The sequence below is a fragment of the Dipodomys merriami genome, unplaced genomic scaffold (genome assembly GCF_024711535.1).
Source record: "Dipodomys merriami isolate MVZ:Mamm:240054 unplaced genomic scaffold, mDipMer1.0.p SCAF_435, whole genome shotgun sequence".
Lineage (NCBI taxonomy): Eukaryota > Metazoa > Chordata > Mammalia > Rodentia > Heteromyidae > Dipodomys > Dipodomys merriami.
In genome coordinates, this window is record NW_027205993.1 from 225,806 (window position 1) to 283,615 (window position 57,810).

General features: G+C 45.1%; 2 protein-coding genes across 7 annotated transcripts; one reads left to right on the forward strand and one right to left on the reverse strand.

The window, feature by feature from the left end:
• Positions 1-8,682: 8,682 nt before the first annotated feature.
• LOC138807810 (uncharacterized protein C2orf92-like) lies at positions 8,683-44,240 on the reverse strand. Of its 6 annotated transcripts, none has more exons than XM_069993577.1 (10): positions 44,134-44,240; positions 35,246-35,308; positions 29,630-29,731; positions 28,293-28,376; positions 25,228-25,329; positions 23,574-23,642; positions 20,534-20,581; positions 13,100-13,210; positions 10,940-11,090; positions 8,683-9,069 (listed from the first exon to the last, which is right to left on the reverse strand). In XM_069993577.1, exons 1-10 carry the CDS (start codon positions 44,216-44,218, stop codon positions 8,937-8,939), a joined length of 948 nt encoding a protein of 315 aa, XP_069849678.1. In that variant the 5' UTR covers positions 44,219-44,240; the 3' UTR covers positions 8,683-8,936. The 6 variants fall into 6 exon arrangements, with proteins under 6 accessions (XP_069849678.1, XP_069849677.1, XP_069849681.1 ...); XM_069993576.1 differs by having other exon boundaries at positions 44,095-44,240; XM_069993580.1 differs by having other exon boundaries at positions 29,630-29,714; positions 44,134-44,220.
• Positions 44,241-46,461: 2,221 nt separating this feature from the next.
• Positions 46,462-54,949, forward strand: LOC138807809 (beta-centractin). The gene is made up of 11 exons (XM_069993575.1): positions 46,462-46,714; positions 48,605-48,669; positions 49,891-49,966; positions 51,069-51,194; positions 51,470-51,594; positions 51,807-52,023; positions 52,155-52,247; positions 52,334-52,508; positions 53,417-53,478; positions 53,686-53,726; positions 53,921-54,949. The coding sequence occupies exons 1-11, from the start codon at positions 46,667-46,669 to the stop codon at positions 54,021-54,023; spliced, it is 1,131 nt and encodes a 376-aa protein (XP_069849676.1). The 5' UTR covers positions 46,462-46,666; the 3' UTR covers positions 54,024-54,949.
• The last annotated feature ends 2,861 nt before the right edge of the window (positions 54,950-57,810 follow it).

The following is a 57,810-nucleotide window of genomic DNA, read 5'->3' on the forward strand; positions in this document are numbered from 1 at the left end:
TCTGCTGCACTGACAGTGTAGTGTGGGCACAGAGTTCACCATACAACATAGCAGGTATTTGTAAGAGAAGAAAAATAAACAGGAAATGAAAGGTGAGTTCTGTGGACATGTCATTTGGAACAGGAAGGACTTCCTTGTGAGTCAAGACATGGAGAGCAGAGTGCCATTAGTCCATGCCAGTCATTCTAGCTACTCAGGAGGCTGAGATCTGAGGATCATGGTTATAAGCCAGCCTGGGCAGGAAAGTCCATGACACTCTTCTCTCCAATTAACCACCAAAGAGCCAGATGTGCAACTATGGCTTAAGTGGTAATCATCAGCCTTGAGTGAAAAAAAAAAAAAGCTAAGGAACAATGCCCAGGCCCTGAGTTCAAGCCTCAGTACCAGTCCCTCCCCCTGCCCCCCAAAAATGAAGAAGGTACAGAAGAGAAACAAGTAGGTTTGGGTGGGAGGAACAGTCCAGATAGTGAAGAGCAACTACAAAGGCCTGAAGTAGGAGGACTGTGTTGTCTGGGAAGCGGGAACTTCTTCCCAGCTCTGTCCCTAGCAATTGAAATGGCACCTGGCATATGATAGTGTCCAATGAATATTGCAAGAATGGATGAAAATTCTAGATATGAGCTTCAGGAACAGCTACTCTGAGCTCAAACAGTGATTTCTTTCTCCATCAGGTTTTCTCCTCAGGCTCCAGGACAGGGACTCAGCTTCAAATCCCATGCAAGTTGTAAGAACCTTTCTCAGTATTCCCATAAAAAAGCCCCAATATAGTACCATGAGTTCTCAAGTTGGTGACCTGCACAAAGTGACACACAGCTATTTAATCTCTTGCCAGACATTGCCCTTCTTGGTGCGATGTTGTACAGGTCTCTGTAAAAAGTCCTTGATGTCAACCAACTGATAGTTGTTTTTTTCTAGGTTTTTGGTTTGTTTTGTTTTTCTTTCTAATTGAGATGTGAAAACGTTCTAGGGTCAGTTGAAAGTCTTGATGAGGAAACAATTGAGATTTTTTTCAGTGATAAAATCTGCATATTTGTATTTCCACAATGTAGCTCAAACTTGATGTAAATTCCTCCTTTTTTTCCCGTTTTTGGCTTAATGGATATCATTTATTCAGTATGAAATCTTTTTTTTTGTTGTTGTGGGGCTTGAACTCTGGGCTTGGGCACTGTCCTTGTGCTCTTCAGCTCAAGGCAAGCGCTCTACCGCTAGAGACACAGCACCACTTCCGGTTTTCTAGGGTTTATTGGAGATGAGAGTCTCACGGACTTTTCTGCCCAGGCTGGCTTTGAACCTCGATCCTCAGATCTCAGTCTCCTGAATAGCTAGGATTACAGGCGTGAGCCGCCGGTGCCCGACTTCAGTATGAAATCTTTATACTATATGTTCCACGTGTTAAGAATAAATGTACATTAAACCTTAAAAAAAAAAAAAAAGCCCCAACACAGCTTATTGGCTGAGTGGGTCACATATCCCTCCCTCAACTAATCCCTGAAGCCAATGGCTAGATGGCTGTGAGGGGAGTTTAGGGCCAGGTCAGGAATAAGGATACAGGATACTAGACAAAGAGCCAACATCTTGCAGAATAATCTTAGCAGCTAAAATTAATTTATTTTGTATTGAGCACTACTGGGTGCTAGTCCCAGCAAAGGTGTGTTTAATGTCCACAACAGCCCTACTAGATAGGCTAGCACTGTTTTATAGACATGGAAACTGAGGCTTCAATTTTTGCACCTGCAAGTGGCGCTGTGGCTCAAGTGGTAGAATACTCACCCTGAGCTGAAGAGCTGAGGGACAGCGCCCAGGCCCAGAGTTCAGGCCCCACAACAGACAAAAAGAAAAAAATTGCATCTGTGAGTGGAGGAGCACGCTCAGAGGGAACACAGAGCTTCCCCACGGTGTGATTCAAATCCCCAGTGCCTTCCAACAGGCCACCCTCACCAAGCAAGGGCTGGACCTCCCACAATGTAGATGTCAAGCTGACAAGACAGCTCTGAGTAGACCACCACTGGTAAGGGCAGGAACAAAAGCAGAGGCTAAAGGTCACCAAATGGAATCCAACATAGGGGTAGGAGCCAACGAGAGGGTGATCTGCCTCTTAAGAATGGGGCCTAAGAGGTTGGAATGAGAGTACAATGATAGTGTGTACGCAGCCTATTAAGAGCTTACAGGAGAATCCAGTATGTATGATATGCCTGCTGCATGCACCTATACACCTCTTGTTCCAAGCTCAGACCCCAATAACCTGCTAACAAGAAGCTGTTCCATACTTTCTCCAGTGTCTCCAACACTCAACACAGTACAGTGCCTGGCATGCAGCAAACACTCAATAAATGTGTGCTGCTCACAGAATCACCGAACAACCCTGTAAAAGGAGTAAATGATTGCTCCTCTGTTAAGATGAGGAAGCTGAGGCTCAGAGCAGGCCAGTTCCAGAGACCAACTGGGCCCAGCTCCCTGGAGCTCCAACGTAAGATGACATCCAGTGGGGTTGTCCCATTCCAGTTGTTATCTGCCCTGGTCAAGCTCTCAGAGACTGGAGGAGGGGCCTTGCTTTCTTAGAATATTCACCCTTCCCTCTGTAGCTTGTTTCTTTGTGTGTGACATGGAAGGATTATGCTTACATCACAAGGAAGGGATCAGAACACGGATGCCAAGGGCAGCCCCAGCAATGGCTCGAGGACTATAACATGTTAGGGCATACTTGCCCACTAGGGCACTGTGCCTGGCACATGGGGCCTCCAATAAATGCTTACTCCAAACCCAGCTGCTGGTGGCTCACGCCTGTAATTCTGCCTATTGAGGAGGCTGAGATCTGAGGACTGTGGTTTGAAACCAGACCAGGAAGCAAAGTCTGTGAGACTCATAACTCCAATTAACCACACTGTATTCTTCCCATTCTTCTCCTGTTGCGGGGAAACTCTACAGTTAATCAACCTCCATCCTTGTATCTGATCAGTTATCAGCCAGAGAATAATTCAGGCAAGATGCAAATACAGTGAAAGTGATCAGAAAGCTTATTAGGAAAGAAATATGGCAGAGAGAAAGGTGATGATGTGGCACATTGCCACAGGGAGATGGCACTTAAGTTTATCTTCAGCCATGTTCAGGATACAGACAGAAGCATTAGGTTTAAGCAGAGGAAGAATTAGGCACAGGGGACATAGAATGTTCCATATGTGCTTTGTTTAGGAGGCCTGGTTACAGGTGTGACCTGGCTGGTCATCATTTCAGTTCTGTTTTTTCTAGGTTCTGGGAAAGTTGTCATGACAGTCATCACCTGAGGGGAGCAATCTGGTTTCTATGAGATGATCTGTGGCTTCAAAGTGCAGCCTGATTATTATGGGTAATTATCCCATTGGAGGTGATCCGTCCTGAAAGGCTCTGCAGTTCCTAAGGGGAAGTTTTAGTCAGGTGTCATAAAGATGTTATCCACCAGTCCAGACTTTCCTGGAACTCAAGGAGATTGCAAAGTGACTGTGGAGAGAAAGACTCAGAACAATGACAAACCCACAATCAAGGCAGAGAGGCCAGGCTTTTCTCCAGCTTTAATTTGTAGCAGCAAAATAGTTTAAGCACCTGTTCCAGATACACTTTCAATAGCCTAAAAGCAAGTTGTCTCCAAGGTGAGAACAGCAGCATAACCTTAGGGGTTTGAGTACTTATTGAGAACCCTGTGAGAAATTCAGATCCCTTGGTCTGGTATCCAGGACTGAGGCCACCTGAGAGTCAGCAAGCCTTAATTATATTTCTCTTTGTAATCTCACCCTCCATTTTAGGTTCCAATCACTCATGGCTAGTGGCTATCACTCTGACCTCATCCCTTAACCCCTACATGCTTCACCCCCAATCCAACTGCACCACCAACACCTCACCAACCCCACCAATTTCCTCCTCCTCCATTTTCCTCTCATCCTATTTCTTTACCTTTCCCACCCATCTTCCCCTGCCCCATACATATCCCAGGCCCCAACTTTGTATTTTCTCCTGTCATCTCTCTCCCCTCTGGGGTTCCTCCCCTACCCTACCCTTTCCCCTTACCTCATTCCTTCACCTCTCAGTCTCCCTCACTCCATTCCCAAGTGGCTCTGGTTCCTCCCTTCCTCCCTCCCCGCTGGCCTGGGCAGACTGGACATGATAGCCAGGGCTTCTAGCAAAGCATAGTCTGGTTTTTTGTAACCACAGTGGCTCTTTAGGGAGAGCCCTTTTGAGTCTCCTTCCACGGGGTATAGGGTAGTGACACGCTGGGATTTCACCTTATGTGACTGTCTCATGGTTGGGCTGGGGGCCATGATGACTCAGACTGTCCAGATGTGAGTATTGTGACAGTAGGTGTTCCTGTGTGTGACAACAAAATACACTTTTGTGTGTGTGTGAATGAGTATCTGGGCACTTGGGGGAGCAGTGTGTGTGTGTATCTCTGCCTATTTGTGCTTGGGGGAAGATGAGGTGGTATGGCCAGGTTTTCTGTGTGTTTTAAGCATCTGAGGTGAGTTTAGGTTGGTGTGAATACATGTTGGGAGGAAGACACAGCCACCAGGGTGAGGGCTTTGGGATTCAGAACTCCCCACAAGAAACTACCAAGCAGGGAACATGGGAGAGACAGGAAGTGGCCTGAACCATTCTAGGGCCAATGGGAGATATGCACAAATACCATAAGAAGGCAGAGGATGCTTGAGAACAAGATCAGAATCCAGGCTAGGATTCTTACCTCTCCAAGCCTCTGAATGGGAGCTGGGAAGGCCGGCCTCTGTCTGACACATCAGGCCACATGTGGCTATAACAGAAGCACAGTCCAAGATCATGAATGATGAAGTTTTGAACACAAAGGCTAGACTTGGTAGATTGGGTAACTTGGCAAACAACTGCACAGAGGTTTCTGGGGTCATCTTGTCTTCATTCCTTTTCCATAGGGACTGAAATGATCCATGAGTCCTCCAAGCCCTGGCTGGACTACTTCTGAGCCTCCTGACCACTGTTTCCCTGCTACACTCCAAAGCCCCATATATGCATAACAAATTCACAGTGCCAAATGCTAGTGGCTTGCACCTGTAGTCCTCACAACTCAAGAGGCTTAGAAGCCAGCCTGGGGAGGAGAGTCCATGAGACTTATCTCCAACCACCATAAAGCTGAAAGTGGAGGCATGACTCAAGTGGTAGATTGCTAGTCTTGAGCAAAAAGCTAAGAAAGAGTGCCCAGGTGTGGAGTTCAAGGCCCAGTACCAATACACACAGACACACACACACACACACACACACACACACACACACACACACACACATCTACAATTCCATCAGCTGTTCCCATGGCACTATAAACGTGCTGACAGCAACCATCAGGGCCCACTGCCCAGCTTGGGTCTGCCTCACACTGCCATCCCACCCCCAAGTGATTCCCTATTCCTGACAAGTGGCTTAGACCTAGACCAATCCTACGTGCCCTCAAGATCAAAGCATCAGAGAAAGGCTTCTTGCCTTGAGCCTCAGCCACTCTGAAATGCTCCCATTTCTCCATCTCCTCTAGCCATACACTTTGTCCACATGTTCCACACTTCAGTGTGGCTGGCCAGATAGGAGAGAGAAGCCATATGAAGCCTCCAGCAAACCCTGTTAAGAGAACATCTGCATGGATCCAGAGTTGGAGCCTGGGTTCTGAAGGCTTCGTTTCTCTATTTGCAAAGCAGCTCCTGGCTTATATTGAACACTAGACCATAGGACAAGTGACTAGGGTGCCCAAACTGCAAAACAACTCAAACTGATTATTATCTGGTCTACTAAATTATATTTCACAGTAACTAGAAGTGATACACAGTCACACGCACACAGCATCATGACACAATGGACTGAAATATACAATGGTGGTTTCCAAAGATTACATCAACTAGTGAAGTCAGATGCAACTTGTGTAAGTACTCTCCTTAATGTTCATCAACAATGAAGTCAGCGAATGATGCATTTCTCAGACTGGTCCCTGCACATGACTATATGTTGGAACAAGCTTAGGAGTCCCAAAGGCCAAACCATCCAATGTCAGCAGGTGGCTTAGATCCCTAGTGCCTGTTCCTATGGTTTCACTGAATTGACATTGTTCTTCTGGTCAGTTAGCAGAAGAGGAAAATATTCAGGTCTAGGTTACAAGTGATTCTACAAAACATGCAGACCCCAGCCAGAAGTGGACAGAAGTTATATAGCAGGCTCAATCAGAAGGAGCCTTGGGTGACGGTGATAAGGGCATCACAGTGAAGCTGTCCAGGCATTCCACCAAGGCTCAGATTCAGGACTACTGACTCATTGAGCTGGATAATTCCTAATTCCTTTCTGGGGCAGAGTCTTGTCCCATGCATCATAAGATGTATAATAGCATCTAAAGCTAGAAATCTTTCCCCCACCAAAATTGAGATAACCAAGAATGTCTCTGGACATTTGTCAACTACCCCAGATTGAGTGTCACTGCTTTACATTAATTTGTGGATGGTAACTGTTGGGCTGGCTAGCAGATAGGGACTTGGAAAGAACAGAATTGGAAGACTGGTATCAAGAAGGACTGGGAAGGAAAACATAAGAGTTCTCAGTGTGTGTAAAATGTGAGAATATTTGTTCCACAAAAATATTTACCTTGGATTTGCTATGGACACTGAAGCCACAGGAATAGATAAGAGGATCTTATCTTATCCTATCTATCCAATACCTGGTAACCAATACCACTGAGCTTACTGCTTTGATTTAGATATTACTTGAGTGTCTCCCCACAAAGGTTCATATGTTGAAAGGTGGGGCTCCAGTGTGGTAATGTTGACGTAGTGAAATATCACACCAAGGAAGAGGTTACAGCATCCCCTGGAGCGAATGATCTTGCTCCCCTCAGGGAAGCTGGGTTTGTCTATGAAGATTCAGAAAGACCTCATCAATATACCAGAGATTCAGGAGGGGACAAGAGCATCATATCTAAGGATCCATTGTCATCAGAAAACTGCAGTGACTGCTCCCCTCCCCCTACAAAAAAAGACATGGAAGCCTGGAACATTCCCCCCAGGAAATGAACCTGTGTAGCCAAAGTGCTGGAAGACAGAGCAACACGGGGCAGGCAGAGGAAACACTAAATCAGGGACCATAGCAGCTGTCATGCTCACTTCCCTCTCCCAGCTCCTTATATGAAAAGCCATGCAGTGGTGAGTGCTTTAAGTTTCAGGTTGTGCTGATCTCACTCTTCAATGGCATGTGGCTCCTGGGACTTTCTTTTTGCCACTTGTGGGAGATGAGGCGTGAAATTTGGAGTTTTCATTCATTAAAAAGGACAGATAACACCTAAGTGATGACTGTGTTAGGAATTTTCAGTTTGCCCTCCTCCCAACCTGCTCTTGTCTAATTGCCGATGAATTCCAGTTATGCCCTTACCTTCTAACTTCCTGTTGGGAAGCTTGGAGGAGACTGCAGGGCAGAAAGACCCTGAGTTTGGAGTGTGGAGTCCCCTAGTCTGTTCATGTTGGGTTGTTACAATCCACTTACATTCCTCTCACAAAGTGTATAGCATGTTAGAGATTCCCATTTATTCTCCTCAGCATTGGAGATTGAAGCCAGGGGCTCATGAATTCTAAGCAGGTGCTCTACTACTGAGTTAATCCCTAGCCCTCCTTGGTCTTTGCTTCACCCTTAAAGGTAACAGCTTCTCACTCTGGCTTGCTCCAGGGTGCTTTTCTTTGTTGGTTTCCCCTGACTCTGCTCACAACTTTATAAATAAGCCCCCTTCATTATATTTCCAATTACCCCAGTTACTTTTCTTGTTAAAACTCTCCTGATCCAAAGCTGGGTGCTGGTGACTCATACCTATAATTCTAGCTACTTAGGAGGCTGAGATCTGAGGATCATGATTCCAAGCCATACTGGATAGGAAAGTCCATGAGCCTCTTATCTCTAATTCACCACTAAAAAGCTAGAAGTAGAGGTGTGGTTCAAGTTATAGAGCACCAGATGAGCAGAAAAAGAAACAAAAAAACCAATGTAAACTCAGGGATGGTGGCAACGTCCTGTATTCAAACTCTAGTACTGACAAAAATAAAAATAAAAAATAAATAAAACCCTCCTGATCCTTTAAGCAGAAAATACCCTCTGTTGGTGAGCTCTCAAAATTCTTCCTAGTTTCTGATTAAATTTTTCATATATTTTGACTTCAAAAGGACAGAAGATATTTGGTAAGGTCATGTTCTCACACCCCCCCCCCCCACATTGTGATTTTTTTCTCTTTTGGTGGTACTAGGGTTTGAGCTCAGGACTTCAGTCCTCATTAGGCAAGCACTTACCACTTGAATCACATCCCAGCACAATACTGTAGTCTTCCATGGGGCAGAGACCGTGTCTGACTCATCATTAGTTCCCTCATATTTTGGGGTGGGGGGGGGGGGTCCAGTCGTGGGGCCTGAACTCTGGGCCTGGGTGCTGTCCCTCAGCTCTTCAGCTCAAGGCTAGCGCTCTACCACTTGAGCCACAGCACCACTTCCGGCTTTTTTCTTTTTTCTTTTTTTGCTTATGTGGTGCTGAGGAATCGAACCCAGGGTCTCGTGCATGCAAGGCAAGCACTCTACCACTGAGCCACCTTCCCAGCCCCGTTCCCTCATATTTTGATAGTCTGTATATCAATTGTTCAATCAATGTCTGTGCAGTGAATGGCTTAAGAAATGAGTCAGTGCTTTTATTAAATGCATAAACCTATTTGTTAGGTTTGTCTTTGGGTAAATGTGCTAAGGTCCCTATACCATACCACCATAAGCATCCATTGGCAAAGTGTTCTTTCTTGGGCCATTCAAGATTGGGAAAAGAAGGTACACGTTTTTGTAGCATACACTTCATAGCCACAAATTGAATTGGCCTCTCCATAGTGTCTGGGTTGAGTATATGCTCCCATCTCAGCTGTGAGTCCAGGACTGGTTGATCCCTCACCTGGCTTAGACACAGGAACAGTTCTTCAGCTTATTCACTTTTCCCCTAAATTTTCTGAGAGTCTTGTCCTGAGACTTTTGCCACCAACTCTTTCCATTCATTATAAAAATATTGTATGTCATGTTTGCTGGAGGACACCTAAAACAGAGCAAGAAAAAAGACACTGTTCATTCTATATACAGGAATTCCTAGTACATATGTGTTGGGCAGTGATAGAAGCTGATATTTCCAAAGGATCAGAGCTGTCCTCTTACATCAGGAAGAGTTGACATGCAGATAAGAGTCTCACGGACTTTCCTGCCTGGGCTGGCTTTGAACTGTGATCCTCAGATTTCAGCCTCCTGAGTAGCTAGGATTACAGGCGTGAGGGAAAACAATGGGCCCAGCAGAGTTGTGAAACAGGCCAAGCTTATTTTCAAGAGTAGTTAAATCCTCTGTCTCTAATTTCTATCATATCCAAGCTACTCTCCCTCTTTGTCTCCATTCTTGAATCAGAACCTGGATGTAGGGCCTGAAGGAGTGACCAGTGGCACGAGCCTTGGCATTTAGGAAAAGCAATACCATTCTTTTTTCTGTGTGCATGCACGTGTGAGTGTGTGTGTGTGTGTGTGTCTGTCTGTCTGTCTGTCTGTCTGTCTGTCTGTCTGTCTGTCTGTCTGTCTGTCTGTCTATGCTAATACTAGGTCTTGGACTCAGCACCTAGGTGCTATCCCTTAGCTTTTTCTGCTCAAGGCTAACACTCTTCCACTTGAGCCACAGTTTCTTTTTGCTGGTCAATTAGAGATGAGTCTCATAAATTTTCCTGCCCAAGATGACTTTGAAGCCTATTCTCAAACCTCAGCCTCGTGAGTCATTAGGGTTTTAGGCATAAACGGCTGGTGTCCAGAGCAATGCCATTTTTTTTTTTTACCAGTCCTGGGGCTTAAACTCAGAACTGGGGCACTGTTCCTGAGCTTTATTGCTCAAAGCTGCTACTCTTCCACTTGATCTATAGCTCCACTTCTGGCTTTTTGGTGGTTAATTGGAGATAAGAGTCTCATTGACTTTTCTGCCTGGGCTGGCTTTGAACTGCAATCCTCAGATGTCAGTCTCCTGAGTAGCTAGGATTGCAGGCATGAGCCACTTGAGCCTAGCTCAGCAATGCATTCCTATGGAGAAATGTAAATATTGTAGCTTCAGAACCAGAAGGAGACATATAAGTGGGAAATGGACACCATCCCTCCTCACATACCTCTGTCCCCTTTTCCCTGCCCAACACAGAGTTGGGCAGAACCTGAGAGGCCTGAAAGACCGTTCTTCCATCTGGGGATGCAAAACGAGTCTCATAATTTTGAAAGCAATTAAACCTAATGTTATAAACTATCTGTTTCCCAGTGCCTGCTAAAGGTTCTTGTCTCAGCACTGGAGCCTAGTTGTCCAGGAGGATAATCAGAATATTTGACATGGGAAGCAAAGTGGCCACAATTGCAGTCTTGTCTCTTAAAGCCCTACTATGCCAAGCATAAGATCAAGGGGATTTTACAGTCCCTGGGAAGTTCCAGGAAGTGGCTGTTGAGCCACCTCCCTTCTATATTGTAACAATTAGCACAATTGACCCCAGGGTGAACAACTGAATTTCAGCCCTCCTTTCATCTTTCCTCACTCTCCTATTGCTGCACTCAGCCTTTCTTTTCTATACCCATATTCCAATTTTCCAGCCAGAGGTTCTATCACCTCCTCCTGAGTAACGCTCAATATGGGGAGTGTGTAATCAAACCATTAATGGCCTAAGGAAAACACCTTAGCCCAAGCCAGATATCCCCCAACCTGGGTGCGCATCAGAATCACCAGGCAATGCCCCAAATCAATTGCCCTGGCAGGTAAGAGCATGTCAGGTGACAAAGCACAAAAGGAGGTGGTGATTCCTGCTCTCCTCCTAGATCTGGACTCCACAGGAAACACTGGGGGCAGCTTTGATCCAAATACCCATGTGTTCTTGGAAGAGAAGTGGGTATAGAGAGCCACTCACAATGGGCGTTTCCTTCTGAGGTATGCAGAGAGCATGAGCAGCAACAGCACGATGATGGCTAGGATGCAGGCCACTGCAATGGCGGCTGTAACGATATTCCTCTGTAGGAAGCGCATCAGTTGCCCACACGGCTGACTCCTATATTGGATATCTAAATAAGAAGGCACAGGGCGGAGTAGACTAAGGGCTGACCCCATGTACATCCCTGCCCAGTCACCCATGACCAGGAGCAAATGCAAAGACAACCTGGTGGCTAGCTAGCCTATTAACTGCTAACTGCAAGAAGGACTGGCATTGCTTAGGGCGATAGACCCATATGTATGCTGTCCAGAGGTAAAGTGAGATGCCGAAAGTTTGGGCTGGCCAACAACAAAGCAGCCAAAAAGAAGGCTCAGACCAAGTGCTGGTGGCTTGCCCCTGTAATTCTAACTACTCAGGAAGCTGAAATCTGAGAATCACAGTTTGCAGCAGCCTGGACAATCCGTGAGACTCTTGTCTTCAATTAACCATCAAAAAGCTGGAAGTAGTACTGGCACTCTACCACAGAGAACAAAGGGATAGCATCCAAGACCTGAGTTCAAGCTCCAATACCAATACAAAAAAAAGTGGGGGGGGGGGGGGAGGAAGGGAGGAGCCGGGCACTGGTGGCTCATGCCTATAATCCTAGCTACTCAGGAGGCTGAGATCTGAGGATCACGGTTCAAAGCCAGCCTGGGCAGGAAAGTCTGTGAGACTCTTATCTCCAATAAACTACCAGAAAACTGGAAGTGGCGCTGTGGCTTAAGTGGTAGAGTGCTAGCCTTGAGCTGAAGAGCTAAGGGATAGCACCCAGGCTCAGAGATCAAGCCCCACGACCAACAAAAACATAAAGGGGGGCCGGGGCTGGAAAGGTGGCTCAGTGGTAGAGTGCTTGCCTTGCATGCATGAGGCCCTGGGTTTGATTCCTCAGCACCACATAAGCAGAAAAAGCCAGAAGTGGTGCTGTGGCTCAAGTGGTAGAGTGCTAGCCTTGAGCTGAAGAGCTGAGGGACAGCGCCCAGGCCCAGAGTTCAGGCCACATGACCGACCAAAAAAAAAAAAAAAAAACATAAAAGGGGAGGAGGCTGGGAATGTGGCTTAGTGGTAGAGTGCCTTGAGCATAGAGTGGCTCAGGAATAGTGCTCAGGCCCTGAGTTCAAGCCCCAGGACTGGCAAAAAAAAAAAAAAAGGAGAAAGAGAAGGAAATTTAATAAATCACAATTTGTAGAGGTGAGATCATGCACAAAGATCTGAGTTCTATCCCCAGCACCCTCAAACAATAAATAAAACAAAAACAACTCTTCTCTGGTGCCCCTCCTCTCTGCCCTACCAGCTTCATTCCTTGCTGGAGTATATGTACAGGTTAATTTTATCAACCTGATTGAGTTGAAAGATGTCTAAGAGATTAGTAAAACCCATCTCTAGGTATTGAAAACAGCCTTGTCTGTGTGGAAACAATATAAAGTAGCATCTTTTTTTAAAAATGGTCAAACCTTAGAGTTTATTTAATTCATATTTGGTGTGTACATGTGCGCCAGCACTGGGGCTTGAACTCAGAGCCTAGACACTGCTCCTTAGCTTTTCTTCTCAAGGCTGATGCTCTATTATTGAGCCACAGCTCCATTTCTGTCTTTTTGCTGGTTAATTGGAAATAAGAGTCAAACAAGCTGGGTACCACTGGCTCATTCCTGTAACCCTACCTACTCAGGAGACTGAGATCTAAGCATTGTGGTTCGAAAAAGTCTCCATGAGACTCTTATCTCCAACTAATCACTCAAAAACCACTCAATAACCTTGAGTTATGGCTCAAAGTGGTAGAGTGCTAGCCTTGAGCAAAAGAGCTCAGGGACAGCACCCAGGCCCTGAGTTCAAGCCCCATGAATGACCAGAAGAAAGTCAAGCAGGTTTCCTGCTGTTCTGACTTCAAACCACTATTCTCAAATCTCAGTCTTCGAGTAGCTAGGATTACAGGAAGGAGTGAGCCACATACACCTGACTTAATCGTTTTAACTGCAGCCAATATGTTTTTGTATGTAAACTGAAGATTTGCTGATGTCTCCTGGGGTAAAATACTATGAAAGGTACAAGATAGTCTGCAATCATCTGTACTAGATTATTAGTTCATGCTATAGGTATTATTACCTGGACTAACTGTTTCTTGAATTATTTCTTCAGCTTGAGTAGTTAATTCATCTTCTGCATGTCTGTTGAAGAGAGAGAATTCCTTATCCCTTATTTCTTCTGAAATGTAATCTACAAAAAGCAAAAAGATATGTTGCCATTGTTTGTATCCTAAAATTCCCAAAGGTTCCTGTGTTAAAGGCCTGGCCTCCACAGTGGTTCGATAAAAGAGTGTTGAAAGCTTTAAGAAGCAAGGGCTAATGGGAGGTCTTTAGATCATTGGGGGCGTGCCCTTGAAGAGGACTGTGAAACACCAACCCCCTCTTCTTTCTTTTGCTTCTCAGACATGAGGTGAGCAAAATTCTCACCATGATGCACCACAGGCTCAAAACAACAGGGCCAATCAATCATGAACTAGAACCTCCAAAACTGTGGCCCCAAAATCAGTCATTTCTCTTCATGTTGATTAACTCAGATGCTTCATTATAGTGACAGAAAGCTAACACATCCATGCTCATCTACAACCAACCATTGGCCTGTGATTAATTTCATTTTTATAAATTTTTTCTTCTAGAGTTAACATGAACAGCTGAGGGTTTGGGGATCATTTTTTTTTTCCAGCCCTGGGGCTTGAACTCAGGGCCTGGGCTTCTTGTGCTCGAGGCTAGCACTTGCCTTTCTGTTTCTGTGGTACTGAGGAATCAAACCCAGGGCTTCATGCATGCTAGGCAAGCACTCTAACACTAAGCCACATTTCCAGCCTGTGAAATGCAGGGTTTTTTGTTTTTGTTTTTTATTTTCTTTGGTCAGCTGTGGGCTTTAACTCATGGCCTGGGCATTGTTCATGAGCCTCTTTGTGCTCAAGGCTAGCACTCTACCAATTGAGTTACCACACCACTTCCTTCAGACTTTTAATCTACAATAAACCAGCAAAACAAAAACAAAAAACCCAGAAGCAGAAGTATGGCTTAAGTAGGAGTCATGATCGAAAAAGCTAAGAGAATGAGACCATAAGACCCTGAGATCCTGAGTTTAAGCCCTAGACTGTCAAAAATTATAAATACAAAATTGAACATATGTAAAAGTAAAAAGATTGGTCTAATGAACATCCAGCCAGGCGCCAGTGGCTCACGCCTATAATCCTAGCTACTCAGGAGGCTGAGATCTGAGGATCTCGGTTGAAAGCCAGCCTGGGCAGGAAAGTCCGTGAGACTCTTATCTCCAATAAACCACTAGAAAACTGGAAGTGCCACTGCAGCTCAAGTGGTAGAGCGCTCACCTTGAGCTGAAGAGTGCAGGAATAGCACCCAAGTCCAGAGTTCAAGCCCCACGACTGACCAAAAAAAAAAAAAAAAAAAACAACTTCCATGTGCCAATCATCCCAATCTTATACACACACACACACACACACACACACACACACACACACACACACACACACACCATATTTTAAATAACAGGACTTATGGAGATAGAAAATCTGCCACCAATTAGCCGGGCACCTGTGACTCATGCTTGTAATCTTAGCTACTCAGGAAGCTGAGATCTGAGGATCATGGTTCAAAGCCATCTTGGACAGAAAAGTCCATAAGACTCTTATCTCTAATAAACTTCTCAGAAGAAGCCAGGATTGGCAATGTGGCTCAAGAGGTAGAGCACTAGCGTTAAACAAAAAGAAGCTCAGGGACAGCACCTAATCCCTAAATTCAAGCCCCAGGACCAGCAAAAAAAATAAAGCCAAGTAAAAATGCACGGTCTTGAGTGTGAGTCCCTGTACAGGCACACACACACGCACACAAACACACACACACACACACACACACACACATACACACACACACACACACACACACACATACAGACACACACATACAAATCTTGGGCTGGAGGTGTAGGTCAGTAGTAGATATGAGGTCCTGGATTTAATTTCCAACTCTAAATAAATAAATAAAATCAAGGAGACCTGTCTCTCTTTTGTTTTCCCAATGCTCCATGTGGATACAACCTAAGTATTTTCTAAATACTAATTCTGTTTGGCATATTAATATTTAATAATTACTTATGATTAGATTGATTTTATTTAACTATGAGCTGTCAAGAGGACAAAAATGATCATTTCCCTTTTAGCTTCCAGCACAGTGCCTATGACCAAGTAGGAGAAATATGCAGTGAGATCTTAAAAGTAAGAGAATAAATCCTGAAGACTCTTGATGCAACTCATAAGAGAGTTTGAAGCAGAACCACCCAAGTAAACATTCTTATGGGCCAAAGCTGGAGATCAACCAGCTGCGAGAAATCAGCTTCCAAAATGGCTCACTAATAGGACAGTTGACTTGCTTGCTGGCTACAGGCAGGAGGGCATGATTCTGCACAAGGGCCCATGTTCTTTTTGATTGCTGGAGTGTTCTCTCAACATGAAGCTGACTTTCACCAGAGTGAGCAATCCATGAGACAGCAATGTCATTTATGATCTAATCTATGAGTAGCCCACCATCCCTTTACAGATTAGTTTACCACCGCTCATTAAAACAAGTTGCCAAGTCCAGCCCATACCCATCTTGTCAAAGGAGAGGCAACAAAGAATTTTAGGTCATATTTTAAAACCGCTACAGGAATTGAAATCTATAGAACATACTTGAACAATGAAACATTCACTTCTGTCTACATGAACGACAGGACTTAACTTGCTACTTCAAGCTCTCTGAAAGAGTTGTAGATATAACAGAAGTCACAATATTTCTGAGCGATTTACATTCTACAAGATGTCTATAGATAAATATATAACTAGATGATTTCAAAAATATTAGACTGAGCCTACAAAATCAGATATGTGACTCTTTTTTAATCTACACATTAAGTTCACATTATTCTAATATTTTAATCCCAAAGGAAGTTTCCCAATACATGTTTTCCATTTTTGAACATTAGTTATTGTCCATACGAATGTCATGGCCAACTTATAGTACTATTCTTTCTCTTTAAAAATATATTTTATTGTTATTATAAAGCGGCTTACAGTTATTTAAGTCAGGTAAAGAGTACATTTCTTCTTGGACAATGTCACCCCTTCCCTATTTTCTCCCAGTTTTTCCCTCCCAACTATCCTTTCTTTAAAAAAAAAAAAAAAAGCAGCCGGGCGCCGGTGGCTCATGCCTGTAAATCCTAGCTACTCAGGAGGCTGAGATCTGAGGATCTTGGTTCAAAGCCAGCCCAGGCAGGAAAGGCCATGAAACTCATCTCCCCAAAACCACCAGAAAACCAGAAGAAACACAGTAGCTCAGGTGGTAGAGTGCTAGCCTTGAGCTGAAGAGCTGAAGGACAAAGCTCAGGCCCAGAGTTCAAGTCCCATAACCCACAAAAAAAAAAAAAAGCAAAAAATTGACCTTAAATGAAGTTTAGATTGACTGCTACACAGCTGAGACCTTGATATCTGGGGAAATAGAAGGTAGCAAGCACCGTTTATACTTACAAAATGATCCTGCACTGAATTAAGTTAAGGAGAAAACTGTATAAAGCTCGTTGCTGGGGGCAGAGGTGGGGGGGTGCAGTAGTTGTGGGATGGTAGGGGAAAAACAAAGGAGGAGGCAACAATGCTTGATAAGAAATGTACTCATTATCTTGCTCATGTAATTGTAACCCCTCTGTACAGTATTTTCACAATAAAAAGCTTATTTAAAAAAATAAAGCTCATGAAATGAACCCTAAGACATGTATTCAAATCGTTTTTTTCTTTCATGCGATTGTTTCTAACACATTTATAAAATTATTTCCACATTTATAAGATTATTTCTTTGTTGCTTTGTATGTCCCTTCCCCACAGTATAACCCCTGCTTTCAATGCATTTGATGTAGGTATAATTTGTGGAGGGGAAGGGGAAAAACAAATCGTTTAAATAGGGATACAGGTGGACCCATTGCAACAATGAGATGTACAAGTCGTTATGTTGAAAACGAACTTTACAACTTTGGTGCAGGGGAGGGGGGGAAAAGGGGGCGGGGAGGTTTGGGGGGGGAGGATGGGAAGGGATGGGAAGGGGAAACAAAGGAGGAGGCTACAATGCTCGATAAGAAATGCACTCATTATCTTGCCCATGTAATTGTAACTCCTCTGTACAGTATTTTCACAATATAAATAAATAAATAAATAAATAAAGCAAGCTCATTGTTAAAGGATAGCTTTAGAGATGTCATCTTTGATACTAAGCAAACATTCTAGAAAAATCTATCAACATGACAGGTTGGGACCTGGCACAAGGTCTAGGAGGTGGTTGTATGCTTGTTCTAGGGCAGATGAACCCAATAGGGTACAAAAAGGGCTATCAGTAGGTTCTGCATTTGAAAATTCTTTCATACAGTGTGAACACTTACAGGGAAACACTACCTTCCATTGCTCCAGTGGTAATGTTATTTTGCTGGTTCAGGGGCCTGAACTCAGGGCCTTGAGTTCCCACTTGGCTTCCTGTCTCCCTTCGTGGCTGGCCCTCTATCACTTGAGCCACACCTCCACTTCGGGAGGGTTTTTGGATGGTTATTTACAAACACATCCGTCAGATTTGTCTGCCCAGACTGGCTCTCACCCTCAATCCTCAGATCTCATCCTCCTGAGGTCTAATTATAGTCATGAGCCACTGATACCCAGCTCCAGTGGAAAGTTTCATTGACCCAGGTGGAATCCACTCAGCAGAACTTAGAACAGCTGAAGCCAAATTGTCCCACCCTGGGGACCCCAAGTTACTGGGTTACTTAGAAAATCTAAGGGGGTGCATCTGAGGATTATTGCTGTGTGTGATGTCTGCAAAACTGTCTGCCTTCAAGTTCCTCCGGATGTCCTTAACATTGATGTAAGTGGTGTCTCTCAAGGCATCCTGCATTTAAAGATGAGCACTGACTCCTATTAGCCATCTGAGCTGCATCAGGTTTCTTAACCTGTTTCCACATAGAAAATAGAGACACAGAAGAAAAACTACATAGGACTTCTGTGTGAATTAAATGAGATAATGTAGTTGAAAACTCCAACATCTGGAAAACAATAAGTGCTCTGTATGTCAGTGTTATTACCATAATAGTGATCATCACTGTTATAGAGAAGCATACCATTCATTCACATACTTACTCACTTCTAATGTTTTATTAAAACCTTTTTATGTCACTACCCATCCCTGGGAACCAAACTGTGACTGTATCAGATTGTGTTATGATTTGCCCCCTGGACATTTCAATGTGTAGACTACAATGATACTAGTAAATATGAAAGGGGAAGCAGACAGCTCAGGAAATGAGAAAAAAAGGCTTTAATTAGAAAATTCTGTTCATTTTTATAAAAGGAAGAGGTAGGATGTAGCTAAGTATAGCATGCACAAACCCTTAGTTCAAACCACTGGGGGGAAAAAATGAGGGAGATTGTAAATAAGTACTAGAGTTAAAAGAAAGTTTTGTCTTGGTTTTCCCTGGAGGCATAATAGAAGTTGGGAAGTAAATTTATTCAAAAGTAATCAAATAGATAGTTTTACGAAACAAAAATTCAAACTAAATAGCAAGCACTGTCACTCCAACTATATTATTAATTAGACTTATACAATTAGCAATGAGATTGTATTATGCAGGGTCTAAGGGACATTCTTTAGGGGATGAGGTATGCTGGTACTATATAAACACTCCTGGGCACACAACACCTGACACCTGCAGGAACCATTTAGACTACCATAAGTCCAAATGGAACAACAAAGGATTCTAGGAAATGGGATAGCAACATGCAAATGAATTGAAGGTAGACCTTGATCTAACACTATATACAGCTATGATTTCAGAAGCCATCAAAGCTAAGTGGTAGAGTGCTCACCCAGCATGTAGGAGGCCCTGGGTATGATCCAAAGTACTATAATAAATACATATATACATACATACCAAGAACCTATATATAAGACCTAAAACTATAAAACTGTTAGAAAAAAAACAGGGCAAAGACTTGGTGACATTCCATTTGGCAATGATTTCTTAGATATGATAGCAAACGCACAGACAGTAAAATAAAAAATAGGCACACTAAACTTAATAAAAATGTAAATTTTTGTAAACTTTTTCTTGGGGTGTAGATTCAAGTCTGTAATTCCAGGAAGCAGAGGCAAAGGAGGGTCAAGAGTTCAAGGCCATAACCCAGCGTCAGTGGTTCCTGCCTGGCTAGCTACTCAAGAGGCTGAGATCTGAGGATCATAGTTCAAAGCTAGCCTGGGCAGGAAAGTCCATGAGAGTCTTATTGGAATTGGGGCTACGGCTCACTTGGGAGAGTGGTAGCCTTGAGCACAAAAACTCAGGGACAGGGGCTGGGAAGGTGGCTCAGTGGTAGAGCGCTTGCCTTGCATGCCTGAGGCCCTGGGTTCAATTCCTCAGCACCACATAAGCAAAAAGAAAAAAGCCGGAAGTGGTGCTGTGGCTCAAGTGGTAGAGCACTAGCCTTGAGCTGAAGAGCTGAGGGACAGCACCCAGGCCCAGAGTTCAGGCCCCATGACTGGACCCAAAAAATAAATAAAATAAAATATATACATATATACTGTATATATATATGTATGTATGTATATATATAATAAAAAGAGTTCAAGGCAAGCTTAAACTGTGAGATGCAATTTGTTTTTTTTTATAAAGAAAAATTGAAACTTTTTTGTGAATGAAAAACGACATCAACAGATTAAAAAATAGAGGGAGAAAATGTTTCCAAATCCAATTTTTGACATGGAAAATAATAGATTTCTAAAACTCAATAACAACAAAAATCAATACAGGAGCTGTGAAGGTGGCTCAGTGGTAGAGCGCTTGCCTTGCATGCATGAGGCCCTGGGTTCGATTCCTCAGCACCACATAAGCAGAAAAAGCCAGAAGTGGTGCTGTGGCTCAAGTGGTAGAGTGCTAGCCTTGAGCTGAAGAGCTGAGGGACAGCGACCAGGCCCAGAGTTCTGGCCCCACGACCGACAAAAAAAATAAAAATAAAAATACAATAATGATCAAAAGACTTGAAGAGACTTTTTTTTTTCAAAAGGAAATACAGAAATGTACAATAAGTACAAAAAATAGTTAGGAGGCTACAATGCTTGATAAGAAATGTACTCATTATCTTGCCCATTTAATTGTAACCCCTCTGTACAGTATTTTCACAATAAATAAAATAAAATGGGCCTTCCATTAAAACAGGGGGGGAAATACAGCTAAAAAAATACTCCAGGAGCTGGGAAGGTGGCTAAGTAGTAGAGTGCTTGCCTTGCATGCATGAGGCCTTGGGTTCAATTCCTCAGCACCACATAAGCGAAAAAGCCGGAAGTGGCGCTGTGACTCAAGTGGTAGAGCGCTAGCCTGAGCTGCAGAACTGAGGGACAGTGCCCAGGTCCAGAGTTCAAGCCCCACGACAGACAAAAAAAAAAGTGTTGGAATAGAAATAAAAAGATTTCTGTTCTCAGAGTCACTTACTATAGTTCTGATGTTCCGCCAAAGCATCTTTTTTTTCATTGATGTCTCCTGCAAAATTTGGAAGAATAGAACATTAATCTGGGATCTCTGGATACATCCAGGAATATATGCAACTTACCTGAAATTCTATGAAGTATATACTATATCCAAAAAGGTAGAGGAAGTGGTGCCATGACTCAAGTGGTAGAGCACTAGTCTTGAGCTGAAGACCTGAGGGACAGTGCCCAAGCCCAGAGTTCAAGCCCCATGACCAACAAAAAAAAACTCCAGATCACTAATTATTAAAAATTGTATTAAGCCGGGCGCCGGTGGTTCATGCCTGTAATCCTAGCTACTCAGGAGGTTGGATCTGAGGATCACCAGGCAGGAAAGTCCGTGAGACTCTTAACTCCAATAAACCACTGGAAAACCAGAAGTGGCACTGTGGCTCAAGCAGTAGAGTACTGGCCTTGAGTTGAAGAGCTGAGGGACAGCACCCAGGCCCAGAGTTCAAGCCCCACGATCAACCAAAAAAAAAAAAAAAAAAAAAGAAAGAAAGAAAAAGAAAAAGGATCAGGATGCCAATGGCTCATGCATATAATCCTAACTGCTCAGGAGGCTGAGATCTGAGGATCATGGTTCTGAGCTAGCCCAGGCAGGAAAGTTTGTGAGACTCTTATCTCCAATTAAACACTAGAAAACCAGAAGTGGCACTGTGGCTCAAGTTGTAGAGTTCTGGCCTAGAACATAAAAGAGCTCAGGAACAGCACCCAGGCCCTGAGTTCGAGCCCCATGACTGACCAAAAAACAATAACAAAAAAAAACAGCAAAGCAAACTACAATCAGATAACACCTCATACACATGAATATGACCACCATTTTAAAAAACTAAGCCAGGCACTGATGGCTCACACCTGTAATCCTAGCTACTCAGGAGGCTGAGATCTGAGAATCATGGTTCAAAGCCAGCCTAGGAAAGCAAAGTCCATGAGACTCTTATCTCCAATTAACCACCAGAAAATGGGGAGTGGAGCTGGTAGAGTGCTAGCCTTGAGCTAAAGGGCTAAGGGACAGTGCTTAGGCCCTGAGTTCAATGCCCACAACCAACAAAAATATAATAAATAAATAAATAGTAACAGAAAATAACACATGTTGGCACGAATGTGGAGAAATTGGAAAATTGTTCTATTACTGGTGAAACTGTAAAGTGTTGAACCAATATAGAAACATATGGCAGCTGTCGAAAAACGTAAAAATAGAATATATATATGTATATATACAAATATATCCAATATATATGTGCACAAAAGAACTGAAAGCAGCTAGGAAGGTACTTCTCAGGATAGCTGAGAATATCCATTCAAAGCCAGCTCAAACAGAAAAGTTCATGAGATTCTTATCTTCAATTAACCAACAAAAGCCTGAAGTGGAGCTGTGGCTCAAGTGGTAGAGTGCTGCCTTGATGCCTTGAGTGAAAAGCTAAAAGGCAGCACCCAAGCCCGGAGTTCAAGTCCTACTGCTGGTACTTACATACATACCCCCCCACCTTGCTCTCACACACATACATACATACACACACACACACACACACACACACAGAACAAAAAGCAGTATTTATATATCAACATATTCACCATGACAAAATGAAAAGGCAACAAAACTGATACATCAATGGATAAATAAAAAAGCAAAACGGGGGATATACAGACAGCATGCAACTATCTCCACTACTACTCAAGTTCGTCGGAGATATTAGCAATGTAGTTAGACATGAGTTAGTCAGTGAGAGGCATAATAATGAAAAGAAAAAAACATCACTGACATAATCAGAAGCTTAGAATCAAGTAAGATGAGGATACAAAATTAAGGTACAGAAATCAGTTGCCTTCCTATTACAAAACACTAGGCAGAGCACACAATAGTCATTTTATGTAACTATGGATTGGGGGGGCAGGTACTGGGATCTGAACTCAAGGTTTGCTCAGTTTTTTCACTAACAGCTGGCGCTTTACCACTTGAGCTACGCCTCCAGTTCCCACAATTGTCATGTTAAGGATTCTGTTATAAATTCATCCCTGAAAATCATCCAAGTCAATGTTTCCAAATGCCAGAAACTAGTCACGGGCTGACTTCAGGACTCACCCAGGGACGGTGTAAAAATTAGTGCCTTAGCTGGGCCAGTGGCTCATGCCTGTAATCCTAGCTACTAAGGAGGCTGAGATCTGAGGATCACAGCTCAAAACCAGCCTAGGCAGGAAAGGCCGTGGGCCTCTAATCTCCAATTAACCACCAGAAAACCAGAAGTGGTGCTGTGGCTCAAGTGGTAGAGCACTCGTCTTGAGCTGAAGAGCTGAGGGACAGCGCCCAGACCCACAACTGACAAAAACAAAACAAAACAACAACAACAAAAATCCACAGCAGCTTCCTAGGCTCCACTTACAGAACTAATGCTAGCTGATGCACAATCAGATCAGAGAACCCCAGTGCCTGTGCCTACACTTGTACCTAGGAAGAACCTGTCTTTTCCCCCTCAAACAATGACAATTTACAAAAGAAGAAATACTTCCTGGGATAGTTTCTCATTCTGTCATTCACCAAAATCAGGTCAAGTAAGATAAGCCTTCCCTAACTCAGAAGGCTGCAATTCCACCAGCATCCCTCTGGGTGGCGCCTCAGGAATGTGTTCAGCCCCTCACAAGCCCAACCCCCCACACTCGGGGAAAAGGGATCTGGTAACTGCGTGGAACAGCATTCCCTTGCTGGGCCAGTTTCTTTCCCTGTCATGAACCTGCCTGCCAAGGCCAGACATAGGTCTGCTCACTTTACAGAAGCCGATTTTCACAGGGTATCACAGTTCCCTCAACCTGACCAGGGATTTGACATGCTCCCTAATGTGAGGTGAAGCACCCGCAGTGCCAGGCCAAGCATCCTCTACAGGAGAGCGACTCCACCAGCCAGAGGCGCCATGGGCACAGCTGCAAACTTAGTTCTGAACTTGAAAGAGGAAAATAGTAACTATTATGAATTGACCCCAATCCTAATTTTATCCGCTTGTGTTTACCATTCTGCGTTTTGTCCATTGGGTCAAGAAAAGATTCTGGTTCTGGAGACTTCTGGGCAACACTGATTTCTTTGATAAAATGCATGAAAAAGAGAAAGATTTTTGTCAGTACATAGATACAAGCATCTTGACCCCTACATTTTATATTCTGTTTCTTTTTCATTCTCTTTCTTTCATTTTTTAATTTTTTTTTTCTGCTCCTAGGGCTTGAACCTGATCAGGGCTGAGCTTTTTTTCTTAAATGCTACCACTTTCATCTTTTTGGTGGTTCATTAGAGATAAGAGTCTCAACGGACTTTTCTGCTTGGACTGGCTCCAAACTACAATCCTCAGACCACAGGTTCCTGAGTAGCTAGGAGTACAGGCATGAGCTTGTAGCTAAGTTTAAATGCTAACATAGAATCCCACTTAAATGTGGAAATATGAGTTTTGAATATAATGATGAGATTGCACATGACTGCTGATTGCAGCAGAGCTTGGGCAGATGTATCAAGACATGGGAATGCATATCTGTGTGCAGCATACCAATGGGCTGCCACCAAGGACTGTTTCTCACTCTTAGTAGCTTGCTATTACATAATTTCATCATAATCACCTGTTACCATCTGGATATCTTAATTTTCTCAATATTGTTTCTTATTTTGGAGTATTTTTGTTTTGTTTTGTGTTAGTCCTGGGGCTTGAATTCAGGGCCTGGGTACTATCCCTGAGCTTTTAGGGGCTCAAGATTAGCCCTCTACCACTTGAGCCACAGTTCCACTTTTATCTTTTTTTTTTTTTTAATTGGAGATAAGAGTCTCACAAACTCACTGGTGCCTCATGCCTGTAATCCTAGCTACTCAGGAGGCTGAGATCTGAGGATCGAGGTTCAAAGCCAGCCCAGGCAGGAGAGACCATGAGACTCCTATCTCCAATAAACCACCAGAAAACCGGAAGTGGCGCTGTAGCTCAAGTGGTAGAGCGCTCGCCTTGAGCTGAAGAGCTGAGGGACAGCGCCCAGGCCCAGAGTTCAAGCCCCACGACCGACAAAAAAAAAAAAAAGAGAGTCTCACAAACTTTCCTTCCCCAGGCCAGGTTCAAACTATAATCCTCATATCCTAGCCTCCTGGGTAGCTAAAACTGCAGGCTTGAGCCACCTGTGCTCAGCTAATGTTCCTCTTTCTTGATGGTATGAAGTTGCTTTTTTCTCCATTGTTGTCATTTCTGTGGGTGTTCCCAGGGCAAGTCACTATTGTTCTTATTGTCTTTTCAAGGATGACGGTATAAATGATTCATGGGTCTCTCAAACTACTTCATGCCCATGGAAATATAAAACATATTGCATGGGGAAAAAAATTATTCTGCTACTTCAGGGTTCACGTGACCCAGGAATATGAGCTCCACTTGCAAATCAGGTGCCTGTCCCCTGATCAGCCCAGCTCACCTAACTCTACACACAGGGGATCACCCCCAAATACACCTGACCCTACAATCATCTAACCCTATAGCTAATGGAAGGTTATAAAAAGGATGCTAGACAATTCTTTCCTCCACATGTCCTTCTGGTATTGCTCCACCACCAGCTGGCTTCCAGAATGCTAAAATGATAGCATGGTAAACTTAATATGCAGCCTAAGAAATATGGGCAATTCCTCTGTCAACAATATGTACTTGCCTTCATTCATGTCTTTCTTTGTAATCAGTCTGCCTGTTGTTCTGGCTTCATTGTGTACCATGTGGTGTGGATCTTTGGGAAACACCTGCAGTAGAATCTCATCTCAATGAAACAAACAAAGACATGTTAATGCCAGCAACACAAGACTGGTATATTTTGCTAGGTATCTAGCAGTCCATGAATAAGTAAGTATTCTTTTCAATCCTGAGTGTCATGATTAAAAACCTGTAAGAAGGGTATTCTGGGGCTGAGAATGTGGCTTAGTGTTAGAGTGTTTCCTAGCATGCATGAAGCCCTGGGTTTTGATTCCTCCGTACCATATACACAGAAAAAAACTAGAAGTGACACTGTGGCTCAAGTGGTAGAGTGCTAGCCTTGAGCAAAAGAAGCTCAGGGACAGTGCCCAAACCCTGAATTCAAGCCCCAGGACTGGCAAAAAACAAAAAACAAACCAAAAAAAACCCACGAAGGATATGAAGAGATGTAAGGCCAGGCACTGGTGGCTCACACCTGTAATCCTAACTACTCAGAAGGCTGAGATCTGAGGATTGCAGTTTGAAGCCAGACTGGGCAAGAAAGTCAATAAGACTCTTATCTCCAATAAACTATTCAGAAAAAGCTGGAAGTGGTGTTGTGACTCAAGTGGTAGAACACTAGTCTTGAGCAAAAGAAGCTCAGGGACAGAGCCTAGGCCCAAAGTTTAAGCCCCAGAACTGGCAAAAAAAAAATTAATTTAATCACAGGCTTTCTTTTGTATCAGTTAAGATAATCATATAGGGTTTTTCTTCATTCTTTAAATATAGTATACTGCACGTACAGACTTTTGTATGTTTATTCCAAGAATAAATCCCAAAAGGTCTAGTGTGCTAATATTTTGTTGTAGATGGTTGGATATCTATTTACTAAAGTTATGCATTTGTTGTTTTCTTGTAGTGTTTGTCTGCTTAGTATCAGGAAAATACTGGCTTCTTAAAGTGAATGAGGAAGGGCCGGGTATCAGTGGTGCATGACTATAGTCCAAGCTACTCAGGAAGCTAAGATCTGAGAAGCATAGTTCAAAGCCAGCCCAGGCAGGAAAGTCCATGAAACTCTTATCTCCAATTAAACAGCAAAACGGCCAGAACTAGAGCTGTGGCTCAAGTGGTAGAGCACCAGTGCCAAGTGAAAAGAGCTAAAGGACAATACCCAAGCCCTGAGTTCAAGCTCCAAAACTGGCATACACACACACACACACACACACACACACACACACACACACACACACACACACACACACAATCTACTGCATCACACTCTTGGGGTCTGACATCCTCTTTAACCAACACTTGATACATATTACAGTATAAATGAAAACTCAAGGAAAATAAATACATTAGCTCCTGTGAGGTTAGACATAGAGTGGACTACAGGGTGTAGGAGCCAATGGGGGTGAGAGGGGTGCTTACACAGGGAAGGTAGGCAGGTGGGTGATGGAGTAGCTGGCAGAGGAGACCCCTGTGGAGAGAGGTGTGTCCTCCTCATCCATGTCTGGGCTGTTGCACTGAACTCTCCCCCCTCCCCATCCATTTGTTCCTAGTCTCTTCTTGGCTGCATTCTTTTTGTCCCATGGCTGATGTAAGTAGTGCAGGAGAGTGTTTTTCTCACGATGATTTACTTGGTTGGGTATTCCCAAGTGGACAGGTAGACACAGAGGCATCAATTCAAAGTTTTGTGCACAATGTAAGCATGAAATTGGTTAAAATTGCTTTTGTTGTAGACAGGCAATCCTATTTTTAAAAATCAGCCATCTGTAGTTTACCTGGCCACTGCCCCAGCCACAGTGAGTGCTGCTTAGATATGGCCACACAGTCTTTTCTTTGTTCTTAAAGATAGCTTGTTAGGGGCTGGGAAGGTGGCTCAGTGGTAGAGCGCTTACCTTACATGCATGAGGCCCTGGGTTCGATTCCTTAGCACCACATAAGCAGAAAAAGCTGGAAGTGGCGCTGTGGCTCAAGTGGTAGAGTGCTAGCCTTGAACTGAAGAGCCCACGCCCAGAGTTCAGGCCCCACAACCAACAACAACAAAAATAGCTTTTTTAGATGTCAGATGCTTGTGACTCACACCTGTAATCCTAGCTACTCAGGAGCCTAAGATCTAAGAATTGAGGTTTGAAAGCCTACTAGGGCAGAAAAATCACCAAGACCAGGAGTAGGGGCATGGCTCAAGTAGTAGAGTGCCAGCCTTAAGTGGAAAAAAATCAAGGGAGAACACAGGCTTTGAGTTCAAGCCCCAGTACCAAGACACACACATACATACAAAAGTAGTTCAATTGTTAGTTCTATTTCCAAAGAGGAGGTAGGGAATCTTTTTTAATTCCCTCAACAAAGGAAAGGAGATATGGACTTCTATCCAACAAAGTTGCCTGCTTCAGGGCTTGAGGGTAGAAAATAGTAACTTCTACATAACATGCTGAAGTTCACCAGGAATATACTCGGCTTTTCATTCAGCTCTCCTTGGGCACTGCCAGTATTTCACCAGTTCTTCAATGTTCCAGAATAATGGTTTACCATAGTGGATGCCAGTTCAACTGTTGTTTTGGTAAAGAGACAGAGACCTGGAGTGTCCCTACCCCACCATCTTCCATCTGGACCTTTGCTTTTCTCAAGTACTAACTGAGAGTTTGGGATTCCATCAATGAAGCACAGCTAAGAATCCCCAGAGAGCTTTAAAAATTATTGGTGCAAAAGTCTCCCCTATGCACCACAGGATCTGATTGCTGTGGGCAGGATGGGACATCTCATTTTAATTGTCCCCCAGGGAATTCCTAGATGATGGCCCAGCATGCTGCTGCTTCTATTGCTGCTAGCTGCTTCTGCTACTGCTACTCCCTTTGAGGAGCAGGGCCATGCTCCTCAATATGTTTATCTTCCTCCATTTCACCTAATTTCTCAGAATTTACAGGATCTGATTTTAGCCCTGAAGCAAGGCGTTTATCTCCCCCCTCAAGGCAACAGGAACAGATGACTTGGGAGACAATGAAGGACAAGCAGGTGACTCTTCAGGTTTCACGGTAGGAGGTGACTTACCAAATATTTTAGCCAAATGTTCCTCTCGCTTAACTGCACTTGATGCAAAGTCAGAATTGTTTAAGCTGTTCGTCTGGAAGTGACCTATGGGAGGGAAATAAACCTTAGTTGGAATGAAATCTTGTGAAGAATCTGCATCTTGTGTTCTTTTTAAGGCCTATTCTTCTGCAAGGAATGTTAAGTGGAGCATCATGCAGTTGGCCTGAAGCCACCTATTCTGATTGTCACAGAGCATCCAAGAAGGGTCTGTAAGCATCTCATTTCCAACACAAAGCTCATGTTCATGTGGTTTCCTACCGCCACATGCATAGCCACTGAATAATTTGTGCACATGGCACTGTTAACTCTACAAGAAAACTGGTAGAAGGGTCTGTACAGAGTATGCCAAATGACATCAAATGCAAGTGCTTTGATCAAATAAATGACAAAGGCACCGTTTTCTATTAACAAGACACTGGCAAATCATTTGGAATAGATCCTCTTAATTCTGGGAGCACTTAGCTAAAAAATGAGTTCCATATTGTGTTATCCAAAGGAACATAATAACACACAGCACAGAGCAAGCTAGCAAGATTATGCAGCCAAATACATTTCTTTGTCTTCAACAAATAGCTTCTGAAATGCATTGACAAGCTGGTTAGTTATAAAATGGCTCTGCCGATGGTCTTGTAATTGTAATACAGCACATCTGGTTTATCCTGATAAGTAATACCCTATGTTCCAAATTTCTTTATAATTTAAACAGCTTCTCTGCTATTTATATCATTTGGGGCTAATAGAAATGGGAGGTAAGGTTGTTTTAGTTAGTGAGTTTGCATCCTCTAGCTTTGGTATTTGAATATGAGTGTTGAAGGAGAAATCAGCTCTGTTGCCTTGGCCAAATAGTTTACAAAGGCTGAAGTGAGGGTGAGGGTGATGAGGAGGAATGTGGGGAGATTCTGCTTTCCCAGGCCAGGGACTGCTAACCTCACAGGCAGTGGACTATAAAGAACTGAGGAGGGGAAAAGTTTTTCCTCAGCATAAAGTTTGTGTTATAAGAAATGACGAGCCACTTCCAAATCAGGTGCCTGGTTCTCTAATCAGCATCCAAAATGGCAGGACCTACCTGACCCTACACATCAGGGATCACCCCAAAATACAGGGATAGTCACATGACTCCAGAGTTAATGGAAATTTATTAAAAGGATTTCAGATGGTTCCTTGCTCCACATGTCATTCTGGTATTGCTCCACCACTAGCTGAATTTCAGGATGATAAAATGATAACCATCACACACTTAATACAATGCATGGGCCTATGAAATATGGACCCTTCCAGGACTAACAGCATATACTTGCCTTCATTCGTGTCTCTCCTTGTAATCAGTCTGCCTGCTGTTTTGGCTTCATACTTTGATGTGTCATATGGATCACTGGGAAACACCTGCAGTAGAATCTCATCTCAAGTGAAGCAAACAAAGGCATGTCAATACCAGCAACCACAGGACTGGTATACTTTACCCTCTAAGAACCTAAAGCACTCTGTGAATATGTTAGTAAGTGTGGTAACTCCATGAGAATGAAATGCTGTGCTCTAAGATGCCCTGTCTTCGCAAAGGAAATTTCTAAATGCCTAATCCATTACTGAAAATTGTGATTGCATTAGACAGTCTATGCAGGTAACTTTATCCAGCAGAGATGTACCACGAGAAAATCAATGCCAAATTTCATGTTATCTAGTGCCATATTTTTTCTGCTTCTTCCTGATGGCATTCTGACTCACCCCTGAGACTATCTCAAGCTGTCCTTACATATGAACAAACCTTTTTTTCATTGTTATTTTTATTTGTGGGGTGTGTGTGTGTGTGTGTGTGTGTGTGTGTGTGTGTGTGTGTGTGTGTGTGTGTGTGTGTGTGTGTGTGTGTGTGTGTGTGGTGCTAGTACCAGTGCTTGAACTTAGGGCCTCAGTGCTGCGCCTTAGATTTTTCACAGAAGGCTGGCACTCTACTACTTGAGCCATACCTCCACTTCTGGTTTTTTGTTGGTTAACTGGAGGATAAAGAGTCTCACAGGCTTTCCTGTTCTGGGTTCTAATGTCAATCCCCAGATCTCAGCCTCTTGGGTACTTAGGATTATAGGCATCAGCCACCAGAGCCTAGCTCCTTTTTCTTGTTTCTACAAGATGCATATTATTTGTTCCTATAAGATCTTATTGCTTCTCTTAGGAGAGGCCTGTTTTTTTCGGTAGAATGGCCTAGACCCAAATTTTGACTTTGTTGCTTGCAGGAACATGATCTTTAACAAGTGACTTCACCTCTTTGATCTTTGGCTTCCTCACTATTAGGATGAGGAGGCTATTATTTAGCTCAGAGGACTTTTGTGGAAATTAAGTATAATGATCTCTATAAAACATTTAATACAGTGCCAGTGTGACTCTCATGCTGAAGGCAAAATGTCTCATCACCATCTTTCTTATAACAATAATCCCCAGATTAGCTAGTTAACCTTGCTAGTTCTCTACTTACTGGAACCCTGCACCAGTGGATATGTGTATATGAAAGAAGATAGACATACAAGGCAAAGATGTCACTAACATAGAACAGAAAAATAGAGCATCCACCACAGCCTCTGAGCAGTTCTATCCCAAGTTTTTCTCACCCATGTGGCCTTGAAAGCCAAGTCCACATGAAGATACTTCCTTTCCCACTCTCTCTCTCTGGCAATTAGGGGAGGGCCACACAAACACAGAAGTCCTCAGTAGACCCCTGAGACCCAGGAAGAGTGTTGTTCCTCTGGACAGAAAAATAGAGTACTATGTTTCCCTATTTCTTCTCTTTTTGCATTGAGAGCAGTTATATTTTCTGGAGCTAGAGAAGCCATCTTGTGACTAATAGATACAAGCATCTGGAAAGGCCTTGATGATTTCAGAGAAGCCATCCCAAATTGCACCAAAGGTTCAGTTGCCTTCTGTGGCATGTTTGCTGAGGACTAAAAACAAAGTGCTCATTGTTTAAGCCACTGCAAGTCAGATTTTCCAGTAACTGCATACAAGTGCATTGTTGCCCGGCATGGTGACTAAGGGAACATGGGGATTCCCTTCATTGAGATTATCTTGGCCACTCTATAGAGAACCAAGCTCCAGTTCCTAAAGATCATAATGCCCTAGTAGATGGAGTGGAGTGACAGTGGGTATCATTTGCACAGCACACTCTTTTCTCAGCCCATTCTCTGCATGGAAGCTGGGTGAGGTGCTGAGGGGCTCTGAGGAAGGAGACCTGGTGGCTGATATGCATCCCAGATCACCCCGACACATGTGCCAGGCAGACACCCTGTCAGTGTGTGACCAGACACACTGACACAGCCACAAAGAACAGCAAAGACAGGGCCAGGCAGAGGGGACAAAAAGAGAAACAGCTGCACTGAGACAGCCAGAACATAGGCCTTTATCTGAATAGACTTCAAGGAAGATGTGGATCCAGTTGATCATAGAATCTACTATTCCAAGTCCTCTCTGCCCACAGATGCTGCGTGTTTCTATCAATTCCGACTGACACTTAGAACTCAGCCTCTGCAGCTTTGGCAGGTCAGCTAGTGACAGAAACATACCTGAAACTACTCTCCCTGCCCCATCCTCTCTCTCTTCTCCCTCCCCCTTCCCCCCTGCTCTCCTTGTCCTGGACTTGGAGTCAGGGTCTGAATGCTGCCCTTTAGCTTTTTCACTCAAGGCTGGTGCTCTACCACTCAAGCCATAGCTCCACTTCCAGTTTTTTGGTGTTTAGTTGCACATAAGAATTTCACAGACTTGCCGGGCGCTGGTGGCTCACGCCTGTAATCCTAGCTACTCAGGAGGCTGAGATCTGAGGATTGCGGTTCAAAGCCAGCCCGGGCAGGAGAGACCGTGAGACTCCTATCTCCAATAAACCACCAGAAAACCGGAAGTGGCGCTGTAGTTCAAGTGGTAGAGCGCTCGCCTTGAGCTGAAGAGCTGAGGGACAGCGCCCAGGCCCAGAGTTCAAGCCCCACGACCGACAAAAAAAAAAAAAAAAAAAAAAGAATTTCACAGACTTTTCTCCCCAGCTGGCTTCTAACCTTGATCCTCAGATCTCAACCTCCTGAGTAGCAAGTATTGTGGGCATAGGTTCCCAGGGCCTAACAGAACTAGCCTTTCAAGGATACTAAATCAGCAATGCTTGTACATCAGGAAAGTCCTTGAAGCAGCCATAGAGAACCAGTAGCTGACTGGCAACAGTATGTGGTACCCATCCCAAGCCATTAAGAGAAGGACCCAGAGCAAGCCGGGACCTGGCCCTGACCATTGCCCTGACCATTGCAGTACTGCCTAGACCCCAACAAACTCAAACACTGTCCTCAGAGAGCGTCAACTGGTTCTGTAAGATCAGAATGTACTTTGTTATAAAAACATTCACTAATTTTTTAAATTTTGGAATATACTCCCCCGTAGCTCAACAATGGAGATGCATTCACTTAATGACAGGGATACCTTCTGTGAAATAAACCTAGCCAATATAACCTGCTACCCACACAGAAAACAATCATCGCAAATTCCACACACTCATTTCCAAGGGGATCCATGTTTTGAGTAGAAAAAGCTTGCAGCAGATGCTAAGAATGAACTACCACAGTGACCAGGTGCTCCTCACCATATCCCCTAGATAAAAGCCTTGACCTATGTGTCCCTGGAAATACTGCTGCAAGAGAGAAGCTGGAAAGTCATAAGGGGCTCACAAGTGCCAAGGCCAACAGTGGCATGGCACAGGCACGGCTTAAGAAGGATAGCATCCTCTCAACTCCAAGACACATGCTTGCCTCCAAGGCCCTCACTCCCCTTGCTCACATGGGCCTGGGTGCACACACTGGAGAAGACCATCCTCAGATTCCTAGATGGTAACACTGGAGGGCAGTTCTGGTAGGCTACAGGAGCTGGCTGTGTCTATGCATTCATTCAGCCATGTCATCTGCCAGTCAGTCATCTATCAGGATGTCAGTGCAGGTGGACAGAGGCCAGTTTGATAGCACATGGGGAAGAGGACCAAACCCAGAGCTCCTGCCACAGACAGCTCCTGGAACAGGGGTCTTTCAGGTGTTGGGTAATAAAAGCAGGCAAGTCAGGCACTATGCTGTTAGCAGAGATTTTGTCTTGTTTGTTTCTCCTTCCCTTCTTCCCTCTTTCTCTTCTTTCTTTCTCTCCATTCCCCCTTCTTCTCTTTTGTTTTCCTTCCTTTCCTTTTCTTCCTTCCTTCCTTTTCTCCTTTTCTTTCTTTCTTTCTTTCTTTCTTTCTTTCTTTCTTTCTTTCTTTCTTTCTTCCTTTCTTTCTTTCTGCCTGTCTTCCTTCCTCTCTTCTTTCCTTTCTTCCTTTCTGGTGGTACTGCAGTGTAAACTCAAGGCCTCATTCCTGCTAGGCAGATGCTCTACCATTTAGGTTACACCCTCAGCCTCTCGCTTTTATTATTTTTTATTTTTATTGCTATTATAAAGGTGATGTACAGCAGAGTTACCATTACATAGGTCAAGTAAAGAGTTCATTTATTGCTCTCTCCTAGTTTTTCATTCATTATTTTTTAGGTAGGGTCTCAAATTTGTACCCAGAGCTTGCCTCCTACCAATGTCTCCTTAATAGCTAAGATCACAGGTACACAAAACCTGTTGTATTTAAGATGGCTAAGATAGGGCCTTGATAACCTTTTGCCCAGGGTAACCTCAAACTGAGAACCCCCCAATCTCTTCCTCTCAGGTACCTGGGATTGCAGGTGTCAACCACCATGTCTGGCCACTAGGAAACTCTCAGACAAAAAGTGGACATAATATCTACTCTAGACCTGTATCACAAGCACTAGAGTAATTTTACTGGAATTTGAACAGCTTCCTCAGTATACAGCTACAGTTCTAACTTGTTTTCAGCCTAAGATCTCTGCTAAAGCTAACATCCTGGCCCTTCATTTTTTTCTCAAATCTTAAATGAGAGATTGGATCAGTAAGTCCCAACCTTGAGACTTGAGACCCAGAAGACTTTAAAAATTAATTGATATAGCTGGGCACAAGTGACTAACACCTATAATCCCAGCTACTCAGAAGGCAGAGATCCGAGATTCACAGTTCAAAGACAGCCTGGGCAAGAAAGTCCCTGAGACTCCTATTTACAAAAAGCTGAAGTGAAGCTGTGGCGCAAGTGGTAGAGCACTAGCCTTGAGCACAAAAGCTTAAGGATAGCAAGAAGCCCTGAGTTCAAACCACAAGACAGGCACCAAACAAAATACATAATATATAGTATTATACATATTTTTCAAACAAAGCTATTGGTAAAGCACCAGCATTGTGTGAAAAAGCTAAAAGACAGTGCCCAGGCCCTGACTTTAAGACCCAGGACCAGCACACAGTCACACAGTCACACACACACACAGTCACACACACACACACACACACACACACACACACACACACACACACATTAATGGATGCAGAGCTAGGATATAGCTCAGTTGATAGAATGTTTGCCTATAATTCATGAGGTTCTAAGTTCAAACCCAAATTGCTTAAAAATAAGTAACTGATGCAAAGTTTGCATCTTGTACCTCTGAACCTGATTACTGTGGGCAGAGTGAAATGGCTCCTTTAGCAACTATTCAGGTGACTCTCTTCCTTGGTTTGGACTGGCATTCTTGAAAGTTCAATCTTGGGGCATCTCCATCTCTGATGAGCAGAATTGTTCAGGCAGGTGTTTTGCAGCTGGTCTGAAGTGGGTTCTGACACAATGCAGATGGTAATCCTACCCCAGCCCCTTTTGTGAAGCAGGGTATTCTCCCAATATTTGTCTTTCATGTGTTGCTTATTTCTCAGTTTTGCAGAAACTAATATTAGCCACAAGGCAAAGTGCTTGCCTTCCCCTCAAAGCAGCAGGAAACAAACCACAAGGAGTTGACTTTTCAAATAAGATTTCACAGAAGAAAGAAACTTACCAAATATTTTCTCCAAATTGTCATCTAGATTATTTGAACTTGATGAATGCTTATGATCTGAACCTGTGGAGAAAATAAACCTTGGTGGTGATTCTTTTACTGGAAGTGTATGTAGGGTCAACCCACTTATCTGTGAGGGTTATATTATAAAATCAACCCTTCTCCCAGTGCCTGAAACTCTGGAGAGTACTGAGTATGTTAATATCTTGGTTTCATTTGGATGTGTTTTGGGCTTTGAGTTTGGGGGTGGTTTTAGTGACAGTCTTGGGACTTGAACTCAGGGCCTGCACACTGTCTCTGGGCTTTTTTTTTGCTCAAAGCTAGCTCTCTACCACAGCTCCACAACTGACTTTTTTCATGGTTAATTGGAGATAAGAGTCTTACAGACTTTCCTGCCTGGGACAAGCAATCCACAGACCTCAGCCTCCTGAGTAGCTAGGATTATAAAGGCATGACCCACCAGCACCAGCTTGGTTTGGTTTTATGAAACAGGATGTTGCACATGTAGCTCAAGCTGACTTCAAACTCAATCCTCTTGCCTCAGCCTCCCAAATGCTAGGATTACAAGTGTGTACCACCATATTCAGCTTGCTTACCTTATATGTACATAAATATAATGGCTTTTTTTCATCTTAACTAAGTACCTATCAGTTATCAAGGGCCTAAGTTTTAGATTTTGCTGTAGAGTAGCAAAACTAGTGAGAGCAGAAAAGGAGCTTGATGAGGTAATGAGGACAAAGGACGCTTCCGTAGAGGTTTTGTATTCCTTGCCATGGTCTTGAGCAGTCTCATATGCAGACCCCCCTAAACATTATATTACCATGGCTTTGAGCAATTGCCCAAGCAGGCCCCTGGGCATCAAGTCATAGCCCATCACCCCTGGAAGACTTGCCCAAGAACAACAGACTGAGGAGACCCCAGAGACCCCAGAGGAGGTGTGTGCTGGAACAGACCTCCAGCCAGTGGGGCTAAAAGTCCTATGAGAGAGCTCCTGCAGGCTATGTGGAGCCTCTGATTGGATCGGAGAACTCATATGGACCTTAGGCTGTCCAAAGTTATAAAGCCCTCTCCTGGAGACACCTTATTAGCCTCTATACAATTCACCCCAGGTGGTGCCCTCCCTTGGGACCCCTCATGTCTAGCAGGAGTTCAACTTACCGTTTCCTTCAATAAGTCTTTGTCATTTTACTTCTCCCTCTGTGTCTGTAGACTCATTCTTTGAGACCACAGAGACAAAGAACCTGATCCAGGTGTTACAGTTTTGCTTTATCACAGGCACCCACACTCATCCCTGTAATCCTACTCAGAAGGCTAAGACTAAAGAGCTGAGGTTCAAGGCCAGCCTGGGAAGAAAAGTCTGCTAGATTCCATTTCCAAAGTAACCATCAAAAAGCCAGGCTGGAGCCATTGTGCAAGTGGTAGAGTGCCACCCAAGTAAGCAAGCTGAGTGAGCTCAAGGCCTTGAATTAAAATCTCAGTACTAGAAAAAAGGGAAAAAAAATTAAAGGCCTAGCACTAGTTTCTTTTTACTTCTTCACAATTATGCAGAAAAAAAATCACTCTGGGACCAGGCACCATGGCTCACACCTGTGATCCTAGCTATTCAGAAAACTGAGATCTAAGGATCATTGTTTAAAGCTATCCCAGGCAGGTAAATCCATAAGACTCTTTTTATTCTTTTTTTTCTTTCTGTCGGTCATGGGGCTTGAACTCTGGGCCTGGGCACTGTCCCTCAGCAAATCAGCTCAAGGTGAGCGCTCTACTGCTTGAGCCACAGCGCCACTTCTGGTTTTCTGAGTTGTTCTTTGGAGATAAGAGTCTCATGGCCTTTCCTGCTCATTCTGGCTTTGAACTGTGATCCTCAGATCTCAGCCTACTGAGTAGCTAGGATAACAGGCATGAGCCACCAGATTCTTGTCTCCAATTAACAGCAATAAAAAGCCCAAAGTGGAGCTGTGGCTTAAGTGATAGATTGCCAATCAAGCTAAAAAGCTAAGGGACAGCACCCAGGCCTGTGTACAGGCTTGCATACACATGCTTGCCTGCACATGTGCATGCACGTACACACACCCAAAATCCCTCTGGAGCTGAGTGTTGTAGAGTACATGCTTGACATACTCAAAGCTCAGGGTTCAATCCCAGTATCAAGTAATAATAATGTAGACTAGAGGCATGGCTCAAGTGGTAAGCAGCATGCTTGAGTTAAAACTCCAGATCTGTCCGAAACATTAAATATATAAATATGTATACATATTTATGTAAAAAAAATTGAATTTCTTTTTAACCATAGACCATACAACCTTATCATATGATTCTTTCCTTATTGACAGGAACTTTCAGCTTTTCACTTAAAGGAAGTACTTCCTGTCTTGCTTTGGCCTACTTGAATTGCCAGCTCACTGGTGCTTTGGTACTATTCTTAGAAGAATAAGGGCTACATATGCCCTAAGATACCATGACTAATGACCTGACACCCAAAATGGCTACTGTGTGTGACTTACTTGTAGGTGACATATATAATGTAGGTACACTAGACAGAGGGATGATCACATCCGAGGCAGAACGGAGCAAGATGTCACCGAATTTCATCCAGCCGTGCACAACAATATGTAAATTTAAAAGTCACAAATTGTTTATTTCTGGAATTCTATATTTAATATTTTCAGCAGTAATATTTAATATTACTGCTGACCATAATAATAAAAACCGCAGAAAGTAAAACCAATATTAAAGAAGTCTGCTATGTTCTCTGTAACTCAATAGTCTCTTGGTATATTTTTAGGGGTGCTGAGGATTGGACTAAGGGCCTGGAACATGCTAATCACCCACCATGGCACGAAAAGACCCCCTGCCCTTGTGTTGTATTTTGAAAGGAGGCCATCATACAGATAGCCTACTCATGGGGAACTTTAGCTCCTGAGTAGCTAGGATTACCTGTTTGTGCTGTACCTGGAACATTTTGGGGTTTTAAAAGAAAATTTTTCACCGGGTGCCAGTGGTTCACACCTGTAATCTTAGCTACTCAGGAGGTTGAGATCTTAGGATCTTGATTTGAAGCAAGCCTGGGCAGGAAATCTGTGAGACTCTTATTGTCAATTAATCATAGACAAGGCTGGAAGTGGTGCTATGTATGGCTCAAGTGGTAGAGCACTAAGCTTGAGCAAAAGCAGCTCAGGGATAGTGCCCAGGCCCAGAGTCCAAGCACCAGTACTGGCAAAAGGTGGGAGAGGGGGAGACTTTTCAGCCAGATGCTGACAGCTCACTCCCATAATTTTAGCTATTCAGGAGGCTGAGATTTGAGGATCATGGTTTGAAGCCAGCCCAGGCAAGAAAGTCCATGAGACTCTTATCTACAATCAACTACCAAAAAGCCAGAGGTAGAGGTGTGGCTCAAGTGGAGAGCATCAGCCATGAGCAAAACAAAACAAAACAAAACAGAGCAAGAGTGTAAGACCCAGAGTTCAAGCCCCACTAGGACCAATACAAAAAAAGAAAGAATGAATAAATGAATGATGTTATTAGGTGCAGTGGCTCAAGCCTGTAATCCTAGCTATGCAAGAGGTAGAGATCAGGAAGTTCAAGGTTAGAAGCCAGCCTGGGCAAAAAGTTAGCTAGACTTCATCTCATATAAAGTAATATACACCTGCAGTGCCAGTTACCCAGGAGACCATAGGTGGAAGAATCTTGGTCTAGGCTGGTCCAGGCAAACATACAAGCCTGTATGAACAATAATTAAAACAACAAAAAAGGGTTAAGGGGCATGGCTCAGGTTCAGAGTGTCTGACTAGCAAGTACAAAGCCCTGAGTTCAAATCCCAATACTAAAAAAAAGAAAAAGAATGATGCCAGTAAGGCATAGCTTTGATCACTTTGAAAATATGTTGCCTTCTCATTTGGAGAAGGAAAATGCTATCACACACTCTACCCTCACACACACTGTGGGTCTGTGTTTGGAGGATGCTCAGATGGGCCAAGGTTGTCTCAGCCTTTTTGGCTAAACACAAGAAATACCTGATGTCTTTAATAAATGAAGAAGTCAAGTTGTTAATGGAAGTGGCTTGCAGCAACCTGTGGAGATTTTGAGCTATGATCACAGACATTTACTTATTTACTTGTTTGGTGCTAGGCAATGAATCCAGGATGCCATGCATGCTTAATTATGTGCTCTACTTCAATCCAAGGGCTACATCCTCAGACTTTGGACTTTGTTTGGCTGAGGATATGATGGCTCATGTTTTCTTTCTTTTTTTCCTTTTCTTGGGATGTGTTACACGTGCGCGCTTGCACGCGCACACACACACATACACACACACACACACACACACACACACACGTATGCACTGATTCTCAGATTTAAACGGAAGGCCTCATGCTTTTGCTTAGGTTTTTCATGTAAGGTTGGTGCTCTGACACTTGAGCCACATCTCCACCTCTTCTTGGTTACTTTTATTTGTTTTATTGGTTGGTTTTTACAATGCAGTTCTGGAAATGAACTCTGGACCTCACACATTCCTTCTCCCTCCCTCCCTCCCTCCCTCCCTCTCTCCCTCCTCTCTCTCTCTCTCTCTCTCTCTCTGCATGCTTACTTGCTGCTGGGTGTGATGGCTCAAGCCTATGATCCTAGCTACAGCTTTTTAGATGACACTCTACCTCTTGAGTCATGCCTCCATTTTGTTAGTGAAATGGAGATGGAATCTTGAGGATTGTTCTGCCCAGGCTAGCTTTGAAACTCCATTCTCAGATCTCATCCTCCTGAGTAGTTAAAATTACAGATGTGAGCCACTGGTGCCCAGCTTCATGTTTTCTTGATTCAAGGTCATGACCAGCTTTTTATCCTTTTGGGAAGGAGAAACCTGTCTACTTTCAAACCACTTGCAGGATTACAGCACCCACATATTCTCAGTGTCGGGAATGCCCAAGAAGACACTGAGGAGCTGTGTACTGCACACAGCAATCTCAAGGCTAGTGCTCTGACACTTGGGCTACAGCTCTACTTCCAACTTCTTTTTTTTTTTTTGTTCGGTCGTGGGGCCTGAACTCTGGGCCTGGGCGCTGTCCCTCAGCTCTTCAGCTCAAGGCTAGCACTCTACCACATGAGCCACCGCGCCACTTCCAGCTTTTCCTGCTTATGTGGTGCTGAGGAATCAAACCCAGGGCCTCATGCAGGCAAGACAAGCGCTCTACCACTGAGCCACCTTCCCAGCCCTACTTCCAACTGCTTTAATACTTAATTGGATATAAGAGTCTCATGGGCCTTCCTGCCTGGGCTGGCTTCAAGTCATGATCCTAAGACCTCAGCCTCCTGAGTAGCTGGGATTATAGTCATAGGCCACCAGCACCCAGTTCATTTGTGAATCTTAAGGCATATACATCTCAAGGCATATAAGGCAACTGTAAGTAACACCATACACTCATGAGGAAACAGCAAAGAGCACCTGGGAATTTCAGGTATCCTGACAAGAATAGCCATTTTATTCTCTTCTATCACTCTAAGTGACTGACTCACCATATAAGATGCTGCACCCTGTGAGCTTTGTAACACTTACTGGCCCTCTTTCAGTGTTTTTATAATACAGCCGAACTCCATGTCAAGTGATACTGTTTAATTGTTGGTAAACTATGCTGGAGCTTCATCGATCACAAGATTTGTGTCTACAGCTTTTATTTTCTTTATAGGCCCAATAACCTAGCCAGGCACTTGTGGTTCATGCCTAACAACTCAGGATCTGAAGATCACAGTTCAAAGCCAGCTAGGGCAGAAAAGCATGAAACTTTTACCTCTAATTAGTTATTATTATTTAACTCTAATTAACCCTTATATCTAATTAAACTCATCTCTTCTTTAAGCCAGAAGTAGAGCTGTAACTCAAGTGGTAGGGCTTCAGGCTTAAGCAAAAAAGTCAAATGAGAATATAAGGCCCTGAGGTCAAAACCCAAAATAGACCTAATAATTCCCATTGAGAGAATTTCATGGAATGTGGTCAATCAGCCAGTTTAGTGAATAGCAATAGTGATTCTAACTATAGCAGCAACTAAAATATAGAGGAAGAAAACCTTTAAAAAAAAAAGCAATGTTCATAATTGCAGTGTTCAAAATACTAAAATGTCTATCAGTAAATAACCAGATGAACAAAATGTAACATAACCAGACAATGGAATATTACTCAGACATAAAAAGGAATTTAGTGCTGGATGCCAATGGCTCACACCTGTAATCCTAGCTACACAGGAAGCTGAGATCTGAGGATCACAGTTCAAAGCCAGCCCAGGCAGAAAAGTGACACTCATCTCCAATTAAACCATTCAAAAACCAGAAGTGGAGCTGGTAGAGCACTAGCCTTGAGCTAAGGAGCTCAAGAACAGAACCCAGGCCCTGAGTTCAAGCCCTTCAACTGACAAAAAAGAAGACTATAATGATATAGGCTACTGGAAAGCATATTAATTGAAGATACTACTCACAGACCACATTTTACATGGTTCCGCTTACATGAATATCTGGTCTAGGCAATCCACAGAACAGGCAATTAGCTTGGGGGCTTCTGAGGGCTTGGGAAAAGGGGAATTGGAAAATAATCACCAGTATGAGGTTATTGTTTAAAATGACAAAAATGTTCTAAAATTAAGGTAGTGGTGATTCACAACTTAGTGAATATACTAAAAACTTCAGAATTATATACTTTTAGAAGGGTGCAGTTTGCTGGGAGAAGCTCATGTGTAACGTCAGCACTTAGTAGGCTGAGGAAGGAGGATGGCAAATTGAAGATCAGTCTGTACTACATATCAACCCTGTTCCAATTTTTTTGGGGGGGGGAGGGGTCCGGTTGTGGGGCCTGAACTCTGGGCCTGGGCGCTGTCCCTCAGCTCTTCAGTTCAAGGCTAGCGCTCTACCACTTGAGCCACAGCACCACTTCCGGCTTTTTTCTTTTTGCTTATGTGGTGCTGAGGAATCGAACCCAGAGCCTCATGCATGTAAGGCAAGCGCTCTACCACTGAGCCACCTTCCCAGTCCCCCTGTACAAATTTTTTAAGAAAGGTGAATTTTTTTTTGTTTGTTGGCTGTTTTTTTTATGGGCTTCCCATTAAAAAAAAACAAACTTAGGGACTTAGGTGAATCTCATAAATAGGTAGATGTTTTTTCTTTTTCTTTTTTCTTTTTCTTTTTTCTTTTTCTTTTTACCAGTCCTGGAGCTTGAATTCAGGGCCTAGGCGCTGTTCCTGAGCTTCTTTGTGCTCAAGGCTAGCGTTCTATCACTTGAGCCACAGTGCCCCTTCCATCATTTTCTGAATAGAAATTGGAGATAAGTGTCTCACAGACTTTCCTGCCTGGGCTGGCTTTGAACTGTGATCCTCAGATCTCAGCCTCCTGAGTAGCTAGGATTACAGGCGTGAGCCACCGGTGCCAGGCTAATGGGTGGTAGATATTCTCTTGTTAAAGCCTGTTATTTAAAAATGTGTGTGTGTGTGTGTGTGTGTGTGTGTGTGTGTGTGTGTGTGTGTAAGATTGGGATGATTGGCACATGGAAGTTCTTTAATCTTTTTACTTTTACATATGTTCAATTTTGTATTTATAAATTTTTTGACAGTCTAGAGCTTAAACTCAGGATCTCAGGGTATCACGGTTTCATTCTCTTCACTTTTTTGATCAAGGCTCTTCCACTTGAGCCATACTTCTGCTTCTGGGTTTTGTGGTTTTGTTTTTGTTTTTTGCTAAAGATTAAAAGTCTGAAGGATTTGTCTGCCTGGGCCAGTTTTGAACCACCATTCTCAGACTTTAGCCTCCTGATTAGCTAGGATTACAGGCATGAGCCACCAGCACCCAGTTAATTAATGGGCAGATTTTCTATCTCCATAAAGCAAGCTGTTATTAAAGTGTGTGTGTGGGGGGGGGGATGATTGGCACATGGAAATTCTTTAGATGAATCTTTTTTGCTTTTGCATATGTTGAATTTTGTATTTTTAATTTTTTAACAGTTTAGGGCTAGAACTCAGGGTCTGGTGATATGGCTCTCTTGGCTTTTTTTTAAGGGGGGGTCCGGTTGTGGGGCCTGAACTCTGGGCCTGGGCGCTGTCCTTTAGCTCTTCAGCTCAAGGCTAGCGCTCTACCACTTGAGCCACAGCACCACTTCTGGCTTTTTTCTTTTTGCTTATGTGGTGCTGAGGAATGGAACCCAGGGCCTCATGCATGCAAGGCAAGCACTCTACCACTGAGCTACCTTCCCAGCTCTCTCTCTCGCTCTCTCGCTCTCTTTCTCTCTCTCTCTCTCTCTCCCTCTCCCTCTCCCTCTCTCTCTCTCTCTCTCTCTCTCTCTCTCTCTCTCTCTCTCTCTCTCTCTCTCTCTCTCTCTCTCTCTCTCTCTCTCTCTCTCTCTCTCTCTCTCTCTCTCTCTCTCTCTCTCTCTCTCTCTCTCTCTCTCTCTCTCTCTCTCTCCCACTTGAGCCACACCTCTGCTTCCGGGTTTTTGTTTCTTTGTTTGGGAGGGTTTTCTTGCTGGTTAACTGGAGATTAAGTCTGAAGGATTTGCCTGCCTGGGCTGGTTTTGAACCACCATTCTTAGATCTCAGCCACTTGAGTAACCAGGATATAGGCATGAGCCACCAGCATCTGACTTTCCAAACTTTTTGTAATGAAGTTTCAATATGCATATATGCTGTCTTTCTGCGGCGGTCTGGATTTTGAGAAAGCTTCAATGTTAAGAAAACTTCCAAGTTAATTCCTTCTCTCCAACAATACCTGCTAGTGGTCAATTTAGGAAGGCAGAGAAGGTAGGACAGGACACCTGTGTTTATCACCCAGCACCCTGTGGGAAGGACCACCAACCCAGCCCCATTGGGGTTCCCCACGAGTCTCACACTCCTCCAGCTGCCACAGCAGTGTACTTGTGATGGTACCTTCATTCGTGGGGAGAGGATGGGGCTGTGCCCCCAACCAATAGTCCAGGAAGAAAACAAAGGAGAGGAACACAGCTCCACTCATCTTTGTCACAACCTGTATAGCAAGAGGGAGAAGCCAAGCTTCTGACGGTCCTTCTGAACTCCAGGATACTATGGAACCCAGGTCTGTGAGGTCACATTCAGCGGAGAGGGAGAAGGAAAAGAGGCCCAGGTCTGTTCTATAGGCAGGAACAGAGTAGTATCTGGTGGCCTCTCTGCCCACTTCCCTTGGATCTTTGGTGCCTTCCTCCTTCCTCCCTGTCCTGCTGTCACAGATGGTGAAGACTCACATCTCCCTGAGCCACTGGGCAAAGTTGAGCATGGTTAAGAGCAGTGGTAAATAGTATTAAAGCATCATTAATGCTAATTATGAGCCTTTGTTTCATAGTTTTTATAGTCTTCCCTCAGGCCTCCACTGTCTTGGGAAAAAGAACACCAACCAGGAAGTGACACCCCTCTCACCAGTGCCAGCTATTCTGAAGGCTACATGACAACCACAGCTTGCAGTCACATGTAGCTCTGGCTTCTGAAGGCATTGTCCAGGGAAAGAGCTGGAACAGGACTTTTCACCATCCCTAGCCTGGGTGAACTCAGGGGAGGAGGTAGAGGGAAAGGAGAGGGAAGAGAAGAGAGAGAATAGTTCCTTATCTACTAAAGAAATTGAGTTTGTAGCTCATAATCTTTCAAAAAGAATAAACAGAAAACAAACAAAAAACCCCACTGCAAACCAGGTGCTGGGGGGCTCATGCCCGTAATTTTATATATTCAAGAGGCTGAGATCTAAGAATCAAGTTTCATCAGCCCACATAGGAAAATCCCTGACTCTTATCTCCAATTAACCAGCAAAAAGCCAGGAGTGAAGGTATGGCTTAAGTGGTAGAGCACCAACCTTGACAGAAAAAGGCAAAAGCACAAGGCCCTCCGTTCAAGCCCCAGTACTGGCAGAAAGAGAGGAAGGGAGGGAAGGAGGGAGGGAGGGAGGGAGGGAGGGAGGGAGGGAGGTTAAAAACAAAATAAAATCCAGGTACAATGGCTTACACTTATAATGCTAATAACTCAAGGCTGAGATTCAGAAGGTTGAAATCCTGGGCCAGCTTGGGCAGAAATATCAAAAAAAAAAAAAAAGTGTAACAATAGCAAATGTTAGCATGTGGAACAATTTGAACTCTCTCATATACATTGCTGGTTAGAATGAAAATGATATAACACTTTGGAAAACAGGTTAGTGTTCTTTTAAAATGTTAAACATGTATAGTGGGGAGCCAGTAGTCATGATTGTAATCCTAGCTACTCAGGAAACTGCTATCTAAGAATCGAAGTTCAGAGCCAAGCAAGACAGGAAAGCCTGTGAGACACGTATCTCCAATTAACACCGCCCACCCCACCCCCCCACCCCCGAAAAAAAAAAAAGTAGAGCTGTGGCTCAAGTAGTAGAGCACTAGCCTTGGGCACAAAAGCTCAGGGATAGCATCCAGGCCCTGAGTTCAAACTCCAGGACTGGCATAAAAAAAAAGAAAAAGAAAAAAAAAAAAGAGTTGGGAGTTGGTAGCTGGTGGCTTACACCTGTAATCCTAGCAGCTCAGGAAGCTGAGATCTGAGGATCATGGTTCAAAGCCATCTTGGCAGGAAAGTCCATGAGATTCTTATCTCTGATCACCAGAAAAACTGGAAGTAGTGCTGTGGCTCAAAGCGGTAGAGTGTTAGCTTTGAGCAGAAAATGTTCAGGGACGGTGCCCAGGTCCTGAGTTCAAGCCCCTTGACTGAGAAAAAAATGTATTTGGTGCCTGGTGACAGTGGCTCATGCCTATAATCATAGATACTCAGGAGGCTAAGATCTGAGGATACAGGTTCAAAACCAGCCCAAGCAGGAAAGTCCATGAAACCCTTGTTTTCAATTACCAGCACAAGTCGTAGAGTGTATCCTTGAGCAAAAAAGCTCAGGGCCAGTGCCAGATCCTCAGTTCAAGCCCCAGGACCAACACACACACACACACACACACACATTGCATTTGGTAAAATATCCAGTGCTAGAGTGTTCACAAAGAAGTGTGGTCTCTGGGAAATAGAAAAGACATCTTTAGGGACAGGTGAACTTATGCACAGCCCAACTAAGCCTAGGACCTGCCCAGCCCCGCCTTCTCCAGCCCCAGTCCCCTTTAAGAGCTGAGCTATGACATCATTCTACGTCTCTGCGCAGCCTACCTTGGCAACGCACTGTCCCTTCTCCAGGGTTGCTTCCATTGGCTGGCCAGTCCTTGAAGGCCCCGCCCCTTCCTTTGCAGCCGGGTCTGGTGCCCGCTGTCAGTTGGGACCAGCGAGAGTGGTGATTGGCCGCGGGGCCCCCGAAAGCCCCTTGGGGCTTGCGTAGGCCGTGCACTCTGGGGGAAGGGGTGCGGCGCTGGGTCGGGAGTCGCCGTGGTCCCAGTCCGCCCGCCCGCCCGCCGGTGCCTCCTGCTGCCCGCCTCGTGGGCAGGGCCGGCCCGGCCGGGCCATGGAGTCCTACGACATCATCGCCAATCAGCCCGTGGTCATCGACAACGTGAGGCCCAGCAGGCAGGGGGAGGACGGGCGCCCTGTCCCCGGGGACGCGCGCGGCGGCGTGGGGAGGGACCCCAGCCGGACTGGGGCTCGTCCTTCGCTCACTGCAGGGTCGTCGCCCCCGCGGGCCTGCCAGCTTCCAAGGCCAGAGCAGAAGGACCAGATTGGGGGGGGGGGGGGAGGAAGGGAGGCTAAGTGGTCCTTTTGCAATGGCCCTGGGATTGGCCTCCTGCCGGCGCCTCCCAGCTCCAGCCCCACCCCGAGCGGAGGCAAGTCAGATCTGGACACAGCCCGGTGGCCGGCCCATAGGCCTAGGGATGCTTTTAACCTTTCTGGATGGAGAGTAAAGTCACCGAGGTCTCAACCCCAATCCCATTGCTTATTATCCTTTGAGGCTGTGGCTCTGACCACCTGGCGAGGGTGGGCTGGCATTTGCCCTTGCACGCTGCTGGCCTCATCTTTTGGAGGCGTTTTGCCTTGGTAGTCTTTGCAACTGTTCCCAAGAGGCTGCACCCAGGGGCAAAAAATATACCAGTTATTCGCTACCTGCCGCATACCCATCGCTACCTGGTTGGCTTCTCGGTTTTAACCCCATCTCCTTAAATGCCTTCTGTGTGAGAAGAAATTCCACCCTCAGCCAGGCAGTGTAGAGTTTAGAGCCGCCACTCCTCCCATGAACAAGAAGTAGTTTGGGGATAATTGTTTACAAGCCTGAGAAGAAAGATGTCTGGCTTCATGTGACCCACACGTTCAGCACTGGGGCTTCGCTGGCTTCAGCTGTCCTAGGAGCTTTTCTGGCCTCAGAGTTCTAATTTGGGAGGATAAGCACCATGCTCCAGGCGTTGGTCCCAGGATGTGCACCTAGCTGAAGCCTTTGACATGCAGGCCTTGGAGTTTTTGACAGTGACTCACTAATGCTGAGTCCTTCCCACGTGACCTTGGTGGGATCCTTTAAATGGCTGCCTCTTTTGAGTACTTATGTGAGCTCTCCTAATGTTTGACAAGAAGGTTGGACCTGGACTTGGGGATGTGCTGTCAGACCAGCAGGCTTTCCTACTTGGTGGGCAGATAACTCACATAAGCTAATCAACAAGCTTGTAAGTCCAGAGGGCAGCTGCCTTAGACCTCTGGAAGCCCTCTGGGTTTCCAGACTCTGCTCTAGAATTTGGAGATGTTTATTTCTACACTGCAGACCTGGAGGGCTGTGGTGGAGACTGGTGGGAAGATAGACTGAGAAGCCAATTCCTTCATCCGTGGGAGATTTCTGGATGTCACTTTCTTTTTGGGGTTTTAGGTCCAGCTTCAAGGCTGGAGCAGTCGCGGGACCAAATTCTCCTCATAGTCACTGGGGAAGTCGCTTGAAGAAAAGTGCCCTTGTCTGTGTACTGTGATCTTCCCTGGCAGGCCCAGTGTGTGGTTCACCACTTCTGAGAAATGGGGAAGGGCAGGCTCTTAAAAATCAAACTACTCTGAGGGATTATTTCAAGCTGTCTTAGGAGTGGCTTGTGCCTCTGATTCTTCTAGCCAGGAACCACAAGATATATTCTATCCTCTATTCATAAGAATTCTTAGTTTCTGTACTACACACCTTCTGGGTCTTAGAAATAGCCTATGCACACTGTAGGATGTTTACAAACCCACTATCATCCTGTTCTCATCTTCCACTTCAGTTGCTAAGCACTACCAGATGTTTCTAGGGCAGGAGATGCAAAATCAGGATACCCCCAGTTTTGAGCCACTGATGTAAATGATTTTGTCCTCTGGGCAGGGTCTCTGGCTTCCCCACCCTGGCCCCTCAGCCTATATTTCTGCAGCACCCAGTCCTCCACTGCAGGGTACTCTCTTCATCTGGAGATGAATGTCAGAAACTTAACATTGCTTTTCCTTGTAGGGTTCAGGGGTGATCAAGGCTGGCTTTGCAGGAGACCAGATTCCTAAATACTGTTTTCCAAACTAGTAAGTGTTGCAGCAGCCCCCTCTTTGTTTGCTTCCTGGGAGAACATTGGCCGGGTGTCCCATCCCTCTTTGAGGATAATTCCAGCATCATATTTATGGGATTGACATTCTCCAGAGAGCTGTAAAACGACAAGCCCTGTGGGTTTCCCCTTCTTTAGAGAGTCTCACTTTTGTCTTTCCCTAAGCTGGGGAAGAGAAGAGGCATCCTGCATTGCCCTTGGGATGAGGCGTGGTGATGGCAGCCAGAACAAAAGGGAGTTCTCTCGGGGGGAAGAGTTAAGCTCTTGCAGAAAAGGTGGAGGATCAGGTACACGGATCTACCTTCCTCTGTGGAAATGCTTTTTGTTTTTTGTACCTTTTTTTGGTGCTAGAGATTGAAACTGGAGCCTCCTTAATGCTAAGCACATGCTCTGAGCACCCACAGAACCCCTGGAAATGTTTTCCTGAGGACTTGTTTAGAAAATACTTTGTGTCAGTTGAGGAGGGTCTTTCCCTGTGTGGTGCTGGTGGTGGCAGGGTAGCATGGGGTGCCATCCTAGAGAGAGTCTAGAGTTCTTGGGCCCCTCTGGCTCATTAAGAAAATTCCCTCAGGCGCTTCTTCCCTCAGATCCTGGAGACTTTAGAATTAGTGGCCTCCAGACAGGATCCTTGGGCCCCAGAGTAGCTGGCTCCAGAGTGATAATCCCAGACCTGTCACCTCTGGTGACAGAGCCAGATGGACACCCTGGAGGATATCAGCTTTGAGAACTCTGCAGATAGAAGGATGTGGTGGAAGGCTCCTGTTGGTGTATGGGAAACCAAGTCATACTTTGGAATGGTAACTCATGAGATCTCATGGTTTTCAAGAATCTGTTCCAGAATTCCTGTAGTGGAACAGGGCAGCATGGACTGGACTGAGTGAGAGTGCTGTACAGGGGAGCTACCACCTAGCTTCCTAAGGCTGTCCTCCCTTAGTGTACAGACTGTGGCAGCAGCCCTGCCTGCTCAAGTCAAGAACAAGGGCTGAGTCATTGTAGCTTCAGATGGCTGACCCTCTGCCAGGGTCACACACTCCCCTCTCTGGGAGGGAACTCATGCCACCAGACCCTGAGCTTCCTGTCCTACCAAGGCCTGTGCTGTAAGCCTGTGTCACACAGACCCATCTTGAACCTCTGTCCTCTGGAACTTTGGAGTTGTACCAGCCAACCTTGCTCCCTTCACTGATCCTATGTGTCCTTGCAGTGTTGGGCGGCCTAAGCACATGAGGGTGATGGCTGGAGCCCTAGAGGGGGACATCTTCATCGGACCAAAAGCAGAGGTAACACAATGAGTCTTGCCTTTTCTGGACTTGGGATCTTCAGTCACAGGAGTGCTGACTGCTGCTCAGGAAACCTGTTCTGTGTGCCCCTATCTCCTTCTCCATATGCCAGCAGTGAAGTGCTAAGTATGGGGCATCTGGTCTGTGAAGTATTGGGTAACACTCCTGAGGAACATAGTTAGACCTTCTCATGACCTGCCTTTTAGAAACTATTTAGAAACTACAGAGGAAAAAACAAATTTAAGAGAATCACGGCTGAGTATGGTAGTATACACCTATAATCCATTCCAGCACGCAATAGGTAGAGGCAGAAAGATGACAAGTTCTAGGCATAGTGAGGCTCTATTCCCAAAAAGATTTTTAAAAAGAATCACCTGGATTTTATAGCTGCTCTGACTGGGGCTGTGGGGGCCACCTCTTGCACTCTTAATGTGGAGAGATCCTCCTAGAGAATGTATGTCAGAGATGATGGGGGAGAAAAGCTTAAGGAACACAATTGTGGAACTCTGGGTAGGGAAGCCTTGCTTCTATGTCTGGTAAGGGAAACACTGAGCCAGAGGGCATATGTGGGGAACCTAGGAGAAGAGATTAGTAGCAGCCATGATTGTAGGTAAGAGAAGCTAAGTGGTGCATGATGAGGAAGAGTGTATAGGGGTGAGAGGGGTCAGGTCAGGTTGAGGCACAGGCAGGGAACAGGTATGGGCTGGACAGCTGAGGAAAGAGGCCAAAGCCTCAGCCGTGTTCTAGAGCAGTGGTGGGTACAAGTGGCCACAGGAGGGGCATGCTGATGAAGCTCTGCGTGAACAAGAGGTGTGTTGCCAGTGAGTGGGGAAGCCTGAGAATTGAGGCAGGAGGAAGAAAAGGGACTGTAGGGTGGGGCACATTGCCATTTTCTCTGTTCCCCAACCAGTTGAAGCTAACTAAACTCAGAGTCCTAGATGCTGTTGATCAGATGAGCATGTACAGAGTTATAGACCTAGCACCTAGCAGGGAAACACCCAGATTCTGGCAGAAATAGGTCTATTGAGGGCTAAGGATGGGGGAAGAAGCTGTTCAGTGAGGGACCTGGAGCTACATATGGCCCTTCGTACTCTTCCCCCAGGAACACCGGGGGCTGCTGGCCATCCGATACCCCATGGAGCATGGCGTGGTGCGGGACTGGAATGACATGGAGCGAATCTGGCAGTATGTCTATTCCAAGGATCAGCTGCAGACCTTCTCTGAGGAGGTGTGGTAGCCAGCCTCTCCCTTCAAGCCCCCGTTTTCCCAGCTGTGCTTCCAACCTGATCAGGGTTCCCAGTCCCTGTCTGCATATGGATAGGGCCTCCTGCCTTCTCACTTGTGAGTCTGTGTGTACCCACCCAGTCAGGGACAGCCAAGTTTCATTTTCCATAGCCCAAACATAGCCCTTAGGAAGGACAGCAGGCTGTGGCTTGGGAATGATTGCTTTAGGATCTAGTTGGTCATCTTTATGCACACCTATGACTCTCCCGTCTCTTGTAGCATCCTGTTCTTCTAACAGAGGCCCCACTCAACCCCAGTAAGAACCGGGAGAAAGCTGCAGAGGTATTCTTTGAGACCTTCAACGTGCCAGCTCTATTTATCTCCATGCAGGCCGTGCTCAGCCTGTGAGTGGCCCTTGACTCCCCATCCCCCCCGGGACTGTCCTTTTGATTTCCCTAGAGAAACAGCCCCTCGGTTCTCCCAGTGACATTTCCTCTCAGAAGTCCCTCACACCCTTCCTCAGAGTAGATAATGTAAATATCCCAGGGTTCCCATCAGGGTGAGGTGGTCCCCAGGCCTTGGTGGATGAGATGAAGGGATGCTGACTCGGTGACAGGTACGCAACAGGACGCACAACAGGAGTGGTGTTAGACTCGGGGGATGGGGTCACTCATGCTGTCCCCATCTACGAGGGCTTTGCCATGCCACACTCCATCATGCGGGTGGATATTGCTGGCCGTGATGTCTCCCGCTATCTTCGGCTACTGCTACGCAAGGAAGGGGCCGACTTTCACACCTCTGCTGAGTTTGAAGTTGTCCGGACCATCAAAGAGGTGACAAGGGGCAGAGTGTGTGGGCATGGCCTGGGATAGGGAAGGGACATGGAGTTAAGGCGTAAGGTCAAGCCCTGACTGCAGGTGTCCCTGCTGCAGCTTTCTGAAGGTTGTGTCCCTGCCCCCCACAGCGAGCCTGCTACCTGTCCATCAACCCACAGAAGGATGAGGCTTTGGAGACGGAGAAGGTGCAGTATACCTTGCCAGATGGCAGCACACTTGATGTAAGTGGCAACTGATTCTGGGCCTGGAAGAAGGGGAGGCCTGGCTTCTCTGAGGAACATGTCTGCCTCAATCTTGTCCTCCACAGGTGGGCCCTGCACGTTTCCGGGCCCCTGAGCTGCTATTCCAGCCAGATCTGATAGGTGATGAGAGTGAGGGGCTCCATGAAGTGCTGGCCTTTGCCATCCACAAGTCGGACATGGACCTTCGCCGGACACTGTTTGCCAACATTGTGCTCTCGGGTGGCTCAACACTTTTCAAAGGTAGGGGTGGTGGCAGGACCAGGGCAAGGCCCAGAGCAGCTAGGCCCTCAGAGACTGTGCCCATGCCTTAGCCAAGGAACATGGCCATTTCTATGCTGTCCTCCCTTCCCTCTCCATCCTCTCCTCCCTCCCTTCCTCCTTTCCTTCCTTCCTTCCTTCCTTCCTTCCTTCCTTCCTTCCTTCCTTCCTTCCTTCCTTCCTTCCTTTCTTTCTTCCTCCTTTCCTTCCTTCCTTCCTTGCCCCTTTCCCACCACCTCCTTTCTTACCAGTCCAAGTTAAGAAGAGATTGCCTCATTCCCTTAATTCTAGCTATTCAGGAGGATGAGATATGAAGACCCAAGTTCAAAACTAGCCCAGGGAGAAAAATCTGTGAGATGGGCTAGGAACTGGTGGCTCATACCCATAATCCTAGCTACTCAGGAGGCTGAGACCTGAGGATCACAGTTCAGAGCCAGCCTGGGCAGGAAAGTCTGTGAGACTCCTTTCTCTAATTAGCCACCAAAAAGCCAGAAGTAGAGCTGTAGCAAGTGGTAGAGCACTAGCCTTGAGCAAAAAAGCTCAGAGACAGTGCCCAAGCTCTGACTTCAAAAATCAGGACTAGCACACACACACACACACACACACACACACACACACACACACACGCACACACGCACAGGCACACACACACACACACACACGCACACGCACGCAGAAGTGGAGGTGTGGCTCAAGTGGTAGAGTGCTAGCCTTGAGCTGAAGAGCTGAGGGAAAGCGCCCAGGCCTAGAGTTCAGGCCCCAAACTGGACCAAAAAAAAAAGAAAAAGAAAGATGAATGGTAGTAAATGGGGTCACTGGGAGTTAGGTATGGGAAGGTAGTGGCAAGGAAACCAGATGTAGGCCACAGATTTTACCATCCTGATTCACAGGCTTCGGTGACCGGTTATTAAGTGAAGTAAAGAAGCTTGCCCCTAAGGACGTTAAAATAAAGGTAAGCTTTTAGAGATGGCCCTAGGCAAGAGGTGCTGAGGAAGACGGTGAGCCACCTCCATAACTCCTCTCACTTTCTGTATCCTCCCCTCCTTGTCCAGTTGCTTTTTTCCTCCCCTTCATCCCTTGTTGCCTGCCCATGGCTCTGGGTAGGAGGGCAGCTGCTGTGTGAAGATGGGGCATTTACATGACCATTTGCTCCTTTTAGATCTCAGCTCCTCAGGAACGGTTGTACTCTACGTGGATCGGGTGAGATGGGGCGCAAGGGGAGGGCTCTGGGAAGAGATCATTTTGCCCTGGACACTTCTCCCAGGGTTGGCCCAGGCTAGGTGGAGGTGGGTAGATTTCTCTCCCAGGTAAGGGGGTAGTAACTCCAAGTACCTAGGGAGGGCAGTTGGCTCTGCCCACAGATCCACAAAGATACCATGCCTCCATCCTTGCAGTGGTTCCATCTTGGCCTCGCTGGATACTTTTAAGAAGATGTGGGTATCCAAAAAGGAGTATGAAGAGGATGGTTCCCGTGCTATTCATCGCAAAACCTTCTAACGCCCAAAGAGGGTGGAACATGTTGGAGGGGACAGGAAGAAAGGGGAATGTGAGCCTTTGCCCTTTAGATCTGGGCTCACATTCTAGGCTTAGGCTTCTGCATGCCCTGAGCCCCGTGGGCAGGTGGTACAGAAGTGCTCTCCTGCAGCCCTCCCCCCACATGCGTGCACGCACACATACACAGTAACATTTAACTGCATGGATGGCAGTCTAGAGCTGGAGCATAGGGATTGAGAAGCCCAGTATCAGGTATTCCCCTCAGCAGGGTCTGTTAGGCCTGTCCTTCTTGCTCTGACTCTCAGAGCTACTTCCCCACGCTCCAAGACCAGACACCTAGATGCCCCATTTTGTCTGACAAGTTCCCACTTGGGGCCAGTGTCTGGAATGTCTGGGGAGCAGGCTGAAGGAGGAGCTCTCCCACAGGCTCAGTGACACACATCAGTGTGTTTCATGCCACCTCTTCCTGACTCAAGGGCCACTCAGACCCTTTTGCATACTCTTTCCCCCCTTGTCTTGATGGGCAAATGCCTTTGTGTAGGGCTGAATACTGGGCAGTCCTACATCCCCAGCAAGGAGATGTGATCCAGGGTCAGAGCATCAGAGCCATGGACAGCCACAGCCAGCCACAGCTCGTGGTTTGTCACATTCGCCCCTTCGAAGCATTTCATTGACTTGCTGCTCCTCTTCTTTACCCTAGTGCCCTGGGTGGGAAAGGGTTAATCATCTTCATTTGTTGAAGGACAGCCACTTAATCAGGAGTCAGACCCAAGGGGGGGAGCATTTCCTTCTTGCCTCTCTCAAGAAAAGGGTCTTCACTGTGGCCAGGGCCCTACCACCCTCCCCCAGAAATGTACAATAATTTAACACAGTTGCCTGAAGAGAACCTTTTTTTGTAAATCATTAATTATAGTAATAATTATGGACAAGGCCAATGTGTGACTGTTTTCTTATGGTTCTATGTGCTGTTTGCTCACCTGTCCCTGGGGTCTTTGAAGGGATGGGAGGGAACACAGCGAGGCACCGGCTGTAACTCGGGAGTATGAGGCCTTCTGTGGTTGGCAGGGCAATGTGGCATAGGAGGCCCCAGAAGAGGGCTCACCCTGGAGCATAACTCCCCACTCCTTACCTCCTTGTTGGCACCCACCAAGGGAAAACTGAGACTAAGGCTACCTTCCTCCTGGACAGTGCTGTGTGCATCTTATCTTCCCCTGTTTGAGCACTTGCTCAGATGGCTGAGGCACCACTAGTGCCAGTGTTGATGCAGGTTCAGCAGCTCAGAAATCAGGACAAGCAAGGGAGGCCAGCTAGTGGGCAGTGAGTGAGCCTGCTCCACAGGAAGAGGATGAGAACAAGCAGGAAGGATTCTGAAGGTAGACAATTGTGAGTACCAACAGTGTGACTGGGAAGATACCATGTGTTTGGGGGCCAATGGTAAGCAAGAATCTATTCTTGCCCAACAAGTATCAGGAGGAAAACACTCCAAACCCAATACAGAGCCGAGTGGGCCAGCAGCACAGGCATCTAAGCCAATAAATGAGGCGTACTTGAAAGGGTCCAGGGCTGAGCCAGGGTAGAAAGGTTTTAGGCAGAGGTCAGAGCTCAAGTTGCTGCCTGGGGCAGAGGTGCTGGAGAGGACAAGTCAGCAGGGAAAGGCTAGTGCTCTGCTGCTGCCCAGTGTGACATAAATGAAAGAGGTTGGGTGGGCCAGTACAGGGAGGGCCTGGATATTTAGGTATGTCCTAGATGATAGGCAGCCAGCTATGGGAAGATGATGGCCAGAGCCCAGTGTTAAAGGTAATTGGGTTGGGGGCCAAGGAAGGGCCTAGATCTGAGTTCAGGTAGGAGGAGAAACTGAGATATGTCTGTGCCAGGCTTTTGTGAAGCCTTGTAATCACAGTATAGTATCAGTTCATTTAAGACCCTACTTTAGGAAGTGGCGCTGTAGCTCAAGTGGTAGAGCGCTCGCCTTGAGCTGCAGAGCTGAGGGACAGCGCCCAGGCCCAGAGTTCAAGCCCCATGACCGACAAAAAAAAAAAAAAAAAGACCCTACTTTAGGGGTCATTGTAGACTAGCTGTTCCCTGCAGGGTTCTGTTCAAGTTATCACTGACTCCCCACCACCTACATTTTAAAGTTTTGACTCCTCCCTTTTCCTACTTTCCTCCCACACTGTGTCAGTTTGTGGTCCTGTAGAGGACCTTTCCTAGCCATGCTTTTCCATTAGGGCTTCTACCAACCTAGCTCATGACCTTGTCCATTCTCTCACTGGCTCAGTCTTTACTTTCAGACCTCATGCTCTGGTCACCCCCTTACATCAGTCAAGCAATTCTCCACTTAATTGGCATGATGTTGATAAAATCACCTTTATGAACTTACACACACTGTCCAGCTCCATGAAACCTGTTCCTTCCCTCCGTTATTTAGGCTTCTCCATTCTGTGTCCTGCTTTGCCTGCCATCCTTTGTTTACACCATCCTTTCCACAAGAATGCTCTTCCCTTACATCTGTCAAAATCCTGTCCTTGAAGGCAAAGCATCCTTCTACACTTTCCACCAGGGATAGCCTGCTTAAAGAGCTCAGTTTCTACCCGGCTTCTATGGAGAAAAGCATGCAGTCAAGGAAGGTAAATGGCTAGAATAAACCTTGTGTTGGGGTGGAACTGGAAGTTGTATGAAGTCATGGTTCTTTATATATACAAGCAGAAGCTGGAATAAATGCACATCTATTTGTGGGCACCAGGGTTAAAATATATACATGCATTTCCTAGCCCTGTCTACTAGAAAACTCTAGAAGCACAGCACTCCAGTAACACTGATACAGATCTTGGTTTCTGAATACCATTCTTTAATTCCCTATAAAATGAAACACAAGATGTGCCTAGAATATTTTGTGGCTATACTATAAGCACCAAAAAAACTTAAGTTAGCAAGGCACTGGGTGGTTTATACCTACAGTCCTATCTACTCAGGGAACTGAGATCTAGTATTGAGGTTCAAAATCAGCCAGACCAGAACGCTGTTAAGGTTCTTAACTCCAATTAACCACCAAAAAGCTGGAAGTGAGCTGTGGCTCAAGTGGTAGTGCTAGCCTTGAGCAAAAATGCTCAGAGATAGCACCTAGGCTCTGGCACAAAAACAACAAAAACAATTTGTCTATAGGACATGGGGACCAAATTAAATTAAAAATCATACAGCAAAATTTTCACAGGTCATGTTTGAACACCTGTTCATGCCCTGCTCAGATGAACTGAGGCAGCCTGGTGCCAACAGTGGTACAAAGAGAAGTTAGGAAGTGAGGAGTGAGCTGGGATGACCAGGACTTACTGATATAAAAGGCTAAAGAAATACATACACAGGGGGAAAAGGGACATCTATTAGTAGAAACAAAATTAATGAAAAAAATAATGGGAAAAGAAAGCTGCTATTAGCCAGGTGCTAATGGTTGATACTCAGAAGTCTGAGATCAGTGGATTAGAGTTCAAAGCCTGCTGGGACAGGAAAGTCCCTATCTCCAGTTAACTACCCAAAAAAAGCCAGAAATGGAGCTGTGGCTCAAGTATTAAAGCACTAGGCTTGAGCAAAAAAGCTTTTGGGTGAATACAATAGTCACTGCAGGTAAAAAAAAAAAAATGCAAAAATTGGTATAATATGCATGTTTGCACTGACTCTCCACAAAGTATTTACTTTGATTGCATAAGGAAAAATTGTCACTTTATGGTATAGAAGAAACCTAGTAAATACTACCTACCTTAACCAAATGACCAGAGTTTACAGTTCCAGTTAGAAGCCA

Bases quoted from the DNA above. Each gene is read 5' to 3' on its own strand.
- LOC138807810 (XM_069993576.1), bottom strand. From the start codon at position 44,218: ATGAGTGGAGCTGTGTTCCTCTCCTTTGTTTTCTTCCTGGACTATTGG. The intron at 25,330-28,292 runs GTAAGTCACCTC...TGTTTCATTGAG, and splicing joins ACATTTGGCTAAAATATTTG to ATGAGATTCTACTGCAGGTG. The intron at 11,091-13,099 runs GTAATAATACCT...CTTCTTATTTAG, and splicing joins TCAAGAAACAGTTAGTCCAG to ATATCCAATATAGGAGTCAG.
- LOC138807809 (XM_069993575.1), top strand. From the start codon at position 46,667: ATGGAGTCCTACGACATCATCGCCAATCAGCCCGTGGTCATCGACAAC. The intron at 52,024-52,154 runs GTGACAAGGGGC...TGCCCCCCACAG, and splicing joins TTGTCCGGACCATCAAAGAG to CGAGCCTGCTACCTGTCCAT. The intron at 52,248-52,333 runs GTAAGTGGCAAC...TGTCCTCCACAG, and splicing joins CAGATGGCAGCACACTTGAT to GTGGGCCCTGCACGTTTCCG.